The sequence below is a fragment of the Canis lupus genome, chromosome 34 (genome assembly GCF_048164855.1).
Source record: "Canis lupus baileyi chromosome 34, mCanLup2.hap1, whole genome shotgun sequence".
NCBI lineage: Eukaryota > Metazoa > Chordata > Mammalia > Carnivora > Canidae > Canis > Canis lupus.
In genome coordinates this window covers 10,525,479-10,597,567 of record NC_132871.1, presented here as the reverse complement: position 1 = coordinate 10,597,567, position 72,089 = coordinate 10,525,479, and the positions used below count along the sequence as shown (strand labels likewise).

At 41.9% G+C, this 72,089-nt stretch overlaps 1 long non-coding RNA gene across 1 annotated transcript; it reads right to left on the bottom strand.

Moving 5' to 3' along the window:
• Positions 1-19,319: 19,319 nt before the first annotated feature.
• On the bottom strand, positions 19,320-28,943 carry LOC140624310 (uncharacterized). Its single transcript, XR_012023802.1, has 3 exons — positions 28,552-28,943; positions 22,327-22,415; positions 19,320-19,646 (listed from the first exon to the last, which is right to left on the bottom strand). It is a non-coding gene; the product is annotated as an uncharacterized lncRNA (long non-coding RNA).
• Positions 28,944-72,089: the final 43,146 nt, after the last annotated feature.

Here is a 72,089-nt window from a genome sequence, read left to right as displayed (position 1 = left end):
CCTCCTTTCAGTTATATATGGTCATGTGACTTATGTTTTGGCCAACTGCATGTGGATGGATCTATGTTTGCTCCAAAAATGCGTAGATGGTTTAACATTATGAAAGCTATTTTGCTATTCATCATATTAATATATAAGAGGGGAAAAAAAACCACATGATCTTTTGAAAGATGCCCCAAAATGATTTAATACAATTCCATATTCATTACCTGATTTTCAAAAAAGTAACCTTAAAGTAGAAGAATATTCCTTTAACATGCTAAAGGGGTCTTAATTATTGGTAACTGTTATTCTGTTCACTACTTATGTTTTGATAGTCAAGGATCATGGCAAGTACTCGCCTTAAAGCAGCTTATTATTTAATTACCTAAGAGCAGTTCTGACCATTGCCATTGACTGAAGAGAAGGTTCCAGAGATGAAAATCATTCGCTCATTTGAAGTTTGCTCTCTGTTGCCAGAATCTCTGAATGTTACCAGGGAGAGGAACCTTGATCCCAAATCATTCCTTGGTTTGACGCGATATAGGGGCCAAACTTTAGGGTTGCTAGAGTCCCAGTATTTCATCATGACTCTTAAGCAGAGGTGGCTTTCCTTCAGGGTGGGTGGGGCAAAGCCTCAAGGGTTTTCAAGACGTCCCTCCGGCAGTTCAGGGCTTCTCCATAGGAGAGGAGTTTCTGGTGTCCAGCGTCTGTGAAGCATCTCTCCTCCACAATCTCACTCAAGTCAATTCATGAAAATGCACTTTTTTGGGACTCTTTTTTTATTGACTTCCTCAATAAACTTTTCCTGCCAGGTTAAAAAAAAAGGTCCAGATTTCATGCCTGGTAATGAAATTATGCTTCATTTTTAAATCTCTAAAAACATTTCTGTCCTTGAATTGGCTAGAGTTTCAATTTATTCAGGCATTGACCGTGCAAAAAGGACCTTGCTGTATTTGGCAAATGGTGAGAAAAGAAACATTAAACTATTAGCACTTTAAAGTACCATTGAGGAATACTTTTATTCCCTAAATGCAAAGCTTTGCAATGGGAATGTGTCTAATAATTAGCTGGTAGACCAGATTACTCAGGAGTCTCTTCTGGTCTCATAAGTAAATAGGATTCTTTGTTGTAATTATTTATTTTCCCGAGAGGCTAGAATGGCTGTAATCTTAACTACAAGTTTATATGTTTCCTCTTTCTATAATGATTTACTGTGTATACCTAAGAGACTAGGAAACCTCTTTGGGTTTCCCTAGTCTAGGCTTCCAGGAGATATTTCTCTTTTAAAGGACCCAGGTGTTAAGCCAAATCCCCTGTTTATAGAATGTTAAGGTTATGACACAGTCAATAAAAGCCTGGAAGTGCTGTTACTGCTGACATTGCACCCCTAACGCACGCCATTGTGCCTTTTATTTCTCTTTCACAATAGTGCGGCCTTAAGGAGGGAGTGTAAAACTTAACTTTGAATTTCCTGGCTTTTGTTGGCTTGTTGAGCAATCCTAACGCTATTGAAATTTTTCCCCTTGCTGGGTGGTTGTTTTTCTGGTGTGCAGTTGTGCATTGTACTTTTCTAAGAATTACAATGGTTTGGACACGTCATATCGGTATGAATGTAAACCGTAGATTGACCTTTGGCATGATAAGTGGAAGCAGAAGAATATGTGTAAAATGTGTGAATTCATCTGAACCTGACCGTGATTTCCAGTGAGGGAGGTGATTTCATGTTTGCAGTTTATTGGGCATCTCTCTCTTTTTTCTCCCCCCTTGGGTGGGACAAGCTCAACACGGAATTGCTGTTTTTACATGAAGGCAAACACCTAGATGAAGGGTGAAACCTGCCCATTGTCATGGCACTTCCAAACTTCGAGAGCCCACATTTATCCTTTAGGAGGACAGACACCCACTGGCTCGCTCTTTCTAGTGGGTTTTCTTTCTTTTTTTTTTTTTTTTAAAGACTTCTTATTTTTGTATATTTTAAAGATTTTATTTATTTATTCATGAGGGAGAGAGAGAAGCAGGCTCCCTGTAAGGAGCCCGATGTGGGACTCGATTCCAGGACCCCGGGATCATGCCCTGAGCGGAAGGCAGACACTCAACTGCTAAGCCACTCAGGCACCCCTCTAGTGGGTTTTCTGCAGAAAAGCAGCTCTGAGCTTGTTCACATGGGGAAAAAAAAAAGATGTCATTGGTTGATTTTTCTCTTTTATTCCTTTTATTTATTAAAAATAATTTATGTTTATTTTTCTCATTGCAAAAGCTACATATGTTCATAGTAGGAAAATTGTTAAGTAAAAAGAGGCAAAAAGAGGAAGCTAAAACATTACTTAATTAACCACTGCTAACAGTTCAGGGTGCATCTTTGGAGGCATTTTTCTTATGCAAAATGTATGCATACTGTTTTGTAACCTACTTTCTTTCAAACCATAGCTTCAAACATCTTTGCACGGTAATGATGTTAGTTAATTTTTTAATGTTTAATTATAAAAGTAATACATATCTATAGTTTAAAAAAGGAAGAAAACATTACATGAGGTAATTTATGCTAAAGGTTTTAAACTTCGTGTCCTTTTATATATACACACGCGTAATGTATACACACACACACCTATTTATTTTTTCCATTTATGTAACATTCTTTGATTAGGTGAATTATAATTTGAGTAAGTACTCATCTCTTGTCTTTCCCTTGGACTGTAAGTTCTGAGAAACCATGTCAGGTTTATCACCACTGTATCCTGGCCCCAGGCTAGTGACTCCCACATAGTAGGCTCTCAGTTAAAGAGCCTATAAATGAATAAACTTTTACATTGTTTTCAATTTTTTCTCCATTACAAACATTCTTCCACATATAACTTTGGCCACGTGTATTCTGTAGGTTTTGTGTAGTCCTAGAAATAGCATTTTGAGCCATGCTCTGGAAGGCAAACTGCCTGAATTTGTATCTTGGTGGGAACACTTAGAAATCAGGGAATGCTGAGACTGGCACAGGAGAACTTCTTAGGCACTTTTCTTCTGAACTCCAAGTTCAGTGAGCTTATGTCCATAGGTGATTATTGGCGGAAGGTGGAAGTATTTACACCACAGAAATTGGCAAACACTATAGGTCAGGGCTTTTTCTTTGTTCTATTGTTTTCTTTCTTTTTTTTCTCTTGCTCTGTTTCTAGGTTGCTGGTTTACCATCACACCATTGCCATATTGCCATGGCCATAGGAAAGTTCCGTAGTCTCTCCAGGGCTTAGTCTTCTCACGTGTAAAGTGGGGACAATTAAAGTATTACCTCATGGTCAGGGAGACTGCTTGACACAGCTCCAGGAGGCACAGTTCGCAAGGAGGTCTGGGTGAACTGCGCCTTCCGGTACTGCCAGTGCACAGCACTGCTCACAGGCAGTTGTGAGGAGTAAATGGTTAATACATGCAACCGTACAAGCACTTACCTGTGTACATGCCAAGCAATCATGAAATGCAAGTGATTATTGTATTATGTTTTATAGACGTATTATTTTACGTATTTCCAAGTGTTCTCTAAAAATGTACCAATAGATGCTCTCACTACCAGTTTCCTCACTCCTTCGCCATGAGTGAATATTATTGGCCCTTTCCCCCAGTGTAATTGTTAAAAAATATCGGATTATGGCATTCATTTGCTTTTCATTGATTATTGGTGAAGCCAGGCGTCTTTTCTTTTGTTTATTGGCTGTTGGGTTACTATGAATTGTCTATTTGTGCTCCTTCCTATTGTCCTATTAGCATCTTCTTTTCTTCTCCTTTCTTCTTAAATCCATCAAATCAAAATCAAATCACAAGAGCTCTTTGCATTCTTTTTTAAGTATATGTGTTGCAACCATTTGACTTCGCTTATGCTGTTTTGTTGTGTGTTTGTAGATTTGTAGGCAGTAAATATCATTGTTTTCTGTGTTTCAGGTCTTGCTTACTAAGACAGTCTAAAGTTATAAACATAATCTCAAAAAATTTTAATAATTATTGCAGAGTCATGTTGGGACAGACATTTAGGTTATTTTCATATCTATCTATTCTTTATCTATTTGTTCATAACTCTAATTATTGTAATTATAAAAACATAAGTATATATAGCAATTATAAATAGCTATTTTGCAATTATAAACACTTCGGGCTTAACATTTTTTTTTAAAGATTTTATTTATTTACTCATGAGAGAGGCAGAGACATAGGCAGAGGGAGAAACAGGCTCCCTGTGGGGAGCCCTTTGCAGGACTTGATCCCAGGACCCCGGGATCACGTGCTGTGCCAAAAGCAGATGCTCAACCGCGGAGCCACCCAGGCGCCTCTGGTTTAACATTCTTATCACTCTATTTTTGCACACATCTTAAATTACTCATCAAGGAGAGTGCCAAATTGTCCTCCAGAAAGGTTATACGCGTTTCTACCCTCAGTCTCAGTCTATGAAAAGGTTATTGTGCATTGAGAGAATAAGAAATCTTTGAAGCCAAATGTTCACATTCAGATTTTGGGACACACTTAGTATCTCTTTCTTGTAGGTAATAAGACGTCTCAGTATCCTCCCAACTCTGATTTCGTTATACCCTCCCCACATGAATGATCCAAACACAAAGACTGAAATGCACTGCTACGCCCTTTATCAGATTTGGGGGAGTAGCAACCGGAAAAGCAGTTTGCAGGGCTGCAAAAGGTTCATCGTGGAATCTTGCGAAGAGACGTCGTACAAATGCAAAGTGGGGCTAAGCAGGTAAAGGCGCAGGCCAGGTGCCTGCGGGGGAGAGCAAAGCCCCCTGCAAGGTCGCCCATGAATGAGACGCAATAAGCAGCGAGTCCTGAGGTCCCCGGGAGCCTCAGGTTCCAGGATGGATTGTTGGAGGCGCAAATGTGGTCTGAAGCCGTCCAGTCCAGTCTGTTTCGGGGGTGAGCTGTCACCCTGCAAATGTACCGAGGGCGTAGGGATGATTTCACACAACGGTTCACTCGGTGATTTACGTGGGTGCAGGCAGCGGGATCACATGACCCCTGAGCCAATACCCGACAGGCCTGCTTTGCCCCCGCAGTCCTGGGACGCCGAGCGGTGTCAGCAGCCAACATGACTGAGCACCGGGAGGCATAATAACATTTACATTGATGTTTTCAGCCGCAATTGCGACATGCTTTTTCTCTGCAATTGCAAAGATGCAATATGTTGATCATACAATAAATTCCCCAGCTTTCATTCTTTAAGGATTTCTAACCCAAATTTGATAATTTTTGCAGCAGTGTTGTGGTTTGCTGTTTCTCCAAGATGGAATCAATATCTATCATACACACACACACACACACACACACACACACACACACACACATATGTACGTATATGGCTTCTCAGGGATCATTGTTTCTGTTTCTTGAATACCCATGCCATTTAATCAAAACATGGAATTCCCCAAAAGGCAAGATTATACTGTCCTGAATGTTAAGCAATATTCCGTATGCATTAGACATTGATGAATATTTCAAGGAGCATCTAGTGGCTAATCCTTGTGTTTAGGAGATAAAAAAAAAAAATTCAGCGGTTACACACACCCAGACTCTTATACCCAGACCAGAAAAAGATGATAATTTGGTAAGATTGAATTCAGCTCTTTAGATGTACGTTACCATGTTCTTCAGGGAGAATGAGAAAATTAAAGTTAAAATGAAAAGAACACAGGAGTTATATTCTCATTTTTACTTATCTTTAATACTTATAAAGATGCAAGTCTTTCCTAGACCTCACTGTATTTTTTGGATAGAGCTGGTAAGCACAACCATCCCAACCAACAGTGATAATGGTAGAATTTTAAAGGCTGATTGATTATGGTGCCAAGAAGGTAATAAAGACAACTAACTATCTGTGATGTACATTGAGGACTGGCTTTGCTAAAATTCCTGCCTGGGGAGGGATAAAGTGTGTTTGCCTTTTCCTAGTCCCCATTTGGAGAGCAAGTCTGGGGGAGAGGAGATGGCATAACCGAGATGCCATTAAAGCCCAAAGCAGGGCCCTGGGCTTTACCTTTGGCTGGGCAAGAAGTACCTCTCTACCTTAGAGACATTGCTTCACTTTTGGGATCTTATGACTTCGGGTGTAAATGAGATTTCACATTCTGGGAAAATTCCAGAAATCTCTCCACTGACACCCACTGAGAAGACAGTCTTCTCTTTCAAGCTGGAGGAGATCTGAGAGAGCCACTGGATGTAGAAGAGTTTGGGTTACTTCTAGCTCAGAGAAGGAAGAAACAGGAGAAAGTGCAAGTGTTCAAGGGCCTCCACCCATGAGAAAGGCATGGGCCATGCACCTCTCTGAGGAGGTAAGAAAAGGCTGAGCATTGTCTGGAAATTACTAGCCTGCTGGATCCACATGGGTGGGAGCCTGTCTACTGCATTCATATGTGTATCCCCAGAACCTTCCATCATGCCTGTCATGCAGTAGGCATCAGAGGCAGATTTACTATAAAGCAAATAAACCTTTAGCTTCTGGGTCCTTTCCATTTGCATTCTAAGAAACCTTCGCTTTTATATCTAACGTATTTGCAGCTTTATATTCTTTTTCATAACAGGGTCTCCCAACTCTTAAAAATTTCGAGCTACACACTTCCTGTATCTGCCTCCTGTAGACTTGCAATAAATATTTACTGGCCCAATGAGAAAAAAAAAAAAAAAGAAAAGAAAAAGAAAAAGAAGGAAGGAAGGTTGAAAAGTCCAACCCCAAAGAACCAGTGGTAGCCCTGAGGATCAGATTCAACGGTAGTCAGAGCAGCCTTCTTAAAACATTCCCAACAGTAATAGCAATGGTTTACCTCAATTAATTCAGCCTATTACAAGCTTCATTCATAGTTGGCAACCAAAAGCGAAAGGCAAATAGGTATAAGCGTCTCTCAGGGCATTCTGAGAGATCACAGGAAGGGTCGCAAGCATTTCCAGAAGTGGGAGACATGAGTATAAGGGAGCTTTGTGCTCAGCACCATGGAGCTATGAACTTTCACATACCTTGTCTCACTTAATTTATTGTTCCCACTTCAAAGATGAGGAAACTGAAGGTCAGAAAGGGGAAATCATTTTCCTTAAAGTCGTGCAACTCTTAACTGGTAAAGTTGAGATTTCAACTGTGGCCTGTTGAGCCCCCAAATCCTCTGTGTTCTCCCTGACGCCATGCTATTCTCCGGTGAGGAACTCAAAGGTCCATTTGTGGATTGTAAAGATCTAAATGAAAAATAAGAAAATCACAAAGGAGAACAGTAGGAAACGAAAGTGAATGGGGATTAGTGGCCATCAGGGATCGGTTCATGACTTTGTGACCAGTCACATCTGTTATCCTGCTGCGTATTAGAACAAGACCCTTATAATTCAGGGTGAGCTGGAAAGAATCCATGTGCTTGGGCTGCAGGAATTTTAAGGAACAGTGCATTTAGAGGAGCAATTTGAAACAGAGGCTATAGGCGGCTCAGAGATCAAATCTGAGGAAGCTGTAATCAGAGGGATCAAAAAAGATGTCAAGACTGAAGTGAGGAAACTGTTAACTTCTCTGTGGAATTTCTATTTCTTCGTAGTTTCGCAAAGCCCTTGGTTATTCATTCCTTGTAGTAGGAAGCCTTCAAAGAAGTCATCCTTCTGGACAATGCAATTTGTGCAAGGCTGTATTGGGCATTGGGGCGCATTCAGGAAACTCAAGCTGTCATCTCTGGCCAGAGAGCTAATGGGATGGCTGGGAGCCTCAGTACATACAGGCCCACGACGCCAGCTGATGGTCCCTGCCATGACAGAGGGTCCATTATGAAGAAAGGGGAGGAAATATATGGTTCGTTTGGTGGACTTCCTGACCTTTTTCCTGTACCTCACAATTTAGAACTTGGTTTCATGGGCGTCCTCACAGCAATCCTGTGAAGTAGGCAAGGAGGGTATTACTACACCCATTATGCAACTGAGGAAGGAAAGGAAAGCCGGAAAAGGTGAAGTGAAAGGTGAAGTGCCTAAGGCCATCCGGCTGCTGAGTGGTGGAGTTGGGAGTCCCACTATTTTCCCAGGCCAGTGTACTTTTTACCAGACAGTCATTCTTTATGGAGTCACATTGTACTGGGCAGCATCTTCGTTACCCAATGCATTTTTAACAAAGTGTCATGTTTCCTAGTCACTGAATTGACAACTAATGCACTATTTTGACTCAATATTTGAAAGTTGTGAGTAGGAATAAAGACATAGTTGGACACATCCTAGGAGTTGCCCAGTGGTGTGCTAGTAAAACGGCTCTGGGGACAGGGGTGGAGGGTGGAAGATGGGTGGCTGGGTGGGGGCCAGCTTGGTAGCACTCGCTGGTTTCCTTCGTGTAACTACTCCCACCATAGCCATTTCTAAGCTACTAACAATTTAAGGTCTAGTTCTGGAGACTCCTGAATATTTAACAAAAGGCTCTTAGCTGGTAAGCAGCTAGCCCACTGTTGATAGTGGTCTCTTCCATTGTTTCCACTCTTCGTTTTGGAGCTAAGAAGTATCTTGAGAGAAAATTCTGGACCTGACTTGAAAACCTTGAGTCCAGGACTGTGGTTATGCTTTCCTTTCTTTATTTGTGCCTGTCCATTAAGATACAAATTCATATTCTGTATCTCATTGATTTTTTAAAAGTGGCTTGACTTTATCTGTCTGACATACAGAAGCTGACTACATTATTGATAATTACTTCTCCTTTTTAATTCTTAAAGAACAATGCACTCCTTGTGGATCTGAAAATCAGACTTCTAGAGCCGATAAGAAAGACGTGCTTTCATTTAAGTGTTCTTCCTCTCCTCATAACCTACAACATTTCTATACAAAACTAATCCATTTGAGATCTCTACCTTTGCTGAATTTAGTGTAGCTGCGGGTTAACGAATGCCTCATACTGGGTTTCTGACTGTCTGGTATTCCTTGCCTTACTGGACTACATTCCTATGATGAAGTCAAAAGATCTGCTTCATCCACGTTGCTCTGAAAATCTGAAGAGCAAGGTATCCACTCAGGTTTCCTTCTCCCTGGTGGGTATGGCTCTCATTGGCTACTAATGAGAATTACAAATGTGGCTTAAGGAGAAACTAGTGCCTTTGGAGTTGAGGGGCTGGTTATTTAAAGATGTATTGCCATGGCACTTAAGGAAAATGATTTATCTGTTTTGTTTTGCCCTCCTATAAATCAAGAATACAGCACGGCATTAAACATTCCTCAATATTTATGCTAATATAAATTTGGGTTTACATACTTGACACTAATTCAGGAGGAGCAATGGTATTAGAATAATGGCTACCTGTGACAGGCATGGGTGTCCCTGAACAGCCACTTTAACTCTTTATTAGGCTGTGGATGTTCCCACGTCGAGAAGACACGGCAGGTATTCCCCGTCAGGTGCAGTTTCTCTGGTAGGTGCATTCTGATCATGCTCTTTTTTTTTCATTTGGTGTAGTTTGGGACATTAGGTTAGCAAGTGTATTTATAAGTATCTTACTCAGCAGTCCCTGAGCAGAGTGAAGAGAGAGAGGTCGAGCTCTGTGGGAAATCAGAACCCAGGACATTGGACTGTGTCTGTGAGTCTTGGAAAAGCCCGTGGATCCCAGTGGGCAAACAAAATACAAACATTTTCAAAGACCGATTTCATGTCTTTTAACTAAGATTCTTTTCTGCCATTGTGTTGGCATCACCTAGATGTGACTGGCCCTCTCAAATTCCTCAACCGCTTTGTGCTTGCTTCTGTTTCCTCACAAGTAAAATGAGAAGAACAGTAGGGCTCACCCCTAAGATTTCTATGACAGCCAGTGAGACAAACGCAGTACACTCTGCACAGGATATGCGTGTGGTGGGTGGGCTCAGCACATGTCCTTGGGCTTGGTGTTCGCCATGTGCAATTGGAGGCCCGATTGCATCTTTGCGTTCTTGGTGCCATTGGAGTGTTTGAGAAAGTCCATTGGAGCCCACCAGTCACAGGCAATTTGCTGAGATGTCTTGAACAGCTTTGAACCCCCAGTTAGTTCCAAGGAGGAGCTGAGAGCCTTGCTGTGAGTGTCCTCAGTGCCTCACCACCCTATGTGTATCGGGTCAGTCTCTGATGGCTGGCCTTTGTGGGGAGAGCCCTGAAGCTCTCCTTTCCGTATTTCTCAATGTCTGAGTGCATTTTTGATGTTCCCTATCTGCATCCATCCCCTAAATGCACGCATTTAATTTGGTAACGGGTTTCCTTTGAAGATATAACTGATGTGGACTGACCACCATATCTCCCATTAAAATTTGAGGCTTCTTTGATTACTTTCGATGCAAAAACAATGAGAATTCAAGGCCTTATTATTATTCTTGCTAACCAGGAGGCACGCCAGGTTTAAAGTCAGATTTGTTTCCGTGTTAATATTACATTTGTATTACCCTTCCTTGCAGTCCCCGTCTCTTCTCCTGCTATCTTCAATGTGAGTTTGCACTTGTCAAAATGAATAATATGCGGCATCAATTCAAACTCCACTTTTGCAGTGTGTTCAGCCGTAATAGTTTCACTTTGCCTTGATTCTGTTGATTGCTATTAAATCCTGGATTGCTTTAAATTCTGTGAGATAGTCCTCAAAGTATCACTTATAAATTGGGTGCATTTATTAGAATCTCGCTAGAACAAAGAGTATCCAAGCCTCTGGAAAGACTGCCTTCTACTTCCGCTCTCTGTGTAGAAGAGGCTATGGAAACATATTTTATCTCTTGGGAAAGAACTGTTTAAAAAGTAAATATAACAAATTCTTGGAGGTGGGATTTATGTTTGTTCTATTTTATTCTTTTCTCTTTTATTTGGTGGAGGAACAAAATTATCCAAACTCAACACGCTTTAGTGAAGAGGTTGGATTGGGCCCAAGATTCATAATAAATTTCTTTGTGTCCCTCTGTACAATATTGATGTAAATGAAGTGTTAGTTGAATTTAGTATGAGGGCATTGTTCCTGTGTAATTTATCTGGATTTCAAATGCCAACCTCCAGCTCTTTCTTTCTTAGAAGTATGGTTTTTGTAGACTACATTTTAAGAAACCCTGTTGAATAAATTTGTTAAAAAAAAAAATTAAACCTACTTCAAGTAAAAACCCACCAAAGTAGTGTTAAGTCAAGTTGAGTGAGGATGGGAAGTAAAATACAGTGTTGTCAGGTGTTGGTTGAGTACACCCTGCAAGGGCACTTGTGTACTGGGTGCTGGGCATCGTCCTAGAAAAAAATTGCATGGGAGGAAAAGAAAAACAATTTGTGGAGTACTTGTCATTCCAACTAGCTGCAAATTTACCATGATGCTAATGAGCTTTGAGCTTTAGGGTCCCTCATTTGTATGAGCCCCTTCCAAGACCTTGGGTAGGGCCCAGGTCGTATATTCACATAGCCATCTGTTTTGTAAAGTTTGGAAGAGTAAGATATTTAAATGCAATTGGTTAAGACCACTGTCTTCATCTACTCCACCTTCCCCTTGATACTTCCCCAGTTAGAAGCCAGTGTGTCCGGAATGGCCACCTGTATTTTGGAGATCTAGTTGAGGGAATGGATTGGGACAACATTTCGTTTGGGTTTCCTGAGATGTACGTCTGTGGACTTCAGTCACTTCCATGTTCACTTCAGTTACTGAGAACCATCCCAGTGTAGAAACTGTCCCAGAATATTTCTACTGCCCACAGTGCTGATTCACTTGGCATCAGGACACAAAGATGCAGAGCCTAGAAGCCCTATCACAGTATCAACATAGTTTACTGGACATGGTGTCGGAAATAGGTGAGTGATGAAGGAGATAAGAGGCTTGATATCTATAAACTAACCTCATCAATGACTGATGAAAATGGAAGTTCTTTTCTATCAGGAATACACTCAGTAATGAACCATAAGTCACCATACATAAAGCCACTTGCTATGGATTGAATTTTTGTATCCCTCGACCCCAAATTCATAAGTTGAAAACCTATGAATGGGTTGCATAGTGGTATTAGGTTGTGAAGGTGGGGCCCTCACAAATGGAATTAGTGCTTTTATAAGAGACCCCAGAGAGCCTCCTTGCCTCTTCTATCACGTGAGATCTCAGCGAAAAGATGATCACTAGTGAAAAGTTGGGCTCTCACCAGACACTGAATCTGCCTTGATCTTTGACTTATTTATAAGAAATATTTTTTTTTTGTTTTTTAAGCTACTCAGTCTATGATATTTTTGTTTCAGCAGCCCTAAGGGGCTAAGACACTCCTGATATATTCTTCTTTTTTGATAAGAATGTGTGAACTAGAACTTACCATGATTCTTGTATTGATGTGAATTTCTAGCCATATAATAAACAGAGATGTGCCTGTATGTAATGCTTGCTGCATCCCAGCTATCAATAATAAAAATCAAATTTAGTTCAACCAAGCTAGAACAAAGACTGAAATGTCTTTGTTTTTTATCCTTTCTATAAAAATTATATTACAAAATCATTATCATATGAAGAAGTGATCAAGACTGCAGCCAAAAAATATAGGAAAAATATTATAGAGTTATACCAGGCAATTAATTAATAAAAATATTGTGTTATTTTGCTGGATTTTATGATGCATGTGGCATTTGGCAGGTTAAAAGTATGTAATTTGTTATTTCTTTTCTCATTGTATGTCCATATCCATTTTTATTTTGAACATAATTAACTTGTCAGAAAGCATTGAATGTTTACTGATTCCTTGCATTATGCAAGGAAGTGGGCAGGGAACGATAACTAAGACATGGTCCTTTGTTGGCCAAATACAGTATGACACGTATACTACAAGATCACATGCAGCCATGAAAAAGGACATCGTAGGTCTTTTTTTTTTTTTCAAAAGATTTTATTTGTTTATTTAGAGCTTGAGTGCAACCAGCGGGGGAGCAAGGGGCAGAGGGAAAGGGAGAAAGAGAATCTCAAGCAGACTCTGAGCTGATCACAGAGCCTGATGAGGAGCACGTCTTACAACCTTGAGATCATGACCTGAAATGAAATCAAGAGCCACCCAGGTGCCCAAGGACATAGTAGTTCTTCAAGATACTATATGGAGCAAGCTCCATGTTTGAGTATTAAGTGAAAAAAGCAAGGAGCAGAGCATGCATACACGGTGTGCTATTTCTAAGGAAGAGAAGGAGACGTGTATGTTTGTAAATTCTGGATGGATACACAAAATGCTGGTATTCTAGTCTTTAAAGGGGGTTTTCCCAACTCTGACAGTTCTAGTCCCCCCAAAATATGGATCTGCCAGGCCCTGGCTTTGTGACACTTTGCAGGCACATTAATCTTTGGAAGGTATACCTCGGCAGAATAGGACATCCTCATCCCTCTTCCCAGTGAGCAAACTGAGCCTCAGAGAGGTTAAATCACTTTCAAGAGGTGATCTAGTGAGTGCAGGCCTGGATTCACACCCTGATTCACAAGCCTTTCGTGCTCCAGTGTGACTTCTCTTACTCAAGCCACCTTATGTGTTTGTCTCTCACACGTCCCCTCCATCCCCTCCGAGCTTTCTCCTACAGCCCTCACAGCAGATTTTCCCTGCCTCATGAGCTCATCTCTCATTTTCAGCTAACATTTTGTGGTGATTATCTTTTACTTCACTTGGCAAGTAGAAGCCATCAAAAGAGGATTTCTCTAGTCCTTCCCCTCCCTCTGCCCCCTTCTCCCTGTCCTCCTGTTCCCTGACTCACTGAAGGACACCCCTCTGCTTGCTACCTTCCCACAAGCTAAGGGTCCTCCTGACTCCACCCCTCAGCCCCAGGACTTGCAGAATTCAGCTCCCAACACCTCGTATCCCCCGTCTCTCTTCCCTTCCCCTCCACTCCATCATCAGCTCAGCCCTCTCCCTGCCTGGCCTCCTTGGTCTTTTCTTTCTTTCTTTCTTTCTTTCTTTCTTTCTTTCTTTCTTTCTTTCTTTCTTTCTTTCTTTCTTTCTTTTTCTTTTTCTTTCTTTTTCTTTCTTTCTTTTCTTCCTTTCTTTCTTTCTTTCTTTCTTTCTTTCTTTCTTTCTTTCTTTCTTTCTTTCTTTCTTGATTTTATTTATTTATTCATGAGAGACACACACACAGAGAGGCAGAGACATATTCAGAGGGAGAAGCAGACTTCCTGTGGGGAGCCTGATGTGGGACTCAATCCCAGGACCCCGGGATCACAACCTGAGCCAAAGGCAGACACTCAACCACTGAGCCACCCAGGTGCCCGGTCTTTTTTTCTTTGTTTGTTTTTTAATCTGTTCTTACCTGTGCTGCCATCTGAACATTAATCTGATCCTGCTACCCTCCAGTTTAAAACTGTTTAAATTATTCATTTGTCTGTCTGACGAATCCTTCCAAGATACTATTTGGACTTAGGACCCAGGATAAGCAGAGAACAAAGTTCCTGCCTCACAGAAGTCACGTTCTGGTGGGGGCAAGAGGAGACAATACATAACATAAGGAAAGTAATAAATATATCTGAATATAAAATAAAGACAAAAATATGTCAGAGAGTGATAAATGCTAGGGAGAACAATCAACACAGTAAGGGAGGCAGGAGGAACCAGTGGCAGGGGAAAGGGAGTTTGCTATTTTATATACAGTCTGGTGGAAAGGCCTCACTATTAAAAAAAAAAATGAACAGGGATTTGAATGCAGTGAGGGTGGCAGGCCATGTTGGACATGCAGAAGAGCATTCTAGGTGAGGGAACATCGGGAAGGGAGGAATTGGCTGCTTTTGCTGGGAAATAGCAAGGAGGGTAGAACAGGGTAGCTCAGTGAGTTGGGGGCATGGGGCAACAGCCTGCTGTTGGTGTGACACCACTGAGGGTCTTGGGGCCATTGCGGCTACTTTGGTTTTCACTCTGAGCAGTCTGGGGAGCCGTGAGAGGGTTTTGAGCAGAGGAGTGATAGGATCTGAATCACCGTTAGCAAGGTCACTCTGGGTGATGGGCTGAGATTTTAGTGGAGCAAGGGTGGAAGCAGAAACAATTAGGAGACCACCACAGTGGTCTAGGCGAGAGATGACAGGGGCTTAGACCAGACAGTGAGAAGTGGGCAGATTCGAGATATCTTGTGCATGGTTCTCTGTGTCCTTCAAGATAAGATGCCACCTGTTCAGCATGGTACACGAGGTCCTTCATGACCTGTCTGCCCTGTATCCTTCAGGTGCCCTGGGGGCTTTGTAAAAGTTCCTCTGTGTGCCTGGAGCCACCAGCTACTTTCTTCAAGTTGTAACCCAGTGAGCCCTCCAGTACTCCCTTCTTCCTCCAAATTGAGGTTGGCTATTTTCCTGGCTCCCTGTGCTTATCTCCATCCCTCTCATCACAACCGTCTCTTTACTGATCTGTTTTCCTTCCCTGCAGTGGACTGTTAGAAGGAAGAGTGGTGTTCCCCCCCTGCCCCTTTTTAAACAAGTGCTTGGCACATAAAAGGTGCCCAATAAGTATTGTGTCATAGGTGAATGCATTCATTAACTGTGTTTGACTCTGAACTTCTAATTCTCCAAGCAATAGCCCTAGAGAAGGCTCCTCCTGGGTAGGGACATACGGGAACAAAAGCAGCGGTGAGATTTAACTTTAGAACCTGTGACATCAGATTTTTTTTTTTTTTTCCGAAAGACAGGATTTAAACAAATTTCTAAAAATTAACAGTATAGGAAAAGGAGTAAAGAGTTGGTTAAAAGTTGTGAGGCAGGGGGATCCCTGGGTGGCTCAGGGGTTTAGCGCCTGCCTTCGGCCCAGGGCGTGATCCTGGAGTCCCGGGATCGAATCCCACATCGGGATCCCTGCATGGAGCCTGCTTCTCCCTCTGCTTGTGTCTCTGCCTCTCTCTCTCTCTGTCTCTCATGAATAAATAAATAAAATCTTTAAAAAAAAAGTTATGGAGCAAAAATAAAAAGTTACTATTTATAGAGGGCCTACTCTGAGTCATACCCTCTACTAGCATCTTAGATGTGGAATCAGAGATTAGAGTGGAGATTTATGGGGCCCTGTTGGGTGTGCTTTTGAAACAATAAGCTTCCAAGAACTCACCCATCCTCCTGAACAGACAGAGGAGACAAACAAAAATGGCATTTAAGAAAGAATATGCAAAATGGTGTAAAGAGATGGGAGCCCTTTGCCTGTGTTCTGTGTGTCACCATATGCAGGCAGGACAAAGCCACCTATTCTTCTTGGCATCCCTGGCAGGGAGTAGAACTGACGGCTGAGTGCCCTGATCACAACCCACTTGTTAGTCTTCACTTCAGTGATTGTATCTGTTTGTGCCCAACACCTCATCTGCATCACCTTCTCTTCTCACGGCCTTTGACTGTAGCTGCTGCTGCGGCTATAATTAGCTTCATGCTGGCCAAACTGGACAGTGCCTCACCTCAGCTACACCACAGACATCTTGCTTCCTGCCCCAACACCCCTCTGCCAACCCCTGTGAGAGAAATGTCTGTGGAAACTTCTTCACATATGCAACCCGGAAGTGCCGGAGGGTAAGGACTCACAGGCAACACTTGATGGATGGTTATGGGAGCTGGAGGGGAACGCTTCCCCTTCTGTTCCATGCGGACAGCCCTGAAGTATGTTCCTGTAGTTTCTTCGATGGTCCTGGTGAGGTGGAGCTCCAGTCACCCACAACGTTGACCAACTGGACAACATACCCTTCCCTCGGCCTTCTCTCCTGTTTTATTGTCTATAGGGTCTCAGTCCTGTTTCCTGGGTTTGTGTCTCCACCAAAAAGCAACCCACCGTCCTAGCTTCTGCTTGGAAGTGGAAGTTTGGGTTGAAGGGCTGATGGGGCATCCTGGCTCAGAAACCCATGGTTAGCACCATGCAGTCACCTGGCCATCAGGGCTTCATGCTGGAGCCAAATGACACATCTGCAGATAAAATTCAGAAAAGCGGCAGTGCAGAGAAAGCAAAATCACCAGCATGGCTGCTCAAGCACCTTCTGTAACAGGATTTGTTTGCCCTAGATATTCTAAAACTTCCCTTCCAGCATCAATAGGTCAATCCATTTCTTTTTCCCATAATATGGACACAGGGTCCACTGAAACTGCCTTTTCTCAGAAACAAATGACCTCAACCTGAGGATCCTTGTAAGGTGATCTGCTGCCTTATTACCTGATAAATGGCCTTTCACATAAAGATATTGTGGATTCTGTTACCAAGAATATTTTTAAAAAGTATTTCTCACTATGAAATATCCTGTGAAGGCAGTTATCACAATTTTGCTATGAGCTGTCACAGCAGGCAATCATTTTAGAGTTGATACAGCATGACTTTGTCAAGTCTCTCATTTATTAATTTTCAAATGAGGAGAGTTCCAATGATATTAGTATTATATTTCTAAAATGCAGTATTTTCTCTACAGGAATTTTCCTAGGGATCAGGAATCAGAAAAATATCATTTATTTCTGTATAAGATGGCTTTGTGTAAACAAAAAGAGAAGTAGATTCCAGGGGTATGTGGATGGCTCAGTTGGTTAAGCATCTGCGTTGGGCTCAGGTCATGATCCTGGGGTCCTGGGATTGAGCCCCGCATTTGGTTCCCTGCTCCGTGGGGAGCCCTCTGCCTCCCACTCTCCCTGCTTGTGCTCTTTCTCTCTCTCTCTGTGTAGAATAAATAAAATCTTAAAGAGAGAGAGAAAGGTAGATTCCAGAACTCACCAATACAAGGCTGCCTTATTATCTGAGTGAGTTCCTTTCATTACCAAATGAGCACAGGAGCAAAAGTAGCCATAACGTGAAAATGTTCACTAATGTTATTCATTTATTTATAAAATTAGCCTTCACTTAAAGATGTCCCCCCTACTTCATGCTAGACTTGCCAATTAAGTGGACAAGATAATATAAATCTATTGGAAAGTGAAGGTACAACTCTTGTAAAAGATGTGATTTTTTTGTAAAGTTGATAAAATGATATTGACAATTGCTTGAATCACACACAAAGCTATTGACAATTGGGAATGGAAGAAATAGAAAAGTTAGCAATAAGTAAGAGGGTAAAAATCAAGAGGAATGATGATGGAATAGTAATTCATCAGAAATGTTTGAAAATCAGATGAATAAGAGGATCCTTGAGAACATAATGAAGGTCCAAAATATTTTAGTATTTTTAGGATAGTAATAGATATCATAATGTGGTATTATATTATCATAAATTTGGTAGAAAAGCCACATGAAGAGAATCTTCCATTTGTTTCATTCTTGGTTCTAAAAAGTAATTTATTGTGGGAATTATAACCCCCAATTTAAAATATGATAAATTTAACTTTTAAAAATAATTTTTAGTTTTATTTTTCAAAATCAATTCTCATTCAAAATTTACCCAGATTCTGACTATTTACTTTGCATTTTTTAGTTTCTGCTTTAAATGGGTTCACTTGAAGATTTTCCCCATTACAGATGATTTGGTGTATTAAATTATAGAATCGTGAATCAGGTGTTTTGGAACCCGGAAAGCATTTTCAAGAAACCATCTGCCTTTGTATTCTCACTTTGCAGTTGAACCTCTAAGAAACTGGATTATACAGCTGATTGTTAGGGGCATGGCAGGCAGAGAGGAAGGGATGAGGTTCTAAGATTCATGACGCCCACGTTGTTCTCCCTACACTGTGCTTGTGCCGCTTTGTCCCAACCACCCAGCTCCTCTGCATCTGAGATTAATCTACTCTACACCAGGTCGTGTCTATGAAGTTTTTGAAGACCACCAAGAAAAGGTGCCATCAAGAATTCAAATATAGTTAGTTAACACTTAGTCATTTGGGTCTCTAGATTAGAATGCAAGTAGAGATAATTTAAAATAAAAACTTTGAAAGCTTAGAAACACTTTAGCTCTATTCTGTTTTATAATATATGACTTATTCTCAAAATTAAATTATACTTAATTTTTACTCTGAAAATTTTGAAATGGCTTTTGGCCAAAAGCATTAAAATTCTGACCCAATAACTTAAAACAACAGATATTTCAGAAAGCATTCATGTTTAGCTTTGTAAAACTTTACAGAATATTTCTGGTAGTGAATTTATCTTTTTGAAATACATGTAGCTTAGGAAAATGTTAAAATTAGTTTATCTTTCTTAAGTACAAATCACTAATAATGGGTGGTTGAGGAAGTCAGTTTTAAATTAAAATTTTGTCTTAGATAACCCATGGAGCCAATGGGTTGCATATGGATGTTGTGGAGTTATTTGTATTCCAAATTCTAAATCCATTTCTTTTCCAGAAGCTTTTCAGGTGCTTACTAAAATAGTTTGAGGTTTTTCCAAGTTTAACATTTTTAGGACGTTTAAAAAACACTCAAAATCTAGAGAGAAATTTTCAGATCATTAAAAATACTTATTTGTCAATGCAAAATACAAATCGAAAAGAACTCATCTTGTGATTCATCTCATTATACTTTATTCCCTCTCCTCTTTCCTACTTGCAATTACAGCTGGTAAACAGATGGTAGGCACAAAAGTTGTACAGATAAGCAGATACATATGCAGACACACACACACACTCTTAATGGGGGGACCAGTTTGTTGGGGTGACCCGTGAGGACTTCTGGCTGAGGAGGACCCAGTTGTCAGGTCTCAGAACTGTAGTGGAGAGGGAACTGTTGGAGGTATATTAGCTCTGCATGTGTGTCTCACAGCAAGACCTTGGTAAGTCACACATCCTAAGTCCCGTCAGAGTAGAGCCTTCTCTCATTTTCTATGTTCTTGAATTTTTCCTCAAGTTCCTGGGGAGCAGAAAACCTGAATCATTTTGAGCAGGAGAGTAAGACGATCAAACTTAAAAGGCTGATTCTGGCTGCAGTGAGGAGAATGGACATTGTGGAGGTGGGGGTGAGGGGTGGAGGAGTGGGTAGGGAGAGATGCAGGAGTGGGGAGGGGTTGGGGGGAGTGGAAGCAGGGAGACGAATAGTTGGCTTTTACAGTAATTAAGGTGTAGGGGACAGAACCTGAGCTAGAGAAGTGCCCAGATTCCAGAAAAATGGAGTTGAATCAATAGGACATGATGAATTAGCTGTAGGAGGCAGAGGGAGCTATCAAGGAAAATCTTCAAATTTCTGGCTTAAGTCTCTGGTTGCATGGTGGAGTCATTTGCAGAAATGAGAAAGTTGGAGTAGGTAGAAATCTGTAGGAGAAGATTGAGAGGTCTGTTTTGGACATGCTGAGTGTGAGATACCAGTAGAACATTCCGGTAAAAATGTCAAATAGACCACTCAGAGCTCAGAAGAGAGGTGCGGAGTGCTGGAGGGTACTTTATGTCTTGCAAAGCACCTATACACATTTTATATCATTTAATCGTATAACAGTCCCTTTATGAAACAGCAGAGCAGACATTGTTATCCTATATTTCATAGATGGGAAAATTGAAATAATAAGATGTTCAGAGACTTAGCCAAGTTTATGTCCCCAAATTCGAAGGGTATCCTACAGGACATAATCATTTGATCCTGTTCTTCCACCTGTAAGTTTTATCGAGTGCTTTAGTCTGATTTGAAGCTTCTTTTCTAGTTTTTTACAGGTGGAGCAAGAAGCAGATTTTCCCCTCTTTACAGTGAGTCCCAGACTCCCCAAGTGCAAATGGAGCACAAGTGAACCTTATTGCTGTCTCTTGTTTTGAAGTTCAAAGTGAAAAGAAAGAGGATGATCGCTAGCTCAAAAGGGGTCTTCAGGGCCACGGATCCCATCAATCCAGATAGAGTGGGAGCAGCAGAAATGGTTGTAGAGGTATAGATGGTGGGCTTTTTTTTTTTTTTAAGATTTTATTTACTTATTCATGAGAGACACACAGAGAGAGGCAGAGACACAGGCAGAGGGAGAAACAGGTTCCCTGTGGGGAGCCTGAAGTGGAACTCGATCCTAGGACCCTGGAATCACCACTTGAGCTGAAGGCAGATGCCCAACCACTGAGCCACCCATGTGTCCCTAGACTGTGGGCTTTAAAAAAACCAGGTCCTTCTGTGTCCAGTGGAGGGACAGCTCTACCCTCCACTAGGGCCCAGCAGAGACAATAGCAGACCCATAGACTAAGAGCCTGTCCCACTGCTGTAGGCAGTCCTAGAGCGGTCTCAGGCTCTCTCTCTCTTACGGGGCAGCCCAGTGTGGTCCCAACCGATTGAGTGTCTAGGCATCCAGGAGTTCAAGTACTTAGGCATAATAATCCACTGGTTCTTTTATGACATCTAGCTAAAAGCCAGTGACATTTCGAACCTATCTTTGGGGCCTATAAGACTCCTCTTTATAATCAAGGTGCAATAGCTTAAACTTTCAAGGGAAAGGCAGGTGACAGAAGTCTCGTGAAAAGCACTGTTTGCTAAGAGGACCCTATGCCCCCGGGGGGTGCATGTCTTAGAAACAGTACTAAGGCAGGCACAGATTCCTCTGCCCCTTCTCTAGCCAAAGCTCCTCTAAGTTTTAACAATTTTCTTTTCTGTGCATATTTGAGCGTTCCCTCCTCCTTTCAGCTCCAACATACCTTTTTCTCTTTTTATTAACTTGACACTAAACATGTCTCCCCTCAACTGCTACACACACTCTTATTTTCAGTAGAAGGTGAACGTGGTTGCACTTTGGGTTCATCTAACATCTTGAACTATTTTTCAGATGTTGTGGGTAAAGCCAAACCCTAAATAACTTTAGCTGAACACTTTTCCCTTAATTTCTAGCCTCACATGTATTTAAAGGGAAATATATTCCACATGTTTCTGATTTCATTTATCCCTAATTCCTCAAGAGGTTGAGACACGGTTGAGGTTCCAGAAGCCCCGTGAACCTTTCCTCCTACTCAGTCAAACACATCTTCCTCAGGCTTAGAAACCCACTTCAAACCAAGGGTCAGTGACTTAATTGTCATAGTTTTCTTCTGAAATAGGTGCACTTCAGAAATTACAGTCTGAAAAATGTTCACAGTTTTCTTTGAGTCTCCAATTTTCCAAGTTTTCTTTGGCCTATGCATTCAGGGCATTAAGAACTGCACACACACGCAAGATTTTGTTTTGACTTAATCTTTTGGCTTTTCTTTAGTTTCTCCTGTAGGATGAGATCTGAGACAGGGCCTGGGGGATGTGGACTATAATAAAATTCATTTTGAACAAGATGCTTTCGCAGTGTCTGGACAGTCAAGGGAGGGCGTTCGTGGTTAGAAAACAAGAGGGCACGCGAGAGGTCTTCAGACTGAGTGTGCTCCAGGGAATCTGGGATAGAGGAGGAAGGGTCTAAGAGGAGAGTGCCCAGGACACCAAGGGTGAGGAGGGACCAGATGAAGAGGGACCAGATCAGGGATAAACCCTCGGAGAGCTGTGCAGTGAGAGTGGGAGTCCTGGCACCCTAAATCTGAGCATCTATCTTTTGAGATTACAGGTTATCCTGGCAACGGGAAGGGTCCATTGGTGGAAGTCCTTTTTCACCTACCAGTTTATTTTCTCAGGAAAGCAAAAAGCAGGCAGGGAATTTACTCAGAACTCACATCCTCACAGGTCACTTGGGACTTGGGACATGTGCTGCAAAAAAGTTATAGGAATTAGGTTTTCCTTTCAAAAAAATATTTCTAAAAGAATAAGCAAACTTGAGCAATAGCAGTAGATCCACTAATGAGCCAAATGCCAGCTATTTCAAACAAACACTTAAGAAGCTGGGAGGGTGGGGGCGGGTGGGAACTGAGGAAATTCCAGGGAAAGAAAAGGAGAAGCACTTGAAAATAGGTGGGGTTCATTTCCTCCATGCATAGAGTTTTCTCCAACCTTTGCCTCAAGGCTCAGTGTTTCTGGTATTAATAATTCACAGGAAAAGGTAATGAAGTCACCCCCAGCCTAGTCGGGAATGGAGGTGATTTAGAGCCTGAGTGAAAGACGTACCTTACAGGGAGATTTCACCCTGGCCTTGTTACACATCCCCCTAAACCACTCTCCTGCGTTTGTTCTGACTCAAGTGTGGCTTCATTGATGATATAGAATAGATTAATGTTTTGCACAAGAATTACCACCTCAAGCTTGGGACAGCTGACTATAGATCAATTCTCCTTCCCCGGCCAATTTCTGTTGAGCGTGATTATCTGAAGGCAGCTCTTGGCCCATGTATACAATTAGCAGGGTTAAATGAAGATTTAATGACTCGGGATTCAGTTGTTCAGTTTTCAGTAGACCTACAAGTTCCAACTAATCATTCTAACGCACCCTACTTGGAAGGGACCAGTGCAGCTGGGACCTGTTTTTGTGGACACCAATCAGGTGCTCGAGGGCCAGGGCTGGTGTCCTCCTACAGGACTCAGGAGACGAGGGTGGTCAGGGCTGTGGCTGTGTGACTCCTACCCAGAATTGCCCTGAACTAGTGAGCGTGGACTTGGCACCATTCTTAAAGGTCTTGTTTCTGTCCTTATGTTGGTCCCTTAGGGTAGAAACGAGGGAACCAGAGACCCTGCCACCTGTCCAAACCAAGCAAGTGAGTTACGGCCGGAAGAGATGAACTGTGTCAGCCCTCTGTGTCTGGAGTGCTGCTTATTTCACTGCCTCAACCCTCCTTTAGGCCCTTGATACGCACAGAGAAAACCCGCTGGGCTTCCACTGCGGTAACACAGCCATTCTAGGAGGGGGTGACTGCTCTCTCCCATAGGCCCCCAACAATGACAGCACCCCTGTGACAGCAGACAGAAATGTCCCCTCCCTCCCTGCCTCCCTGCGACCAACTGCTGTGCAGCGGCTGTGGCTGACTCTGCTGGAGCCCATGCGGCCTCTGTGTAATGTTACTTGACTTATACATATTTTATTATGTTTGGCTGTTGGTGATGTTTAGATGAAAATTATTTCCAGATTATAATAAAGGCTGCCCTCTATTAAAGGAGCGTGGTTAGATCACTGACCATATTAACATCCTCAAAATTGGGGGCTATATATCAAAGCATTGAGGAAGCAGGGGTTTCAAAGGTTGGGGGGCGACACGGGGAACCCAACAACCCACATGTAGTGTTCTTGGCTTAAAGGAACTGCTGAACCTTGGAAAAGATTTATACCACATTTATTATGATGCTGCAACATCACCAAGGATATAAACCAGTCATTGGCACTCTCTCAAAGAACACATCATTGTAACTCGTTATAACAATACTGCTGTGATATGTGCTCGTAATATTTATAAAGGCTAAGCTATGAAAACAGTACATGCCAACTGTCAGCAGTGATGTATCATTTAAAAAAAGAGAGAGAGAGAGAGTGTACACGACATAATGGTTTAAATGAACTCTGTAAAAATATGCTGCTCTGCTGAGGCCGCTTGGCCGTCTGGACCTCCGGTGTCATGCACTGCTTTCCAGGACTCGCTGCAGCTCGGCCTCCGGGAGCTCTCTTCCCTTCCTGTAGCTATTTTCAGAAATTCTGCGGTGTTCTCAGCAAAGCTCACCTGATCCTGTAACCGGTTACTTGGGGCCTAGCAGAGTGCTTTGCTAAGATTGCTTGCAATCGATATATGTGGGCTGATTTCATTTTTTCTGCAAGCGTGGGACACCCGTTGGCTCATCCGAAGGTGGGTCAAGGGGTCGCGCTTCCTTGTGGCGAGAAAGGCGACTGAGGCCACCTTGAAGGGGCGGTCATGCAGTCTGGCTGATGACTGGGCTCCTGGCTCGGCGGCTCTGGGAAGATACTCTCGGAGCTTCTCACAAACCTGCGGGACAAGGAACCGGCTGCTGGACAGTTGAGGCCGCAGCAGCCACCACGGGAGCAGGGCCGAGAAGGAGCATCTCGAAGTCAACCCGGGAACCAACTGGCGGAGTGACTTCTGAGCGGTGGGCAAGGCGCTTATCCCTACCTTATCCTGTCTAGCGAAAGAGCCAAAATAGTTGGCAAGCTCTGAACACGTGGGCCCAGACAGATCTTCTCATAATTAGTGGATCAGCAATAAAACCCCAAAGGGCACTGTCCCCTAATGACGAAGCAGGTGAACGAGGCCCACACATTTCCTCTGGCCAGTCTGTGCGAAGGTTCAAAACAGACCTGGAGGGAGCAAGGAGACCAGCCACGGGGGGGGGGGGGGGGGGGGGGGGGGGGGGAAGCGGGGGGGGCATGTAGCTGGTGTTATTTGGAGCTTTATCTGCATTGATGACCACATGCATATGCATGTAAATGATCTATTTAGAGAGCTATATATTATTTCTTCCACCGTGCGGGCTTATTTGTCTCCACTAAACCTTTATTCTCTTCCTTAACCACAAAAGGTCTTGTGTTAAAAACAACTTGCCGTATGTTGAACAAGCGATCCTTAAATGATTTGGAGGCGATCAACACTTACAGGCAAAACACGTTGTCCAGCTTTATTAGTCGCTCTTGTGGACTGATGATAGGCCCATTCCTGCTTCACAGGCCACCAGCCTTGGGTGCACCAGTCGCACATGAGACACGAATGTACCTAGAAGGTCAGTGAGGTAAGGGAGTGAGGGAAGGGGGCAGAGACAAAGAGCGGGGCCGGGAGACCCTGCCAGCAGGCTGGGGCTGTGGTCACCGTGAGTACATGGGGGGGGGGGGGGAGCCACCTGGGGAGGTGGCCGACCAAGGAGATCAGAGGGCTCAGAGAACATATTTCACAGGCTTGTTCTGGAGGGGTTAGCTATGGTGATAGCCTTGCGGGCTTCTGGCTGCTTAGAATGCAATGACCCGGTGACCCCTCGTTTCGGCAAGGTACCGCTCCGTTACAGAACTGGAGAAATGTCACTCTTGCCAGAGGCCTCAGCAGGGAAGGAAGCGGGGATTCGTGCTTTGAGAACTCTGCGAGCTAAGACGTTGTCTGGGAATGTCCACGTCACTCTGGAGAAAGCAGGGCCCTGTTTCTCACGAAGCAATCATTCCTGGAAGCTGACTTGCTTTATCCATGCTCTATCAATCTGCCACCTTTTAGGAGAACTAAATCTAGTCCAAACATTTTTATAATGCCATTTGATAGTTTGAAACCAAGTCATATTTTATCGGCCCACATTGTCATAGTTCCAACAGAGAGGCTATAGAACTGCCCTCTAAACATGAAGTTAAAAAAAAACTCAAAAAACGTGTGTTCCTCATTAGCCACAGACTTTAAATTTCACTGTTGGAACTTCCTCAACTTAGACAAATTTAGGTGAAACAGCTTTAATGGTGGACATTCTCACAACCGTTCACATTTGATGTGCATACTGAGAAATGTCCTCGCCACGAAGTTGGATTTGTGTCTCTCTGCTGTCCTCAAACCCCAAAACTTACACAATAGTGATAAGAGGACAAAATATGAACAAAAGGATTAGGTGCTCTGAAAAATCAGCTATATCCTGCAGGAGTTTGGTATTGAAAACCCAAGGATTCTAAAGCCTAAGAGGCGAGGGCACCTGAGTGGCTCCGTCAGTCAAGCCGCTGGCTCTGGATTTGGGCTCAGGTCATGATCTCAGGGTCCTGGGATCAAGCCCCGCCTTGAGCTCCCTACTCAGCGGGGAGTCTGCTTGAGGATTCTCTCTCCCCTTCTGCCCCTCCCTCCACTCATGATCTCTAAAAGAAATAAAATAAATCTTAAAAAAAAAAAAAGTCTGAGTCTTTTCTGAGTGCAGGAAAATGGTTTCCTCTAGAACAGCAAATCATCTCACCAATAGGTCTCCCTGGTTGATTTCCTCACTGGGTCTCAGAAGTGACTTTGCCATCTCACTTAAGGAACACTAGCTATTTTAGATATGACCTCACATAACAGCAAATTATCAACATTATGAATAAAAAATTTGGAAGTCGGACTTCAGCTGGAGAAAATGTTATGCTACTTCATTTTCTTCTTTTAAAAATTTGTATTTTGGGGCACCTGGGTGGCTCAGTGGTTGAGCATCTGCCTTCCGCTCAGAGTGTGATCCTGGGGTCCTGGGATTGAGCTCTGCATCCTGCTCCTCACGAGGAGCCTGCTTCTCCTTCTGCCTCTCTTTCTGGGTCTCTCATGAACAAATAAAATCTTTAAAAATTTTTTAAAAATAAAAGTTTGTATTTCATGTTCTTCATTCCATGATTGCATCATGCATTTAAGAAAGGAATGTTCTCTGCAAATTCCTGAACAGAGACAACTCTTCTAATTTTGGAGCTGGAGGATACCTTGATCCAGTCCTTCAATTTTACAAAAGAGGAAAAGACCGAGTGACTCCTCCATGCTCATATGAAAGAAATGGTTTACTTTAGGAGTTAAGGGAGCTCAACTTAAATGAAAGGAGCACCTGCTCCGTTTCCTACTGTGCCCTGAGTGGAGTTTAACATTCCAAGCTAGTGTTTAAACCTGAGTGATCACACTTCTATTGCTTCTCCCCCACTTCCAAACTAAGGGAAATCAGTCTGAGAGGTTCTTAGTGACCTTCATTCCCAGGATCACATTCAGTCTCCCTCTCGGTGTCCTCGGCAGGTGGGTCACTCTGCCCAGAACTGGCCCTGGCCGCAGAGACCCAGGCTTTATTCTGCATTCGATATTCTGTATTCTATAGGAATGCCAGGCAGCCTGGCTGAGGGGGAGCAGAAGCAAGCATGACAAGAGCAGAAAGTGGCCATGGTCCCAGGAACTTGCTCAGCGTCGCCAGCTGGGAAAAAGCTTTATGTTACCACTTTCCCAGGGCCTTGGACCGTTGAATCTCTTCTGGGGATAGCCTGCTCCCCACGGGGAGCCCGCTCCTCCTTCTGCCTATGTCTCTGCCTCTCTTTCTGGGCCTCTCGTGAATAAATAAAATCTTTATTTATTTTATTTAATAAAATAAATTAGCAACTGCAACTCTCGGAGCTAAGTTTTGGCCCCTTTTTCTAGGGAGGGAGGATCCTGAGGCCAGTGCCTGCTGGTCACGTTAGCTACACCTACAGACCCATCTGCCTGGCACTGAAATGAGCGGCTCCCAAGCCCCGGCGGCGGGGACCCCCCAGGGACAACCCCCCCCCCCCCCCCGCCAGCCGTCAGCTGCGGCTCCCTGTCCCCTTGCTCTCTACCTAGTTGCAGTCCCTCTCCCTCCCCACGACACGCGCGCACACACACAGGCGCGCGCACAGCCCACCCCCCGCCCCCAGGCTTTGTTTGGCGTCTCCCGCCCGCCCCGTCGGCGCCCGCGGAGGCCAGGCCCGCGGGGAAGGCCCGAGGCGCGGCCCCGACGCTGGGAGAACCCGCGGACCAGGCTGCAGGCGGCTGCGCGGCGCGGCGCGGCGGGGCGGGGCGGGGCGGCTCCCTCGGCTCAGCGCGTCCCGGCCGCACGCCCTCCGCGCGAACAAAGGCGGGCGGGCTCCGGCGGCCCCCTAGCGGCGGCTCCCCCCAGCGGCTCCCCCCCAGCGGCGGCTCCCCCCCTAGTGGCTCCCCCCTAGCGGCGACTCCCTCCCAGCGGCTCCCCCCTAGTGGCTCCCCCCCCTAGTAGCTCCCCCCTAGCGGCGACTCCCCCCTTAGCGGCTCCCCCCTAGCGGCGTCTCCCCTCCTAGCGGCGCCCCCCCAGTACCTCCCCCCTAGTGGCACCCTCCCCAGTAGCTCACCCCCTAGCGGCTCCCCCCTAGTGGCTCCCACCCCAGCGGCTCCCCCCTAGTGGCGACTCCCCCTAGCGGCGCCCCCCGCGGCCGAGCCCCCGCCTCTCTCTCTCTCTCTCTCTCTCTCTCTCTCTCTCTCTCTCTCTCTCTCTCTCTCGTCTCCACATACTTGTAGTCCAGGCAGACACGAAGCCCAGGCCCACAGTTTCCTCCGGGAGACCGTAAGTGGGGGTGAGCGGGGCTCAGGGTACCCCCCCTGGATTGGGGGGGCGTATTCCTCTAGGTCGGAGCGGACCGAGAGCCCCAGAAACCATAATGGGGGGGGGGGATCCAAGCACGAAACACAGCGCAACCGTGGGCTTAGCACCCGGTAGCCTCCGTGCACCTGCGAGCACGTGCATCAGCCGCACCGCGGGCGGTTCGGGCACCGCACCCAAAGTGTCCCGAGCCACACGTGGGTGTCGGTGTCCCCACCCCCGGAGGAACCGCCGGCGGAGGAAGAGCGGAACCTCCAGGAACCTCCATCTGAGGGGTTCTGGCTTGTGGAGATGACTCAACGAGTTGGGGGGGGGGTGAACTTGAAAGCGTGCAGCCCAGACGGAAGGCTCCGGCCCTTCTGCCGCCGCAGCTGGGGTCTCCAGGTCGCCTGCGGATGGAGCCGGGCCACACCCCCAGCTGCAGCCCCGCAGGGCTACTCGAGACTCCCCCAGGGCCCGCTGCTGTGAAAAGCACAGTTTATGACACAAAATAAAACAAAATGCCAGCTCATGTTTACAGCTTCACGGTCTGCCTTGGGGAGAAGAAAAGGAGTTTTGGTTTTCACCCCTTGTGCACCAAGTCTGGGGGCGGGGGGGGGGGGCGCTCCGGGGGTGGATCTGGAAAGGTCTCAAGAACCATGGGCCTAGGATTGCGCTCCCCTGCCTCTCTTTGTGGGGTATGGGGAGATGCCGTTTGCCATTTACCCCTCGGGGAGGTTGCAGAGTGCCCTGGCCATAAGACTAGATCCGGATGACAGGCTTGATGGATTATAATCATTTTTCTCCCCCATTTGAAACAAAGGTAGCTGAGTTCGGGCCACTTGTTTACCCTAATACTAACTTTAGGAGGCTCATGCCACTGGACTCCTATGTTTCAAGAGCGAGCTTTAAAAGACACAGATGAACCTGAAAGGCTATGTCAAATTGGGATATTGAGGCACATATTGAAGTTTTTCTCTTCTGAATACAACACAGCCAAGAGACAGTGAAATAATCTTGTCAAATGAAGCATCCGAACAATTGGATTAAAGATGAAGAGTTCTCTCCCCATAATATTTAGCAAGTGGGCTAAACACTGTTTATTTGGTAGTAAGAGGAAAACAGCCCCCCTGTCCCTTTATTATCTCGCAGGCCCCTACTATACTGAATTAGACTCTTTGAGCCTAGAGAAAGGACTAGTTTGCACCCCACAAAGGAGCATCCAGCCTGAGAGTGGGTATGAGAGCACGTCTGTGGTACTGAAGCATCTGAAAGAAACATGAACTAAGTGGGTCAGCCAGATGTTTTGTCTACACAGTACTAAGCATTAAGACATTTCCCCTATATATGGGTGCTTGGTGTCATATAGATGAAACAGTTGGATGGATAATTGAGGTTTTTTTTCTCTTGGTTCAGATATTTATGATATATTGAAACAGCTGAAGTATTCAGTTCAAAGTTCAGAGGGAGGAAACGGAGAAGCAGGAGATGAGAGAGGTAAATAAAAGCAAGGACCAGGACCTCCATGGGCCTCTGTGGGGTTACAGCTCTCTGGGTGCACAAGCACAGGACACCTTTTTAGGAAGAAAAAGGCACTACCTCCTAATGACGGCAGGCCCATGCCAGAGCAGGTGACTTTGTCATCAGAGCAGGGACTAGGTGTCAGTCTCCGTTCTTCCCTCAGCTTTTGTGCAGTGCACTAACCATGCAACAGTACTTTGTAGCCTTGGAGAGTCATTTAAGGGGGGAAGAGAAAATGTTCAGTATTAAGGGGCCAGTGGATATGAAGAAAGGGCTAGAGTTTTCTTTACTCACAGGCTTCCCCAGTGAATGTGCACAATACAGAGGACACTCCTATTAATGCCAATTTTGGCCCAGCCAGGAAAATATTTGCCTGCCTTCCCCCCCACCCCCCCAATCTCGGCATGTGTGAATGTTATTTATTTATTTATTTATTTATTTATTATTTATTTATTATTTTTTAAGTTCAGGAGAAGCTTGCTATTAATTCCAGTCATGTATTTACTGCCTTTTCTATTTGGTGCTGTGTCTGTCAAGTTTTCACTTCCCTGGAATTTTAACTCCCATCTCCCTCCCTATCCTACTCTCCCCCGTCTGTAACACAAATGCCTTTTTAAATTTTTGCTAGTTTAATTAGCGCATGAATTCATTTTGATTGATGAATTGATGTGGCTTATTGGCATGAAGATTTTTCCCTCCCTCCCAGCACTGTATGTAATAGAAACGGCTTGTGTGGGGGTGACACCTGCTTTGATGCCGCAGACACTCTGTTTGATGCGGAAAGGCCAGCCATTCAGCTGTGATTCTCCGGTCTCTGGGGAGGTATTTTTTCAGAGCTGTTGGTGGAGTGGGGGAAGGCTGGTGGTGAGTAGGAGGAGAGAGTGGTGTGGAAAGTGATGGCTGAGCAACAACACAGCGAAAAATTTAATGTTTATATTTTATTGGACTGATTTTGAAATAGTCATTGTTCACACCCTGGGCCCAGGAGGAAAGGAGACCTTGACTTTCTGCCATCAGTAGTAAGGCATTGTGAATTAGTGCGGCGAGCTGCAAATTTCCGACGCCTCTTGCCAAAGAATTAAGCTGAAATTAGCACACAGTTGGTAACAATTTGATTTCTGGTCTCACTTTAATCAGTGAGGATTAATGGTTAAAATTTTTATTTCTAATCTCGCTTTAGCCCGACTAACAAAAGCTGTCACTTTCATGAAAACTGCTAAATGAAGAGGGATTTATAAGCTCTCTGCGAGAATAAAAGCTAAAGTGCTAAGGCCCACTTTTCAGACCATAAAATTTTCAAATTCCCCCAATAGTCCCTCCCATACGCTGGAAGAGCTGACTGCTGCTGGGCTCAGTAATGTTTATTGCCGGACAAAGGTGGTGGGAGAACTTGAGAGCATTCTTAATGACTTCAAAACTCCAGATGAAATGCAGGAATCTTCCCGGGGAAAATGAACATAGATACAGTATGTGCACCCCTTTCTCCTTTTCCTTTTCCTGTTCTCACCCGAGTGAGACCTTTCCGTGACCTGTCCTGCCCGCGGGTTCGCAGCAGTGCTGAGCAACTGGTGGAGTCTGTCCCCACTCTCCTGAGATTTTCCCTGGGTTTCCTTGGAACAGTGTCTCATCGACTCCCACCCCTCAGAGGCCCAGAGACCCTCACTGCGGACCCTTGTCCAGACTTGACCCTGTCTCATAATTAGAACTCCGTTTCCCACCAACCGAGTGTTGTTACAATTCTTGATGCACTTGTTTCTCACGTTTTCATTTTGAGGGTCTGAGGACAGAATTTGTGTCCTCACTTACCATTTGTGCCACTGCGCCCACACGGTGTCCGGTATGCTGAGGGCACTCAAGCCAGAGTTCCTGGGGCAACGCTGGGATGCTGGGGAGAGGATTTGGGCAACACAAGATTAGTGGGACCGGATGATCTTCTGAGTCCTTTCCACTCCCCAGGTGGACGATACTGAGGCCTTAACTAGAAGGGGCAACTGACGTCCTCACTCCTTTCTCTAGTTTGGGCGAAATAACTATGAGCCAAAAAAAAAAAAGGAAAAAAGAAATAACTATGAGCCTTTTCTCTGAGGCCTAATCATCTTCTGATAAATACAATCCTCATGACAGGGCGGCTCTCAAAGATTATACTGCAGAATGATTACCTCTTGAAATAGTGGGCTGGGCAATAAGAATGGCTTCTCCAACGTGAAGATCCAAGAACCATCAGCTCTCACAATTCTTTGTTTTCTCATTCTTATTAATTCTTTCTCTCTTATCAAATTGAGTTCAGAATCCATTGTTTTGGAGGGCTCCCTCCACCTCTAATGAATTAACAAGCATCTGAGAATTGAAGTGGTGCCAGGAAACCTTGACACACTGAGGTCCTGGTTCATGGTGGCCTTAATCTTTGCAGTGAGCCTTCTGCTAAATGGGGCGCTATTCAGCATTGTCAGGCAGTACTGGTCAGGGCAGCCCACAGACCTGCCCTCACAGCTTTCCCTCACCCACTTCATGCCAGCCATGGGCACCCTGCCGACTGTCTGGGTGATTGTCTTTACCATCTGTCCACTACTTGGTCTCCCTGTGGGAGTAGGGCATGAGTCTTCATCACTGGAGGAATTTGTCACACCCTCTGTTTCCCATCCTGCTTTGAGGGAACCCGTCCGTCCGTTCTCTGGATTGGGCCCCATCAACCTCCTCTAACCCTTGAGGTCCTTTCCCATCTTGGACAGTCTAACTCATCTTCTCTATGATCCTCAGACAAGGAAAGCCTCCCAATTCTTTCTTAATTCTTATAGCAGAGAAAGACACAACTGTATTAACTTGTAGTGGATGAGGAGAGATTGGGTAGGTTAGTGACACCTTTCATTTCTACTGAAATAAATCTCTTATCTATCTACCTATCTATTTTCTATCTATCTATCTATCTATCTATCTATCTATCTATCTATCTATTTATCTATCTATCTATCTATCCATCCATCTACCTACCACCTACCTCCATGTCTACATCTCCATACCTATCTTAAGTTGATTCAATATAGAACTGTAACTTGCTGTTTGAAAAACACTGTTCTAGTCTACCTTGTTGAATGGTACCATACATGTGTTGCCTGGGGTTGCATGTGATTGTATACAGCAGAAACTTGACTTCAGTGGCTAAGTACCAAACAGGGGTTTATTTTCCTCATGTAGTAAGAATTCCCAGGATAGGCAGTTTAGGGCTGGTGCTGTTGCTCCATGTCGTCACTCATGTTCTCTCTTCTTATGCTTAGTGTGCTCCTTTCATCCATATGATTTAAAGTTGGCTGCTTCCTGGCAGGAAGACGCGAGTCAAGCAAATCCTTTCTCTTCATGAAGCTTTGTCTTTTTACTTAGGAGTAGGAGCCTTTCCTAGGGATCTTGCTTATGTCCATGACCAGAGACACGAACCCTGGTTATATGGGAAACTGGGTAGATACGTTAATTTTCCAGCCTTTCTAGTAGAGGGCAGAGGAATTTGAGGGAGGGGGTAAGGGATGGAGTGGGTACTGAGTGAGCATTCTACAAAAGCCATTCCTGTCAAAATGCATGACTGGCCCTGCATTATTTAAAAAAAAGAAAAAAAAAAAAGAAAAATCACTATTTGTGTCAGTGTGTGACTGTGACTAAAGAGACAAATGCCTGCCCAAGGTTACAATTGGTGTCATCTTTGAATTAAATGATGTCAATGAAGATTGACAGCAGAAGCTGTCATAGCCAAGGCACATAGTTGGGAGGGTGTCCTTCCCAGAAGGTGGCTACGGTCCAAACCACTGTTTATAAAGGCAGAAGAGAAATGAAAGTTCTAAGATGTGGTGAGTCTTGTATGCTGGCCTGGGCCTCACAGTGCGGGTGTGGAATGGGGAGGCACCTGTGGGAGAACGAAGGGAGAACATCCGTCACAAAGGCTCCACGACGGTGGCTGCACACTGGAATCCCTTGGGAAACCGTTTCTAAAAAATACTGAACCCATCCTGGAACCCTTCCCCCGAGATTCTGATTTAATTGACTTAGGATGTGGGCAGGGTATCAGGATATTTCAAAGCTCCCCAGTTAAGGTTCCAATGCATAGCCGGGGTTGAAGCTCACTGTTATATTGTTCTGAAGCACAGTCCCCCACCTTCCTTAGAGCCGTGCTTGCTCAGTCGGACCTTGGCCTGATGCCATAGCAAACAGAGCCGGCTGAACCTGCCTGCACGAACTCTGGTTGCATCTGCTGCAGCCGTGCTGTTGGGCATCAGCCTGCATCCTCTTCATGAGATGCCACAGGAAAAATGCTTCCAGGTCTCAGTTTCAGGAAATGTGATTCTCCTGAACATTTGGTTTGTTTTTGTCTTGTTGACATGCTGAATCTTATAAATGACTCTGTTTCCCTCTTAATTTTGGCTCTGAGGAAGCTTGGGAGCAACTCTGTATTACCATATGGTGTGCATTCCTCTCTGCTAATATCACTCTTGGAGTTAGTATTTTCTCATCTAAAAACTTTATTTAGGGTCCCTCAGTTTTTAAGAATAGTTTCCTATGCTATTTCTTTAAGCTGTCTCCAATCTTTGGTAGAATGAGGCAGAGGATTAAGAGAAATAAAAAATAAAATAAAACTAATAATAAAATAAAATAAAATAAAATAAAATAAAATAGCCTAAATCCCTCACCACTGTCCAAGCAAAAGCCCTTTCATCCTCTGACTTGCAAGTTTTCCATCATTTGAATGTTTAAAATTTTACATCTTTTTCCCTTCAAAGTTATGCTTGAGATTTATTTTAATCTGATTTCATCCGTATAAAACTATTCTCAGTTGGAACTTGGGTGGTAGTATCCCGAAGAGTAATTTATTCCTGGGTCTCCACCCTCAATGAATGGCCTTAATTCTTCATGGTAGTACTTTGCCTTTGGAATTTAAAGATGTTAAAAATTAGGGACCTAGATATTCTATTTACGTTAGCAGAGCCACTCAGCAGATAGTGTAGTGGGTGTTGTTAGAGAATGGCTGTATTTGTATTTTTGCCTCCCATAGTTTCCTCCTGGGTGTACTGCTTGAGGAGTTGTTTCTAATGAAAAGGAAAGCAGCTGCTATAGCAGTTCACGGTGAGATAGAGAACCAGAAAGCAGTCTTGATTTCATTTCACAAAGACAGCACTTAAGCTTTGATTTTCACTGTTGTCCAGTATCAGTTATTTGTTTACCAGACATGCTTTAGATAGCTGCAACCCATTTGTAGGTCACTTATTTTGTACATTATGGCCTAATGTCTGGCAAAGAGTTTCCAAGTTGCCTATTATCATAAAAGTTAAGAACTCTGACAGAGATATTAGGAATCATCATGATACAATATTTATGAGGCAAACTACCAGGTACTATCTAGTGATGGAAAAATAGCTAGCAAGCATTTTCAAAATAAGTTTGCTGTTAGTCAGCCATTGTTAACTCATGTAGGGTTAGAAACAAATCAGATGTCCAGGATTAATTTCTAAGCCCTTGCTATGCATCTTTGGGGAACACACTTGACTTTTCTGGTTTTCAGAGCCCAAAGGAGGACAGTTAAAACTACATGAGTATTTTTAAGGTTCAACTAAGACAGAGTATTGAACTCATTGTTTAGTATTCTGGATTAAAAACAATGATTAGGAACAGAAGCCAGATTCTTCTACTGTTGACTTAGGTGCTAATAAGAATATGGCCCTGAGGGGAAGTAGCCTTCCTTGAGCAGACCACAGGATCTCTTGCATCTCTTCTTTTTAAAGGCATTGGCAAGTAAGAAAGGACAGATCTGGACAGAAGGGGAACATCTTTTTTCCCTCCCCTCTTTCCAACCTCTCAGCTACCACCGTTTATATGTATTTTGGGGAGAAGGACACTAGGGGTGGAAAATTTGGTTTCTATGCTTCTTCCCCCAACTTTTTTTCTTTTTTAATCATAGAAGACTCTGGAAGGCAGAAATTTGCAGTAGTAAACATTGGCCTTCAAGGTATGAAATCATGCTGTGAAAATTGTAGAAGTCTCCAAAATATAACATTGACCATGGCCTTTGTGTAAATTGGATTCCTAGCTTTCAGGGAAGGGACTGTTCCTTGCAGAGTTTTGCCCATCCCTGTCGTCATCTCTGGTAAGCAGCAACATTTGTTCCAAGTACTGCTGCTCCCCATTGCCTGAGAGTTCTGTCAAGAGGAAAAACAGTAATTGTTACACTGAAGTTATTGCATTTTTGTGACACTAGCAAAATGACTTGCCTTATAATCAAAACTAAGAAGGGAAAGAGACCGTTTACAATCCGAGATCCTACCCAGCTCCAAATAAAATTTTTCAATTGCAATGTGATATTCCAATGATAATTTGGTAGCAAAATCTCTTGGAGATTTTTCCATTGCACTTCTTCCCATTGTGTACCAAGGGAATGTAAAGAGATTTCAACTCAAGTAAAAATAACTCCTTTGCTCAGGCTCTATCCTCTCACCTCTTGTCTTGCCCAGCACTGCAGGTTTCTGGTTTTTATATATTAAAGAGCCCAGGAGCTCAGGATTTCCAGGGAGGTTGCCCAGATGGATAAATATGCACAGACTGCCCCCTCTTCCTGCTCCCTGCTGGTTAGTTCTGTCTCAGGGCACATGTTACCCTGCCAGTCACTGGGATATGACCCAGCCCCTGAACAACCCAAGTCTACTTTTGGACACTTGGAACTAGCAGGGGGACGAGATGGCCACTCAGCTTACCTGGCTTCATTAGGAAACATGCTGTGTACGGTGTGAGGTTTGAAATGTGTTCTGGAATAACTGCAGGGTGTGTGTTGATTCCTAATGAGAGGAGAACCAGACCACTCTCTGAAGCAGTCACATGATTTGTCTTGTGCAGATATTTGCACAGGACCCTGCCTGGACATCTCTGATGGCAGGAGGGAGCAGCAACCAGTGGACACATCCTGAAACTCACAGTCCCTTTGGGTTTAGCTCGAACACCTGGGGGATTTTAGGTATGAAGAAATATGCTTTCCCTGGCTGACAACGACCCCAATCACCAGTCTTGCTGGAGCATCTGAAACTATTTCTCAAGCACTGTGGCGTAGTAGTTGTGAATGTGGGCTTGGAGCCAGATGTGGTAAATGTGAGTCCTGGAACTGGGAGGTGAGATCAGACTATGTGAGCGAGGGAGGAGCAGCTCCCCAAAGAAAAACTGAGGTGCCCCAGAGAGGAAGTAGGTCGGACCAACTGTCCCACATTCTAGTGCTGTAGGCTTGAGCACATCAGAGAGCCTCTATCCATGTCAGCCACTACTAGTAGTACCTTTGGGTGTGTGTTCTTGAAAGGACTCAATGAGATTAAATTGCAAAAAAATGTATATAAAGTACTTAGGATGTTAGCAGGGTCTCAATAAAAGGGAACTGAAAAAAATTAGATCTGGCATGTCTTTCTCTCTCTCTCTTCATAGTAGACATTTTCTCAGGTCCTTTGGGCTTGGTTTCCCCCTTTCCATCACTCCCTGAGCCACTGAGGTCTCCTAAGCTCAACATAAAGAATCCCTTCCAGTTACAGCTTTGAATCTGGCCAAGGAATGAAACAGTTTTTTTTGTATGTATTTATTGTTGTGGTCGTGATTATTATTAATTTGCCATCAAAAGAAAGTGTGTCCTTAATGAGTCAGTCTGCATCTCATCTCCGCATTTCCAAATCAAAGCCCTGAAATACACAGCGCAGCTTGCAGGGGAAGCAGCCTTTTGAGTTTTGTTCGTGTAACTCATGCAAAAAAATGTTCTCCACGATCTGCCTCCCTAATAATTCTTGAGGGTTGAACTTATGTTCAGATAGTTACATCTGGTCCTATAGTTAACAAATAGGTCAGAAGGAAAAAGAGGAGTGAAAAAACCTTCCAGGGCCCCCGTCCCTCGTTTTTTTTTTTTTTTTTTCTCAGTGTGAAGTCATTTGCTTTTCTTTCTAGCGCGTACCAAGTCCTCAGAAGTTGAGCCAGGCAGATGGTGAGGTTATAGCTTGGGCAAAATGTGTTCTAATGTTATCAGCTTTAAAGAAGCACATGGAGCAGAGAGGAAAGATGGTTTGTGGTATTTTTGTTTATTAAATTTGATGGTTGGATTATGACATTTATATTTATTAAACGTACAGAATCTCATCCATCACTGTTGACAGTCAGAACATGTCCTCTGCGGTTGGCAAAGCTGTCTTTTCCTGCAAAGGGATCTAACATTTATTCTTATTTGGGAGACTAGGAAGAGGTGGAGAAAAAAGAAGATCCACCCTTCAGTGCCACCACCCTGGGGAAATGGGAGTATGAGATAAGTGTTATTGTGTTTGATTCTTTTAAGTTACAAGGCATTTCTCTTGTTTGGGTTGTGAGCCGGTTTGATGGTGCTGTGGAGGGAACCCTTAGTGGCCGGGGAGCAGCATAGCCAGTGCAGCCCGTGCAGGAAAAATACATAGGAAGAGCTCTCGGCTTTGCCCCATTAAAATCCTGGCATCAGCACTGGTTGCAAAAGCGGTCGCCATGGCTTTGTCTAGTGGCTAGAGCACTTTAGCAGCCAGGCATCTTCATTTGCTCTGGATTTTATTACCTACCAGATGTGGGCTTCTTGGATATTTTATTAGAGCACCAGGTGAGCTGATGAAAGGACAGCGCTCCAACTGCCTTCCAAATGACTCCCGGTTCACTTGAGTTTTGTTTACATGGGAGAGGAGACAGGAGCTGGCAAGGCTTAGAAACAAGAAGGCACTGTCACCTACACAGCTCCTCACAGTCTGAAGGCGAAGGACATGGTGTGCTTGCTTAAGGCCTCCGGATCTTTTCCAGAGCAGAGCTTATTTTTTTTTTTTTGTATTTTTTTTTAATTGGAATTCGATTTGCCAACATATAGCATAACTCCCAGGGCTCATCCCCTCAAGTGCCCCCTTCAGTGCCCGTCACCCAGTCACCCCATCCCCCCGCCCACCTCCCCTTTCCAGAGTATAACTTAAAGATGTTTTTACAGCCAATGTGCAAATGAATGAGACACATGGGTTCAATCTCTTCAGCCACATATGATTCCAAAAATAAAAGGTTCATTTAGGTTTGAGCAATCCCAGGACATTTGGAAACCAGTTAACCCAACACGTTGCCTGCGCAGCCTGGAAATCTTTGAATCTAAGTATTTAAGATAGTAACCTGGAGAAGAGATTAAGGCCTTTTCCTTTCTCCTGTTCCACTGCTCCACCTTCCTGGGCTCCCTTTTAGGGCTAATGTTGGGTTCTAAGTCCAATCGATAGTGTCCTAGGCGACCTTTTCTAATGCAGGCCAATGTGCAGTTGCTGTGTCTAAGAAAGATCTCAAGCAGCAGAGCTCAAGTAGCCAGCGTTTATGTAGGCTTCACACAGATTTTGACTGCCAGGTATTTCCCTTCTCTTGGGTTAACTTAGGACCTGAGAAATAGTTTACAAGAGTGCCATATACTAATCTCATTCTTTTTTAAATCAGGAAAATAACTGTTCATAAGTATTATAAGTCATTAATAGAGCATCTTTTGGGTATAGCTCTCACCTGTGCATTATGGGGGCTATTAAACGAATGTAAATGGCAGTTTATCTCTAGAGAGTTTAAACAAAACATACTAAAAGCCAGACCTCTACAAAGAGGCATAATTTCCTGCTAGATTGTGTGTGTGTTTGTGTGTGCATGTGTGCATCTGATTACATAAATGGACTGTAAACATTTCCAGGGGTGGGAAAGAGTGCAGGTCCTGGGTGTTAACAAGGCAAAGGTCATGAGTGCACTCCCCACATGGACCACTTGGCTCTGCTCCATCCCACTGCCATAGAGGGCCCCTCAGAGTGGGAGCTGCAATCCCTCTGACTATTTTGCAGTTCACATGACTGAAGCCAGGGCTCGTTTATGGAGGAGGGGTGAGTACCCTAAGCCTTTCCTGTCTCTTTCTTGAATAAAAATAAAACACTATTATGCAAGATACAATTTTAATGGCACACACAATATAATTCTCATCTGCTACTTGGATAAATGGAGTGAATATTTGTAGGCTCTATATGCAAGAGTATACACACATATATGTATGTGCATATGTATTCTTTTTCTCATTTGATTCTCACAATAAGTAGGGATTTAGCATTGCCATTTAATTACTAAAAAATCTAAAGATTAGAGCATGGTGTGTAGTAGGTGCTCAATAAATATGTGCAGAATGAATAAATGAATGAAACTTAGGTTAAAAATCTTTGCTCACGGCCATGAAGTAGGCAAGAGGCAATAGTAGGATTCCAGCCCAGTTCATAGGGCTCCAAAGCTTGCTTTTGTTTTGGCAGTGCACAATTAGGTCACAGTACTGCCCAGGAAACAGAAGTGCATCTGAGAAGAAGTCTCCATCACTCCACCTGAGTGCTGTGTTACAGATGCAGCTATACCTGTGGATCTCCCAGCAATTCCTTCTTCAGCTGGAACCCTGGCTATGGAACAGAGATCAGGAGAGTACCGTGATTGGAGCCGCTCCTCTCCTTGGAAAGACTTGCAGCAAGGCCAGGTGAGGGGACAGGAGGTACGGAGGATGTGGTGGCAGAGGTAAGCATAGTGAACCCAAGAGCAATCCTGAAATCTTTGATCTGTGTTTGGTTCTGCTAGTCAGTAGACTCCTGACAAGCAGATTTCAGGGTTCTGTAGGTTGAAACACAGCAATTCCACACTTGGGAGGGAACTGCTATTTTATTGCCCCAATTAACTGCTTTATTTGTTTATAAATTCTTCCCTTTTCTGTTTTATGATGCAGTTGTGGTGTGTTTAATGGAACTGCAGGATTAAGACTGGCAAGATGACTGCATGTTATGTTTCCAAAGCTAATAAATGGTTTGAATCCAGAATGTTTGTGGCCCTTTCCAAAAATATTTGGTTTCTCTAAAAAGCAACAGCTGTTGGGAAATGGATGGAAGTTTTTACTGTAGCATGTATAGCATTTTATTTAATGCTTTTATTCCTTTGGGGAATTTGCCTGCCTGATAGCAGATGAAACAACAGAGACTTCGCAAAATATAAAAATTCATGATGTTAAAAATCAGCAAGTTGGATGTTAAATTCGAAAGTCACACAAGAAAATCAAGAATCTCCTTCTAAAAATACTTCTTGCTGAGTGGAAATATTTTGCTTCTGTGAGAATAGTTATAAACTTTTTAAAAATTCACCTTCCACTAATGTTTCTGTTGTATTTTGCAGTTTACAAAGCACACATTACTTAAAGTTTGGATTTTACTACAATTCTACTAAGCAGCTTAGGAATGATTTTCCTTGTTATAAATGATACAGGTGAGGAAGAAGAAGAAGGAAGGAAGGAAGGAAGGAGGAAGGAAGGAAGGAAGAAGAGATTTGCCTGAAGTCAGGTGGCTCACCAGCAGTATAACCAGGGTTAGGATACAATTTTGCAATGACTTGCTCAGGGGTCTCTGTCATAATAAATTGCCTAATGATCAAGTAGTACCATTATCAAGTGGATGATATTTGGGCAAGGGGATCTGGCCAACATATCATTTTTCCTGCAGGGATGCTATAAACCCATCACTCATCCCAGGGGTGGAAGCATCCCCTCATGTTCCTCATCCCAGGGGTGGAAGCATCAAATGGCAAAGTGTGGTCACATGCTCAAGCCTGGCTACTGGGGGTGGACCAGTTGCTCTTATGCCTGAGCTGCCCACAGGATGCAGGCTCTGTGTCCCACTAGTACAATACATAGGGAATGGTTTGTCCCGCACAAGAGAGAAGGTTGGAATCTGGATAGAGCAAAGTATAGATAGCGTATCCGCCTGGGAGGGCAAGTACAGACCTAATTGAACAGGGCAGATCAAAATGATGACGGAAGTTTTTCCTTTTTCCCTCCCTCCCTTCTTCCTTCCTTTTTTTTTTTTTTTATTCTTTGCAAATGATCAACCAAAAAAGATTGTGAAAGAAAACTACAAGAAAGTGTTTTCCAATTTTAGTGAACTGAAGAATCACTGGGGAGCTTAATGAATATGTAAACCTCAAGGCCACAGCTCTGAGAATTCCACTTTCATAAATGTTTTTTAAACACTTGTCAAAAGTATAAGTAATCCCTTAAACTAAAACAGCTTGCATATTCTAGAATGTCCATCCCATTGCTTTTTAAAGATGAACACAGCAAGCTGGTGTCCTAAAGGCGATCACTCCCGTTTTTGGCACGCTGCTAAAATCTGAAGCGTGGAATGGGGCTCAGAGCAATCCAAGTTTTTAACATACCCTTAGGTGACTCTGCCCCCAGTGGTCTGCAAACTTCATTTTGAGAACCCCAGCCAAATGAGTCAGAAGGTTCACATGGGGCAACTCTGCTTAAATTGATAGCCAGAGAACTCCTAATCCAGCTCAGATGGATTAGGGCAGCTCTGACCCCTGCTTCTGTGCTCTTGAGTGGGTTTAATCTCACCTCAGAGTGGCAGGCTTGGCCTCCACTTGCTGCTCCCTAGCTCCTGCAGGATGGCGACCCCGGGCATCCACACCATCCACTCATGCAGCCCCCGTCTTGGCTGCTGGTGGCATCGATGCTCAGCAGTATGCGGGGAAACTGACAGAGTCCCTGTGTTCCAGTGGAGAGCACTGGACCCAAAGGGAAGAAGTTTAGTGTTTAGAGTTTCGTGTGAAATCTGCCGCTCTACCATAGGAGGGGTTGAAGGATTGGTTAGAAAAAAAGAGAGAAATAAGAGTAAGTTAATGTATCTTTCCTTAACTTTATGATTTATATAGAGCTTTCTGTCCTTCAAAGAGCTTCTAGAGAAAGAAGAACGTGCAATAAAAAGTCCTGGGCAGAGAGAGAGACAGAGACAGAGACAGAGAGAGAGAGGGCAGAAGAGGAATGGATGAAACTGTAAGAGGCAAGAAAGCATGCCTCGGTTTCCACAACATGGTGTGCCCTCTCATGAGATTCACCATGGTAGGGGAGGTCATGGTAATGCCCTCCAACTCCCAAAGGAGGAAAACTGTAACATCAGATAACGATAGGTTGTCACATGTACGGGGGATTGATCCCCTGAGTTGATTATGATACATGAGTCCAGAACTGTTTGTTTTGTAACAGTTTAAAATACTGCAAAATTTGTATTATCATGGAAAATAAGCACCCACAGCTACCATACACAGGTAACCTATGCTCCCACCCTCTGCTCCTAATTCACTTGATCCATATGATGCCTTCCAACATTGTTTCTCTAAAGATTTTTTTGAACTCTTTGGGCATGAGTTAGGAAGCAGTGGGCCAGGGGTCCAGGCCCTGTGCCCATCTCCTGGGCTTGATTGGCAACCTGCAGTGTGACCTTTGAAGACTCACTCAACCTCTTTGGGTTTTAGTTTCCTCATCTGTAAAAAGAAGTGGTTGGAAGAGTAATCTCCACACTCCTTCTAATGTAACACTCTGGATTCCCCTAATATATTCAGAGTACTTTAGAAAGAACATACTACCCTTTCCATGAAAGACAGAACAAAAGACCACTATTTTGAGCAAGTGAGATCTTACTGGACATGAGGAGAACTCTTCTAACAGTAAGTGGACTAATGGATTTGCTGTCTGTATTAGTTTGCTAGAGCTGCATAACAAACTACCACAGACTGGATGGTTTAAACAACAGAAATTTGTTTTCTCATAATTCTGAAGGATAGAAGTCTGAGATCAAAGTGCTAGTGGGATGGGTTTCTTCTGACACGTCTCTCCTTGGTTTGTAGATGTCTGTCTTCTTACTATATCTTCACCTGGTCTTCTCTTTCTGGATGTCAATTTCTAGTCTCCCTTTCTTGTAAGAATACTAGTCAGATTAAATTAGGGTCTACCCCGAAGACCTCATTTTAACTTAATTGCCTTTTATTTTATTTTTAAAGATTTTATCTATTTATTCATGAGACACACACACAGAGGGAGAGAGAGAGAGAGAGAGAGAGACAGGTAGAGACACAGGCAGAGGGAGAAGCAGGCTCCATGCAGGGAACCCGACGTGGGACTCGATCCCGGGTCTCCAGGGTCATGCCCTGGGCTGAAGGCAGCACTAAACTGCTGAGCCACCCAGGCTGCCCCTTAATTGCCTTTTAAAAGATCTTATCTCCAAACACAGTCACAATCTAGATACTGGAGTTGGGACTTTTGCATATGAATTTGGGGGGATGCAATTCAGCCCCTAACAGTCTCCAAACTGGGGATCTTGGGGAGTACGGAGAATATTGTATTCCTTGGCTGGTTTAGGCAAAGCTCCAGATTAGATGAACAAAGAGGAGGACTAGATGCATTCTTGAAGAATTCTTGCCAATTCTGGTATAAAGCTCCTCAAAACCAACACCTCATTACCAGGAACATGAATAAAGAAGGGGCACAAAGAGCAAGGCTGCAGGAAAATAAAAACAGTGAATGATTTGTACTTCAGGGAAAGCAAAGATGGAAAAGAACTTGGAAGCATTTTCATTCCGGGCAGTTTCACTGCATCATGAGGGCAGAGGTACTTTATCACACAGCCATTATTGTTTGATCCGTACCTGTAGGTGAACTTTTAGAGAGCATAAGAGTCTATTTCACATAAATCCCACTGTAAGCAAACACAAAAGCAGGATCCTGCTGAGGACAAAGGAAAAATTCATGATGCAATTCCACGTATCCTCATGGGTACCCTTTTATGGCTGAGAAGGGGCAAGAAGAACTCCTTTCCAATATCACTGTGAAAGAATACTTACAGATTACTCTTTCTGATTATTTGGACAGTAAACGCAAGTAATGAGTCTCACACCACAGATCTCTAGCTTTTATTGCCCCAGTAATCCATTTGTCTCCTTAGGTATGTTTTCAGCAGCACAGAGTACTGGAAAGCAGATAAATGCTTACTGTGTTCTGGTGCGCAGGCCGGTGTCCAGGCCATTCCTCCTGATGGCTTCTTACCACTGATGATCAACACTTGTTTTCCCATTGGGAGAAGATGTACATGGTATTCACAGGGAACTTCTCGTTACACTTTTGAGGTCATCTACCCTCATCTGCAGAAAATTATACATCTTCCTCAAGGAACCCTTACCACCCCCCCAGTGAAAATATATTTCTTTAATAACTAAAACAGCCCACTATATCCAGCTTTAAACATATGCACGCACACATACACAACCAGTTTGGATGGTTATCTTTGACACTTGACATTTGCTTATTTGTATGTCATTAACTTTTCTGGAAACTGTTTCTTCACCATACTGTCAGCTCACCCTAGTGAGGAGCCATGGGCTCTAATATCAGTTTTCAATCATTGCTATAACAAATTACCACAAATTTAGCAGCTTAAACAGCACAGATCTATTCCCTTACAGTTTTTACAATTTTTTAGGTCCAAAGCAGTCTTACTATGCTAAAATCAAAGTGACCTATAAGATTGGTTTTTTTCAGCTTTTAGTTGTTAACCGACAATTGGCTTACACCCCTCTTTCTCCTTCTTTGAAGACAGAAAGGCTGTATCTCTCTGACTCCTCTTCCTTAATCACATCTGCCTCTGACTCTCTGATTTCCTTTTTTACTTTTAAGGAGACTGATCCCACCTGAATAATCCAGGCTACTTTCCCCTTCTCAAGGTCCTTAACCTTAATCATATCTGTAAAGTCCCTTTTGCCACATAAGGTTACATATTCACGGGTTCTGGGGTTTAGGCTGTGAATATCCTTGGAGGGCCATTTTTCTGCTTACCACAGTCTGACCAATTTAGCTGTGCATTCTGACCTCTTCGTTTGCAAAATCATGGGAAGAGATGCAATTTCAAGGCAGATTCTTGTTCCTGAACAACTCATTTCTTCTCTTCTGTTTGCTCAGAGCTCAATGTTTCTTTCAAATCATGTAAGGGAGGGAGAGGAGCTTACATTTAGAGCCACACCAGGTGGGGCATGGGGTCTGTCAGGAGATCTTTACCTTTCCATCCAACCATGCAAACCACTGGAAATCTCCATGCCACTTTAGTTATGACCTCTGATGTAAAGCAAATATATATGCATTTATATATTTAGGCAAAGCCTTTCCTGAACCCCCTTGGTCTCCTGAGACTGGTTAGTTGTCTTTTGATTCTCATACCAGCGAGTCAGTACTCCTCCATCAGAACACTCATCACACTTTACTATAGTTGCCTGTTTTCTCATCTGTTGAGCTGAACAACTAGAGGGCAAGAGTCCTAATTTTTTTTCTTTTGAACTCCCAGCCCCTGGCACGAGGCCTGGCACATGAGGGGTTTAATAAACATTTGTTGAATTCATGAAAACTCTACCAAAAAGTTCCTACTCAGAGTTTTTCAAGCCCAGCCTCTGAGATAAGTGGGTGGCCTGACACACATACTAGAGATAGAGTAGAAATCTGAAGGCGATTTATTTTTCCAGAGCTTTAATATCGGATTAATTAAATTGTAGAAATTCAGAATTGTTGTTGTGAAACAATCAGGCAGGCAAATTATATATATTCAATAACTAAATTTTCAACACAATATTAAAACTTACCAGCGGCAAACCAGGGATGCAATGTAGTGTTCAGGAAAACATTCTGATCTAGGATTGAGTTCTGGTTAAGTAATAGCTGTGTGATTTGGAGCAAATCATTTGCTATCTCTGAGATCCTGTCCTTCTCACTAAATGATTCTGTTTGACACTTAAGCGATGGCCAGGGACTGAAAGCTGTCATGGTCTCTTTATTCTAATATGATGTCACTCAGTCTTTCCCAAAGTGTGGAGTATGGAATAAGGATCACTGGAGGTGTGTAACATGATTTTAGGGATGCGCGAATGAAGATTTTTAATTTTAACAGTTTTTAATTGAAGGGCACCTGGGTGGCTAAGTTGGTTAAGTGTTCAACTCTCGATTTCGGCTCAGGTTACAGTTTCAGGGTTGAGAGATGGAGCCCACTCTTGCTGGGCATGGAGCCACCTTAAGATCCTCTCTCTCCCTCTCCCCCTCCCTCTGCCCTTCCCTGCCACCCTGTCCCCTCTGCTCACATTCTCTCTAAAAGAAAGAAAAAAAATTGTTAATTGAACTCATTGAGCTGAATAACTTTATTGAATTTACTGGGCCGAACACCATAACATACAATTTGGAAATAGCATTGTTTTTATTCTCTTACTAACTTCCCACTTGTTCTGTTAGATCTTGGTCCTACTGCTGGATAATATTCTAGACCAGTTTCATAACTTTTTAAATTACTTTCAGATGATTAGTTTTTTCATTGAGAAAAGAGTCTCATGTTCATGTATTAAAAATTCCAGTCACATGAAAATCCAAATTTTAATCTCTCATCCAATTCAGAGTTTTTGTGCCTCACCATATGACCCTCGATCCTGAAGACCATTAGTAGGGAAAAGGAATGTTGTTTTATTTTATTCTCCTTGATTCATAGATTCACAGTGTTGCTCTCTGGCTCTTCCAAAGTCAAAGTCAGGAGGACAAAGAGGATTAGAAGAAGATATAGGGGCAGCCCGGGTGGCTCAGCAGTTTAGTGCTGCCTTCGGCCCAGGGGGTGATCCTGGAGACCCAGGATCGAGTCCTGCATCAGGCTCCCTGCATGGAGCCTGCTTCTCCCTCTGCCTGTGTCTCTGCCTCTCTCTCCATCTCTCTCTCTCTGTCTCTCGTGAATAAATAAATAAATAATTTTAAAAAGTATATATAACTTACCAAACCTGTGATGTTGTAGACATTATTGTTGAGAGTTAGAATAGATACAAGAAATAAGAGGCTTAAAGAAAAATAAATAAAAAATAATGTAAGTGGCTCACAGGGCAAAATCCATCATGGTGATACCCTTAAGTTGTCATGCTAAACAGGAGAATATAAGGCTGGGACAGCACATTCTTCCTCTTTCCAGGTCAACTGTGGCAAAAACAATGCTTCTTCAGGACTAAAGACCAAACTTTTACTCCATTGTAGCTAATCTACAATGGGACATTTCCTTGCCAGTCCTGGCCAGTCCCTGCAAGTTTTTGAGTAAAAGTGAAAAGACGCTAATTTCTAAGAGAGTACTCAATTAGGGTGAGAATTATTGTAAAGTACAAAATAAGTTCTAAATAAGGTGGTCACATACAGAATTATAAAGACCTCTATAAATGGGACACCTGCGTGGCTCAGCGGTTGAGCATCTGCCTTTGGCTCAGGGCGTAGTCCCCGAGTCCCGGAATCAAGTCCCACGTCAGGCTCCCTGCATGGAGTCTGCTTCTCCCTCTGCCTGTGTCTCTGCCTCTCATTCTGTGTCTCTCATGAATAAATAAATAAAATCTTAAAAAATACCTCTATAAATAATTGAACTAAACAATAAAAATAATTGAATTTTTAAAAGATTTAGTTATTTATTTTTTTAAATTTTTATTTATTTATGATAGTCACAGAGAGAGAGAGAGGCACAGAGACACAGGCAGAGGGAGAAGCAGGCTCCATGCACCGGGAGCCCGATGTGGGATTCGATACCGTGTCTCCAGGATCGTGCCCTGGGCCAAAGGCAAGCGCCAAACCGCTGCGCCACCCAGGGATCCCTAAAAGATTGATTTAAATGGTCTATATCTTCTTTCTTGATTACCTAAAGGTAGTATAAATCAATATATTGAGAATATCAAGGAAAGATCTAAAAACAGAATTCCATGAAGAAGAGGCTTCATAGGTGAAAGAGCACTCAACTTAGAATAAAAAATTCCAACGCTGCAATTTACTTACAGATAGTATGATCTCAGGGAAGTCTGTGGGCCTCCCTGAGCCATGTCGATAGAATCATACCTCAACCATACTGAAAATGTGCAAGGATTTGCACCTTGCAATTTGATTTGATTTGATTCGCCAGTCAATAGATGCTAGATATTAATTTAAAATTTTTTTCATTTAGGTGTAATATGCATACAATGATATATACCAATTTTAAGGTGCAATTTGATGTGTTTTGACAAATATATAGAATCATATGTTCTGGCACTACATGATGTTATAGAACATTTTGATCATCCCCAAAATTCTCTTGTGCCCTATTGACATCACTTCCCTCTCATTAAATCCTTGCTTTAATCTTTTGTACAATTTTATATAAGTGGAATCATGCAGTGTGTAGTTTTTTGTGTCTGGATTCTTTCACTTGGCATAATGCTTTTAATATTTCATGTATCAGTAGTTCCTTTTTATTACTGAGTAATATTTTATTATGTGGATGTATAACATTTTGTTTATCTATTGACCAGTTGGTAGATGTTTGGCTTACTTCCAGTTTCTGGCTATTATGAAAAAAGTTACTATAATCATTTGAGTGCAAGTCTTTGTATGGGTATGTTTTCATTTTTATGGGTAAATACCTAAAAAGTGGGATTTCTGGGTTGTATAATAAGTGTATTTGATAAGAAATGGCCACATGGCTTACTAAAGTAGCTGCACCCTTTTGCATTTCCATTATTCATGTATGAAATTTATAGTTGTTCCATATCCTCAGCAATACTCAGTATTATAGGTCTTTGTAATTTTAATTAATCTAGTGGCTGTGAAGTGATATCTGTTTGTTTGGTTTTTTTTAAGATTTTTATTTATTTATTTTAGAGAGATGGTGGGCAGGGGAGATAGAGGGGAGAGAAGCTGAAGGGAGAGAGGCAGAGGAAGAGGGAGAGACAGTCCTAAGCAGACTCTACGCTGAGTGCAAAGCCCACTGGGGCTCGATCCCACAACCCAGAGATCACAACCTGAGCGGAAACCAAGAGTCATCACCCAACCAACTGTGCCACCCAGGCACCCCATGATATCTGTTCTAATTTAATTTACATTTCCCTAAGAATGACTGATGCTCACCATCTTTTCATATGACGATTTGTCATTTATTTATCTTCTTCAGTAAAGAATTTATTTAAATCTTTTGACAATTTTTAAAATGGTTTATTTTCTTGAGGTCCAAGAGGTCTCCTATATGTTCTAGATAAACAACCTTTAGAGAAATGTGCTTGCAAATATTTTCTCCTGGTCTGTGACTTGCTTTTTCGTTTTCTTAACAGAGTCTTTAGAAATGTTAAAGTTTTGGGTGATTATCCCATAGAAACAGGATGCATTCCTCCTCATCAGATTTGATTCAAGTGTTGAGACCATGTCAGGAAGGTATGAAAGGATTATTACTCAATAATGAGACTTTCTGGGGAGAGCAGGGCAGGCTCCTAAGCAGAAGCAAAAATGGCTTAAGAGAGCAGGGGAAAGAGACTGGTTTTGTTTGTACTGTGTTTAGGGAATGGAGCTGGAGTGAGGGTTCCTGTGCATGAGAGCCAGAGTTTGCATGCTTTGAATTTCCTTTTGGCAACAAAGGTGGGAGCCCCTGGGCTTTCTTATCAGCTAGCCCAGATGTGGGGCAGAAGGGGAAGGTGGAATGGTGGGGTTTGAAAACCATCAGCAGTCAAAATCAAACATCAAAATGGAATCAGACTTTTTTTTGAATGAGAGAGCATACACAGAAGCAGGGTGGGTTGGGATGGGGGGATGTTGAGTGGGGGCTGGAGAGAAGGGGCAGAGGTAGAGGGAGAGAGAGAATCTTAAGCAGGCTCCATGCCCAGCAGCGTGGAACCCAATGTAGGTTTGATCTCATGACCTTGAGATCATGACCTGAGCTGAAATCAAGAGTCAGACACTTAATTGACTGAACCACCCAGGTACCCCTTGACTCTTTATTACGGTTTAATTTTTTATGAAGACCAATTTGGTGTAGTTTCTTTTTTCCTGTGGTTCATTTATTTTTTCTGTGTCCTATCTAAGAAACATTTTCAATTTAAATTGAAATTTTTCCCTTTATTTTCTTTTAGAAGTTTTATCATTTTAGATACTACATTTAAATGATCCATTTGAGTTAATTTTTGTATGTGCTGTGAGATAGGTCCTAGAAATTTTCCCCTCCATATGATCAATTCTTCCAGGTTCTTTTTACTGAAAAAGACTATCCTTTATCCTACTGAATTGGCATCTTGATACCTTTGTTGAAAACCAATTGGCATGGATATGAGTATCTACTTTTGGGTTTTGGATTCTATTTCATTGACCTATATGTCTGTATTTGTTTCAATACCACACTATCTCTACTACTATAATTTTATAATTAGTCTTGAAATTGGGTAGCATAATTACTCCAATTTGTTCTTCTTTTTAGAATAATTCAACTTCTTAGATCTACATTTGCATTTCCATATTAAGTTTTAAAAAATCTTTTTTGCCAATTTCTATTAAAAAATCTCCTGGGATTTGGTTGAAATTGCACAATAGATCAATTTGGGGAGAATTGACATTTTATCAATACTGTGTCTTCTGATAAACACAGTTTATCTCTCCATTTATTTAGGTCCATTTTATGTTTCTCTCAGAAATGTTTTATAATCTTCAGTATATAGATTTTACACACACTATATTAACTTTTTACCTAAGATTTTTATATTTTTTTTATTTTTATATTTTTGATGCTATTATAACTAGTATATATTTTAAGTTTCCATTTCCAATTATGAACTTTTGTTTCTAGCCAAAATGGAGTAATAGGACTGGATCTGGCCTCTCAACTGAAAAAATTAAAAAGCTGAACAAAATATATAAAACAACAGTTCTTAAGCCACGGGACATCAGGCAATGTAAGGCAGTGATTTTTGAGTGATAGAAAAAAAAAATAAGGTAGCCCTCTGATTACTGGCTTATCACTTGGAAAATGTTTCCAGGTCACAGTAGAGGGGACAGTAATTCAGACAGAGCCCAGCAATCTTCCTAAGTTGAGGAAGTACAAGTGGGAGTTTAGGGAGGCCAAGATGGCTAGAGTTTGTAGGTCAGTGTACTGGAGAGAATAGAACAGCATTGAGCGAGTATCCCAGAGGTTTGCAGAGAGTCCCTCTAAGTCCACTATTGATCAGTACATGCTGCAGAGGAAACTATCAGAGAGCAAGGAAAGAATCACTCAAAAAGTTTAGAGTAAACAGTACCTAGAACTCACACAGTGTCAAAAATAGGTTTTTTTCCTACCAGTCAGAATAGAAAAATCTCCCTACAATTCATAAACCCTAGGCTAAAAGCTGTGCTTGGTCCTACCTAGCAAAGCTTAATAGTAAGATCCAAATAGATCGAAATGTTTCCAAGTACTATAAGTGCATCCCAGAGCTAAACTCAAGAATATTTGGGAATGAAAAAAAAAAAAATCCAGCATTCACAAAGGTAAAACTCACCATGTCTGGAATCCAATAAAAAAAATTACCAGATATACAAAAGAGTAGAAAAAAAATGTGAAATTAGGAGAAAATTTATGCAAGTGAAGCTGACCCAGAAATGACCCAGATATTAGAATAAGTGGATAAAGACATCAAAAATTTCTATAACTGTATTTCATATATTCAGCAAACTAGAGGAAGGATGAAAAGTAAGTTGTGACATGAACTGTATAAACACCTAAATTGAACTTCTAGTGATGAAAACAGTGCCTGGGTGGAGAAGTTTATTGGATGGAATTAATGGCAGATTGAACACTGAAGAGGGAAAAAAAATTAGCAAATTTGAACCAATAAAAACTTGAAACTCAGAGATTAAAAAAAAAAGACTGAAGAAAACCTCCTAAAAAACTCCAGAGCATCAGTGAACTGATGAGTCCCAATGTATATGTTATGGATTTCTTGAAGGAGAGGAGAGAAGGGGGAGTATAAAATTATTTGAAGAAATAATGGTTGAAAAAATTTTCAAATTTGATCAAAATTATAAACCTACAAATCCAAGAAGCTCCAAGTACCTCAAGCAACAACATGTAAACCTTAATGTTGAGTGAAAGAAGCCACGCCAAAAAGAGTACATAGTCCATGATTCCATATATATATACATATATATAAATCTAGAAAATACAGACTAATTTATATTAACAGAAAACAGATGTGGGTGGAGAAAAGCATGGAAGGGTGAGAGGGAGGGATTACCAAGGGGCAAAGAAAATTTTTGAGAGTGATGGATACATTCATTTTTTGATTGTGGTGATGGTTTCATGTCCAAATATACGCATTCGTCTAGACATGCATTCATATACACGAAAACTTATCAAATTGTCCCTTTATTTCTTTTCTAAATTGTATACTTTAAATATAGGCAATGCATTATATGTGAATTATACCTCAACAAAGCTGTTTAAAAGTTCCAATAGTTTGTGACTAATGTGTAGAAATACATTTGATTTTTATATATCTACCTTGCATCCAGTAACTTTGCTAAACTCACTTGTTCTAATGATGCTTTTTGTTGGTACTGTTATTGTTGCTGTTGTGGTTAAAATCAACAGCATTATCAAAGGAGTTATTTAATGCATGTGCTAGAGCTTTGAAACTATGAATAAGACTGTATTTTATTAGCTGTAATAGTGGAATCAAACTTCTAATTCTCTCAGGTGCCTAAACAGAGGGAGTTTCTCGGTAGACAATTAAGGCCTGGATATGCTGAGATCCTAATGATCACATGAGAACAGTAATGTACACCGGACTCTAAATACCCAAGGGCCGGGCCACCATCTTTCTCTAACAATTGCAGGAAACGGACTCAGATCCCTTTTCCTTAGAGCTCGTGTGCCAGCTCCCCTGGTGGGGAAGCCCCTGCATCCTGTCTGTTCAGTATTTGATGCTTGGCGATAACAGGCCTGTGCTCTCCAAGAGCTGGGAACTGCTCAGAACAGAAGTATTTATGGGTTCCCTGGAAATGCCTCCTGAATGCACCCTGGAGCCTGGCTGGAGAGCCTTCTCCTCACAGGCATGCTAGCTGCTGCTCAGCTTTTGGGCTCTTGTCAACACCAAGCAGGGGAGAGACTTTTCTACAGAGCCCAGCTCACTTTCCTGGCTTGCTGTCCATAACCTTCTACAAAGACCTTCTCCATCCACTCGCCCTGCCACCACAGTTCTGCAGTTCTGTGTAATAGGAGTTCGTGTTTAGAATAACAAATTCTATTTATCCTTTATGAGGAATTAATTATTCAATGTTGGTAAGCATTATTAAGGGTTTTCCATGAGCTGCCAACAGCAGAAGATTATGCTGGAGAGCAAATTGGATGTGCTGAAACCCATACATTTATATTCCATTGTTTTCTTAGCATTATGAGCAAATATTATTTCATATGGACATCACATTTCTCTTTAGTCCTGTCAAACATTTGATGTGCATTTGAGCTTTTTCTTGCTCTGTGGATGGCAATGTGACAAGTTAGGCTTCCAGCTATTCCTCAGGGGCCTAAGCTAATTTCACATACCTTCAATTTCTTCTGCAGCTCTTATTTCCTCTCTTATGGAGCTCATCTTTGCTCCAAATGTCTTCTTTAGCAACACAGAAAACTTAGCAATGGGTGAACTCAGTTTTCCAAGTTCAGAAATTATTCAGACTTCAAGGATTTTGGAATTTAAAGGGGATTCTTGGTTTCTGCATCAGGTCACCCATAACACAGTGCAACTTCTGTTCTTAAGTGGGATAAAAACCCTTTTAAGAAGCTTATTGAAAGGGCTCAGATGATTTTGTGGACATCAAATAGTTTTTAAAGGACAATATTTTGATGGTTTAATTATAGGAAAATAGGAAACATGCAGATTAAATTGACCCTAAAACACACATGGTTTTAAAAATTAAGGGCAAAGAATTCTGGCAAAATACATTTTTTGAATCTAAAACACATGAACAAAATCAAAAGGCCTGATGAATTCAGATTGTAGCGGTTGGATTAATGTGATGTGCCATATAGAATCCAGAGGAGACCACAGGCCACTTCTCCGTGCTGCCTCTGACTTCCTTGTCACCTGGGACTCAGTTTCATACCTCAGTTTTTGCCTTTGAAAATGGGTAAAGATACGAAATCTTTCTTCTTGTCTCTGTGTGTGTGTGTGTTTTAAAGATTATAAAGAAGATTATGTGTTCTTTGAATTCCTCACACATAGAAAGTTTCCTTCCAAGTAGGTAAGTTTCTTACTTGAAGGAATTTGATTACTTTTATTGTTTGGCTTCTTAATTGAGTCATGTAATTAAGAAAACCCAGTGGTTATAGTCCTCTAAGTACCTAAACAGGTATTTTAATCTTTTCTTGCCAAAGAAACTGTTCATCAAATATTCAGTAGGTAAGGGGCACCTAGTCTGGCACCTATTCTAGTGACCATTGTGCTCTGGAGCAAAATTTTGGGATACTCAGCAGATAACAAATTTGCTCATGGTGTCTTGTTTTAGTATGTTTGGTAACTTTTGTGTATGTACTTGTCATTGTCTTTGAAAAATTACTGGTGAGAGTATTTGAGGCTTAAGATGAAAGTACATTCTCTTTTTTTTTTTGAAAGTACATTCTCCAGAGAGGTTTTGCTTCTGCCCGGTGCTTGTGGGCATTACCAGTCCTCTAGCACTTTAAATCAAGTTCAGAGTTTGTGGTTCCCTGAACTTCTGGGGAATAAAAATACAAATGCACACAAGAGCTGGCCTATGGCTGTGACATCTCAGACATGGATTCCCACCCCCAACCCCCCACTTTTCTTCTCTTCTCTGCAAAGGGGTACAATGGAAGCTAGTTCACTTCTGGTTGGTATGTTCTCTGAGGGTGTAGTCCTTAGGTTTATTTAATGTGAGGAAGGGTTTTTCTTAGGCTCCCCTCTTGCATTGGCCCTGAGCCTTGACTTTTGTTTACCTCTGCATAAGACCAACAAAACTTAGCAAACGCCTTCTGAATAAAAGCACCTGTGATGCTCAGGTCTTTCTTCTGTGTCTTCCTTCTTTCCTTTAGATTTTAGCCCAGGAATTCCTTACAGCTTTGTCAGCTTATTGATACATTTGTGAGACTTTTTATATTAATATTTATCCAATTTTTTTGTTGTTTTCTGTAGGAAATCTGGCCTGAAAAAAACCTATCCTACCATTGCTGGAAATAGAACTTTTCTAGATATAAAACCGAATTGAAAGTTTTTAGCATCTGATAATTAACAAATCCTACCTCAAGACACTGCGTTAAGTCAGGGCCTCAAGGCTTAGAATAAGAAGACCGCTGTTGGCTTCTAATATACCGATTGGCAATGTATGTTCCATCATCTAATGTGAATAATATCCTGTATCAGAGATTTCTTGAGAATATGTTTTATCCGAGTTATATACCAGGTAGTACATACAGTGGTATTAAATGTGATTTATTTTCGTACAGTTCTAAGGAATCTGGGATGTGGCCTATTTTAAAGGCTAAATTTAATTGATCTGGACTTTAGATTGAAGGGGAAAAGCAATATATGTTGAAAGTGAGTTATATGACATCATTAACTTATCCTTAGTAGAAAACTAACTCTTTGTTGAAAAAAATAATGTCAACTTCCCCAATACAGAATTTCTCCACTTTGCCTGAGCTGGTGTTAAACTGGCTTCCATGCTCTACCTCTGTCATCAAAACAAAGATTCAGAGAAAGACAGAAATTATAAGATCTCATTTATATGTGGAATCTAAAAAAACAAAACAAAACAAAACTGAACTGAAGATATAATGTACAACATGATGGCTATAATTAACAATACTACGTTGTATATTTTAAAGTTCTAAGACAGTAGGTCTTAAAAGTTATTATCACAAGGAAAAAACTATGTGGTGATGAATGTTAACTAGAGTTTCTGTGGTGATCATTTCACAATATACATATATCAAATTATGTTGTATATCTGAAACTAAAATAATGTTACACGTCAATTAAATCTCAATAAAAGAACCAACAGGACAAAACCAAAGATAGTCCTGATGTCAAGGGATATGAGCTCAAGCTCAAAGCCAACCACTTCAACCTCCAGAGACAAAGAGTGCTCTGAGCACTGAAAGGAGGAAAAGTAGAATGCAGGTGTTCATATGGAGCCTTTCTGGAAGCAAGAACCGTATGTTTGGTGGAATAATGACTGGTGCTCTCAAAAACAGGAAAATTCAAATAGAAAAAGAATGCTCTTCAGTATGATGATTCTTCATCTGACAATAGGTTTCTCTGTGGGCTCACCCCTGACTATGCCTAGGGTTCACAGAGCAGCCACAGAGACTGGCAAGCAAGTAAATGCTTTGTTGTAGGTGCTCAGTGGAATTTGAAGAATGAAGGAATGAGTAAATGAACAAATGAACCATCCTTCCAGGTTGGTAACGTTCCTTCTGTCCTTCAGAGCGCATTTGCCACCCTATTGCTTTATAAAGTACAATAGGAAGATTTATTATAGGAAATAAATCTTGCTTTCTTTATAGTTCGTGTCCCATGGCAGTATTTTTTCAAAGTGTTGTCTATGGGCCATCTACATCTGGATTATCTGGGGGTATTGGTCAAAACTGCTGATTCCTGGGACCCACTCCACAACTAATTTCTGTGGATAGGCTCAGGAATCCACATTTTTAACACAACCCCAGGTGATTCTTTTGTACGACAAATTTTGAGAAGCATTGTATTATGTAAACATTATCATCACATCAGTAAACATTTACTAAGCAACCACTATGTTCATTGCATGTTGTAGCCTCCATCAAAATGATTTACAGGAAGTCTGTAACCTATTTGAATCTACTTTATCAGATTTTTTTGATGCTTTCCAGCATTAAATGCATCTATCCGTTTGCCTTATTGTCATAATCATCTTTATTTTAAAGAATCCATACACATACTGTGCCATGATGAGGTATCTATAGAATGAAAAAAAACCACCCAGGTAAAAATATTTTCCTATAGGCTTTAGGCAGTTAAAATCTGAAATATGATATTTCCATTGAGGATGGACAGTGCAGAATTTGAAATGTTAGAGAGGAAGGGAGTTGTTCCTTTCAGTTTTCTACAGTTTGGAAATTCCTCCAAATAGTAATTCATTTAAGCAAGTTTGTCTTATCTTTGTCCAATATGGCTTCATATAATAATAAATGGAATTTCCTAATCAGCATTCCTTTCATGAATCGACATGGGACGAGTCCTAAGTATTTGGCTTGACGAATTCTCCGTTAAGGAAAATCCCATGGCTGTAAAATGAACTGGTATTTTTGTTTTGAAAGACAAAAAGAATTTCTCAAAATAGATCCATGTTCCTAAAAAGTAAGCTTGCATAAATATTGCTCTTTTTGCCAGGTTCAGGAGATCCCTAATGCACGATAAAAAGAATCAGGTGACACACTGAGGGAGGGACTTGAATAGATAGCAGAAAGCCTCTCCCATTTCCACATAACATCCATGTAAAAGAAATGTGGATTAAAAATACAATGACTTAGTGTAGTACATTCTTTGTTGCAGACAATAGGTAGGCAATTGATCAGTTGTTTTTTTATAAAATGAGGCAAGTCTCAGCCGAATTTCAAACCTCATGTTAAAAGCAATAAAAATACAAAGCAGTACTCATATGCAGACCCTGGCAAAGAACCACATTGCTGCGGATTTACTACTTCCTTCGTATAGGCCTTAGATTGGAAATCAGCTGAACTTGTAGGTTTTGAGTCCTCATTCGTCATGTATGGTGCTGGCCTGCCAAAGTGAACTGTGTTGCTGCACAAACATGAGGTCTCCAGGAAAACAGGGCTCTGACACAGGCACACCCACGCTGAGCCAGGGAAATGCTTCAAGCGTGCCTTGCCAAGGAAATGGAGCTGATTAAAAGAAAGGCTTCCAGGAGCCTTGCAAAGGGAAGGATATAAAGGTGAACCATTCTGGATCATCTCAGGCTCTTTCACCCTTAGATGAGAAACACTATAGCTTCCCAGGTGGTGGATACTCTAAAGAAGAGTTCATGACACTTCGAAAGATAAAAGCCAGTTTTACAAGACAGAGTTGAAAGGTTAAAATAAAACATAATAGAGATGCCTGGGTGGCTCAGTCCGGTAAGCATCTGCCTTGGGCTCGGGTCATGATCGCCGGGTCCCTGACTGGAGCTCCACATCGGGCTTCCCTGCTTGGTGGGGTGTCTGCCTCTCTCTTTCCCTCTGCCCCTCTCCCCCTGTTCATGCTGTCTCTCTCTGTCTCAAATAAATACATGAAAATCTTTTAAAAATTAAAATATAATAAAACAAAGCATAACACCCTTCAGTTTATGAAGGTGCACTGGTGGACCATTGCCTGGTGTCACTCAGAGTCTTTCACCCGGCAATGAAGAATATGTTCATTTGTCCAAAAAGAAAAAAAAAGATTTTTTTAAGAAAAACTTAGTCATCGTTTAATAATTACTCACTGCTATAATTACAAAGAATTTGATTTAGCTTCAACTCTCCCCTCTCTGAAGGCACATAGAAGATAGGTTTATAATCATTTAAAATGAAATCTGCAGCAATTTATGCATATTGCACATTTTAAATAATGAAAAGGAAAATCCAAGGCATTTCCTGCTGCAGGTTTCAATTGTGTGAAGGTCAAAGCAACTAGAGGTTGTGTATTACAAGGATGAGCATAGCTTGCGTACTCAAGTCAACCAGGAGTCCATAAGAGATGGGTTCTATTGATTAGCACTATTCTCTCACCTGAAAGCATCTGGTGGTTGGAAAATGTAAACATAAAAAAAGTCCATCCATCAGGGGGATTCAGCTACCAATTCATCTGCAAAACACACAATCTACTTCACATTTAAAAAGGGCAAAAGGAGGATCCTCAAATGGAGTGAAACAAATCTCACCTTCGAAAAAGGCCAAGTAGATGTTGTCTTTTTCTCCTGGCCTGTCTTATGTAAAGATGCTGCCCCTGGTTTATGTCTTTGGTATTCTCTTTCATCTAGTAGAATTTGTGCTGTGTCTTAAGAGCTCTTCCGAACCATAAGTAGCATATTAATTAATTATTGGGTTAGTGAAACAAATTGCACATCAGTGTATTTTATAATTATTCTCCAATTAGATTTGGTTTATTGAGTTAGAGGAGGAGGAGAATGGGATTTCTGGTTAGACTAGAGGGAACAGCATGCAGGGCTATGTTCTGAATTGGGACGCATTTTGAGCTTTCTTATTAAATAAAATCAAGCAGTATGTATATGCACAGCAGCTGGAAGAAGATCGAGGGAGGGTAATTCCAAGAATAAGATGCCATGTTCCTTCTTTGGAAGATTTCTCCAACTTTTGGAAAGTCTGTAGCTCAAGTACAAGGGCCAAATACTGTCTGGAGAGGATATACTTAAAGAGGAAAGAAAAGGAGTTGACATATTATTGGCATGGGGTCAATAATGCAAGGGGTCAGGAATTTAGACTATTTTCAGATGGCATAATAATTTGGGGCCTGGGGTATAAATTAAGGGAAAAATAGAAATCACAGTGGACATCATTATGTCCAAACTGTAATGTGCCATAGAGATACCATTAAAGAAAAAAAAATCCCTTAATCATTTGGAAGTATCCCACTTTTGTGATTTCTGGTATATACGTAGTACGTGTACTCCAGATATCTCTAGTTACTCATTTTGAGCCCTTTTCAATTATAAACCTTTCTTCCCTACACCAGGGATCCTTTCTCAAACAAAGTCTTCTACAATCCCCATATATTGCCTTATACAGGGCATTTGTCAATGCCTTATGCACTCTGGTGACTGGTTCCTTTAAAATATCACCCTCCCTGTGTCACCCAGGAGCCTCTTCTCAGCCACTCGGGTCTGCCCTTCGAACACTCCTACTGCCTTCCTGGGCATTTGCTCAGAGCATAGCCCACGCACGGCTTGATCCTGTGTCTCCTCTCCATTTATTCAGATTCCACCCAGCTTCTAAGGACCAGACAAACACTACAAACACTACTTCTCTCAGGAAGCCACCCCTGCTTTCTCTACCCCAAGAGCCCATGGTGCTTCTTTCTGAACCATTAGCTTGGCGATTTACTGACTGTCCTTATATATATCATTGTCTTATATTGTTATTAACATTTTAAGGTTCTCCACCTTGTCTGTCTTACTTGACTGTCAGTCCTTTGAGTGGAGTCCTTCTAGTGGCTTTCTCAATGAGAATTTAAAATGTCAGTATTTGGTTGGTTCCTCTAGGACAGTTCCCACTCTGTAGTTTGAGCTCAGTAAATGTACAATGATGAATTTGTACACAACAATGACAAAGTTCTACAAAATATTATTTCACTTTTTCTAATAATATTAGATGTATTAAATATAAATTTTTAGATGTTTAACTAAAAATTAATAAATTATTAGCATTTAAAATGCATTTAGTTTCTATTAAGGAGGATTCTAAACATGTGGATTATTTTATCTCTTGGCACAATACTTGTATTTTCTCATAAAATGAAATAGAATATTACCTTAAATAAATTACATGCTTCATCACATTAGTGCATCTATTCTTTCCGTTACCTTTTACCTTCAGAGAATAACTGATGAACTGGCCATGTGACATAAATAAGGAAGGGGGCAACAAGGATATCACATTGGCTTTCTGGGCCATCCTTGCAAAAAGGTCCCAGGTTAACTTTCTTCAACTGACACTCATCCATTGCTTCTGCTCTCCTTTTACAGGTTAGGGCTAGGCAGGAGTCCAGAGGGATGTTTCATCAAGTCACTGAGCCAGTGGAATAGGCTAAGGACCTCTGGAGGGAAGTAAGTGGTTAATTGTATTTCATGGACCCAGCCAAACTAAAATCCAGCTCGTTCAGCAAACCATCCTCCCCCCCCCTCCCTTTTCTCTGGATCAATCCCAACTCTAATTAAAATGTAATATTCTCCTTATGTGATTCCTTGGAAAAGTTTGTGGAATGACCACATAATACAGAGCAGGTTTTCCAGATGTTCCCTGTCTTGGCTGGTATTCACATGCACAGCATCTCCACCCCCAAATTTTTCTTTTCTATACTTACCATATGACCTCCTCTCCCCTCCCACTTCTCCTCTGCTGTCCCTGATATACTGTGCATAACTTCCTGAGTCTTATTGTTGTGCCTTCAGTGTATAAGAGCCATTACTGAAGTGCAGTGGGCCAAGAAAAAAGTAATACTTGCCTCCACAGAGCACTTTAATGCTATTTACAATGGAAAAAACAACTTTGAACTGCTTCCAAAATAACAGGCATTAAAATCACTTCTGTTTGCAGTTGAGATGGATTTTGCAGTAACCTTTCCAAACCTGCTTCCTCTGAATGTTTTTCAGTCTATAGAGTGGCTTTCTCAATGAGAATTTAAAATGGTGCCCACATAAACATTTGACATGTGCCTCAAAAGCTTATTTTCCAGCATTCCCTCAAACAGTTGCTTGTGAAACTGGAGTCTGCAGTCACACAATCTCAGTGAAGATCGTACAAATGCAGTGATATTATGAAACACTGCACCAAGCTGTGAATTAATAAAAGGGGTCACAATGACACAGCCATAACGTTTAGACCCACTTTTGATAATGTGATCAGTTAGCACAGTTCCAAAAGTTCCATTTCCCACACTTCTCCTCACACATATTTTACATGAGCCTTATATCCCCTCAGTCTTTTGATCTGTGTTCATCAAATGTTATGAGGATTTCTCAGTGAGAGGTTGCAAAATGGCATCCTATGAACAAAATCTATTTTTTTAAATAAACATCTACATCATTCTTTCAAAATTCATGAATTAGTAGCTAATGTTTTAAAGTTGCAAGATTTCCCTCAGAAATTTGGATGCCTGACTTCTCTTAAGAGATTACTTTTATGTAGCATTGTTCTCTAGTAGCTGCCTTGTCACATGGGGCAAGAGCCTCCCGCTCACCTGACCTTCCAAGTCCAGGCATTCTTTCCCATTGTCTACCTGGTGGTTGACTTGAGCACTTTGAATCATAACTTTTTCAGTTCAAGAAGTTTTTAAACAGAAATTCAGCAGAGTAAGACATGTTTTAAGCCATATGTTGTTGATTTTTTAAACATCTAAATACTTTCTCTGGAGTATATTTATTTGTCTATATTCTTGACACTGATTTTTCCAAGTAAACTGAGTCCATCATGCAACATAACCTCAGAGTTGAGAGCAAGGGCTTTGGAATCATGTAGCTTTGACTACTTCCTAGCTGTGTGGTGCTGGAGAAATTGCCTAATTTGTGCCTTAATTTTCTTGACTCTAGAATGAGAATACTCCATAACCCAGTGATTCTCAACCACAGTATGTGTCACCCAGAAGTCTTGTTAAAACATGGATGGCTGGTGCTATCCCTAGAGTTTCTGCTTCAGTAGGTCTGAGGTGAGGCCTGTGAATTTACATTTCTAATAAGTTCCTGAGTAATGCTGCTGGTCCAGGAACCAAACTTTGAGAACAGCTGCCTATTCCATTGGGTGAAGATTAAGTGTGATAATTGTGTAAAACATATGGTACAGTGAGCTAGCCATTTGATTGAAATAAAGAATTATGTTTGTTTAGAGGCCCATGATTAATTCTTTATAAAACCCAATGAATTATTGTATTGTAACAAATACCATCAATTAATGGGGATTCCAGATATACTTAACTATTTCATTTCTGAAACCTATATATTTTCTTTTCTTTTTTAAAAAAGATTTTACTTATTTATTCATGAGAGACCCAGAGAGAGAGAGAGAGAGAGAGAGAGGCAGAGACATAGGCAGTGGGAGAAGCAGGCTCCATGCAGGGAACCTGATACGAGACTTGATCCCCAGACCCAGGATCACTCCCTGAGCCAAAGGCAGACACTCAACTGCTGAGCCACCTAGGTGTCCCTGAAACCTGTATATTTTCATACTGCAGAAGAGAAAATCTATACCTTAACATCATTTTGATCTTGTTCCTTTACCACTGTAAGGGAAGAATTAGTAGATTTGCCTAAGGCATTGGAAGGAAAGGTGAGCAAGAAAGGAATCATCTTAGATTGCCATAAATAAATCACCTTCTGTTCTCACATTACCTTCTCTGTCCTCTTCTGTGGTCTCCTGGAATCTGGATCCAGCAATGGAACACAAAGCTATCCGTGGTCCTACATGGAATACAAAGCAGTCTGTGGTCTACTGGCTGTTTGCTCCCTCTCCTTTCCCAGTATTGCCTCAGTAGTGATCAATGAGAAACAGGAGGACCTCACATCAGACTCAAAAAGTGTGGGAATGAGTTCCAGGCAGATCTAAAATCAATGGACAAATAATTAACTCCCTTCCTCCATCCTTCCCTTCCTCCATCCTTCCCTCCCTCCTTTCCTTCCTCTTCTCCTTCTATCTTTCCCTCTCATCCACCCCCTTATTGTTAGAGAAAGAGAGAGAGAGTGAACATGTGCAAGTGGTGAGGAGAGGCAGGAGAGAGAGAGTATATATATATATATATATATATATATATATATATATATATATATATATATTAAGAGAAAGCAAGCAGGGGGAGGAGCAGAAGGAAAGGGACAAGTGGACTCCATGCTCAGCACAGAGCAGGAGCCTGATCTCACCACCTGGAGATCATGACCTGAGCTGAAATCAAGAGTTGGATGTGAGCCACCTAAGCACCCCCTTCCCTTCTTTTCTGTATTTGGACATTAAATATCATAGGCATATAGCATGTGTTTTGAAATATGGGCAACTAACTGACGCCTATTTAAAAAAGACTCTAGAACTCAATCCAGCTTGCCTGACTTAAAAATATAAAAAGTTCTAGCATGGTGTGCAGACATATTTCTCTAAAAAAGAAAATAGCCTTGGTTCATATGCAACAAATAGAAGCTATATAAATAACACCTGGAGTGTAATTCATTCTACCTAATTAAAAATTTAAGGACTACTAATTTTTGAAAAGTTTGACCAATACGTTACACTCCACTCCACTCCCTCCTATAGTAGACTGTGTGGAATTTCAATGCCCCTCAATTTGGGAGAAATATAAATGAGTGTGAAGTGTAGGGTTTGGGGAGGGTAGGGAAAGTTTCCTCTAGGATTAGGCTTATTGTATAATGAACTTTATTATCAAAGAAGTCTGTGGAGTCCTCTTTTCTGAAGTTTTAGTGACTGTGTTAAGTACAGGTCTACCTAGAGGTAACAGATTGGACTGAATGATCTCTGGAAGTTCCTTTCAAGACTATGATTTTGTGAATATTTTTGTTATACCAAACCGCTCTTTGCTTTCTGGCACTCCAGATGCTTATAAAGCACTGTGTGTTCCCTCTACTGCAGACCTAACCACCATGCAGTCTTTTATGGACAGTTCTAATAAAACACCTACTCTAGAGAGGCAACCAGCAGGGTCAAAAATGGCTGTGACTTAGAACAACCTTTGAGGTATGAGCTTTTGAGTGGCATTTAAATTTAATACTGAATCATAATTCAGGATGCTAAATCAGTATGTAAAAGGGGATCAATATGCAGTAAAACTACAAGCAAGGCTGGCATGGGCCACACAACTTCCTTTTTCATCTAAACCCTCCCAACTTGTCTCCAGATCTTCTTGACACTGTGTCATTTGACATTACTTAGGCTATAAAACTTTACACCTTCATTATGGGCAACAATAAGACTGGGCAGTTATTGTGGCATAAAGTGGGGAAAAAGTTACCAGACCATCAAATATGGACATTGTTTTCTAGCCAAATGCTTTATTAATGATAAGTCGGCAGTCCCAAATTAACACAGATGCGATAAAATATCAACTCCATTGATAAGTTTTCATTATGAGCTATTCCTTAAGGACCAGAATGAAAAGACTCAAATACTCCAGAAACCACTTCCAAATTCTGAATAATGTTTCATTTGTGATACATAAATAGGAGGCATTTTAGAAACATCTCAATAAATTTCATCTGGGGATTTTTCTTAAGTAGACCCAGTTGGGTTGGAAGACTCATAAAAATAGATTGATTTTTCCTGGTGCCATTTACAGATAAACCAGGGGGAAAAAAGCCACAAGAAGCACTTTGCTGCTGACATTTTGCAGATCTTACATCCTATAGCTTATTTGACATCATCAGATGATGCAGAGTATTAGGAAAGTATAGAAGAATGGCAAGGAAATGCAACTGAAGAAACAAGGGCGTATTTGTATCAAAAAATTGGAAGGAAGAGAAAGAATTCTTGTTTTCATTGCACCATTGACCCCCCTTTCTTCCTGCTTAGAAGCCAAGTCAGTGAACAGCCCTTTACAAGACATGGAAGCTTAGAATTACATCGCTTTAAAGTATGAGGGCTTCAGTATTCTGGCCTAACAGACAACCAGTATCTTTTTCAACTTGAGAACAAGCAGTTTGGCAGATCTCTTGAGTTCCAAACTAATAGACCAAAAGAGCTCTTCCCTCTGTGGTTCAGGCCTCTCCAAAGAAAGAAACGTTGCAGTCCAACAGTGATGATGCCGGTAGTGGAGAAACACACCCAAACCCCTATTATAAGCTGGTTCCAGGAGACTTTTCCTGTATCCTGTAATGATATTTCAAGGTATGTGTTTTGACTTGTTGGTGGATTCAAATGTATGTTATGAGTCATAGAATAACAAGATTTTATTGTTCTTGGAATTGGTTTGAAGCATCTCCCCACCCTCTTCCCCTTCACTCAGACACATACCCAGGCCCTCTCTGCCTCCCACACCAATACTACCTCCCAGCACCCTTCTCTCAGGACCCAAGTGCCTGAGGACTGAGCATACTCCTGCTGCACTGTGGGTTTGTGGAGAACCTTCCAGACACGGTTCTTGCCCTTTCTGATGAAGCATTAGCAGCCTTGCAAGAGTTTTGCCAGAAAAAAAAGGGGAAAAATGAACTGGACTTCACAATCAACCAGACACAAGCATGAACAGACCCCGTCTCAGACCAAATCAACCTTTCTATTCCCATCCTGACAACTATAAATTCAGAAGTCGCCACCACATAAAGTGCCTCATGCACAAATACTTGAACTCTGACTTCCTTTCAACAGCCTTAATGGTGCTGCTTACCATATCATTTTAATGTGCCCTGGTGTTGTAATGTCATAAATGACAATCTCAACGACAATTGTAGCCCTGGTTGCCAAGCCCAACTCCACAGCACCTTTGTCATATAACATGTGGCCCTGACGAGGCACACACAAGGGACCTTCCCTCAAAGCCTTCTGGTCTCCCAAGCCTTTCCTTCGTTAAGATAAGGAGTCCTGAAAGCCACCACTGCAAAGTAGAGACATAATTAACCATCCCCTCTGTTCAGCAGTAACTTATGTTCCCTATGAGGAGGAAGATGGAGGAAAAAGAAAAACAACAAGGCCTAGAGACCCACGTTTCATTTGGAACACTAGGGGTTCTTGGTGGAGATCATTAAAGTGCGGTTTGAAATATTTTCCTTTTCTCATCAAGTCACTAGCCCTGTAATTGATGTCATAAAAAATATCTGTGTTCAGTTGCAGTATATTTCTCGGGTACCTTCAAGTTATCAATTATTTACATCCCAGTGAAATGAAAGGGAGCTGTAAAGCAAGGTCCTGAAATGCCACCGAAGAGTCTGAGGGTGGCGTCGTTAATCTTGTGCATTGCACCCACCAAGAGGGTGTTAGTACTCTGTTTGGGAAAGTTCATTTCCCCCTCCCTGTCATACATTATCTGTGTGGGTTTTATTGCTTCTCCTCATAAATAGTCTCATTGGGCTTTTTGTTTGTTCATATCCCCCACAATTTATACTCTTGAAGATGAGAGGAAAAACACCAGTTCCTTCAGCTAACACAGGCTCCTTTCCTCTGGATCTCCAGGGCTTTAACCATTTCCTCCCTTATCCCTGTAGCATCCAGGGAGTTTGGTTTGCTTGCCTAAGTTCACACAGTCCAGATCTGATGGAAAATTGTTTGCAAATGGCAGGATTTGGGCAGCATTAGGAAACTTTCCCTTCTGTTATTTTTTCCTGCTTTAACTTCCCCTCCCCAAACTTTCTTCCCCAGGACCAGATTTCATCCTATTACTTGTCTTTGGGCAAAAGCAACAGAAAACATTTGATGCTAAGTCCGAAGACCCAAACCTGGCTGTCATTTCCTTTAGTGATATATAAAGGCGTCTTGTCTTGGCCAACATACATCCCTCTCACATTCCAATAAAGGACTTTACAGGGATTGCAGGTACAGTCGGATACTGCACCTTTCGCCATCTCATTATTTTCAGGCTTCTTTGGGATCGTCCTTTCATAGACCCTACTGTAACAACTTGAGACAGTTGATAGAATCGGAGTTACTTCTAAACTCTAGACTGCAATAGGCTTTAGCTTTTCCATCGCTCAAAGTGTAGATTTGAATCTACACTAATCGGTTCCTAATCAGCCCATTTCTCTGATCTACAGAGCATAAATTAGATTGTTATAAACGAGTTGGCAGGAAAATGCCTGAACCCTTTTGAGAGTGGCAGCAAAGCCCTTTCTAGGACTGAGGAAGGTATATGTATTTATACATATATAATATATAAATAAATTTATAATATAAATATATAAATACATATTTATTTATTTATTATTATTCCCCATCTAGTCAAAAGGGAAGTTTTGGGGAGTTAGGAGACATGCTGGTGAGACAGGACTGCGGCCATGGTTCTTTCTTAATGCTGTAGTTGTATGTTCTATATTTACCGTTCCCTAGATATTTAAACATCTAAATTGGCATCGGAGTGTAAGGAAATTCTGCCAACATCCGGATCCTGAAAACCTCAGCAACTTGATTAACTTTGGAGACTTGCAGTCCTAGTTGCCAATAAGCACTATGCCATCCCGAGTTTCACAACACAGTGTAGCGATGTAGATAACTAATATTCCAGTTTCCTTAATATCTTGAAAAGATTGTTTCAAACACAAGGGAATCTGTTCACTTAATGCAACTATAAGGAAGGAGAGAGGGACATTTCTGCAAAGTGATGAAATGCAGCTCACACAGTTAGGTGCCTGGGATGAAGGACCCAGGGGTTATGTGGCTTCTGCTTAATGGTCCAGTTTCCTGTGGGATGGAGGGGCATCACAGGGCTGAGAGCTCTGTGTTTTCCATTCAGAAGAAGCCAGAAGAAGAGGGAGTGGGGGGGAAGGAACAAGTGGGTAGCAGTAGAGGGAAGAAGTCCTCTCTAGCTTACCCTTGTCCCCAACCAGGGCCAATGCTTGACAGTTCTTTTAATAGAAGGTGGTAATGTCAAGGACAAAGCAAATATATCTTAAAGAAGCCTCCAACAAAAAAAAAAAAAAAAAAAAAAGAAGCCTCCACACATGATTTCAAAGCTGAAAAAGAGTGAGGGTTTGGTTTTGTGGATAAACCACTCAAAATGTTCTGAAATGTGAAAAGAGAGGGGCAAGAATTTATGAGGAGAATGGTACAGATACACCCGAATTAACCGGATTTATCCTTAGCTCTACAGGATCTGTGTTTTGTATTATAAGTCATGATGAATGCTTTCATTTGTGTCGAGCTTAATGCTTTCCAAAGCGTGTTCACACACACGTTGTGTCTGTTGTTCTTCAGGTAGATGGCCTGGTGGGTTTCCAGCTTCTCAGTTTAGGGCTCAGAGGGGTAAGGGAGTTGCTTGATGTCACAAAGTCCCCACTTGGAAAGAGATCTCTTGGCTTGTATTTACGTCTCTTCTGGAGTCGAGGCTCAGTCTTCATAGACTCCTCCGTCCTCCCCTCACTCAGCAGGGCTCAGCGCTGGTCCCTGTTCTTGGTGGCAGCTTGGTAAACACAGATTGATGAATTAATTGGCAGCAGTGATAATGACTGCTCTCAAGTACCTACAACAAAAGTTGTTGTTTTCCTCAGGGGTCTGCCCAGCTCTGATGTACCTAGGGTTGGCATTAGAAAAATCATGAACAATATCAGTGGATATTAGTGACTGAGGAAGCAGGCTCCCATTTAGCTCTAGACGCCACACTGAGATTCACACAATTAGAAGTTTATAGTCAACTGTGGGGTGATACAGTCCATTAATCTTTCTAACAGTTACACGGTTCCATTTGGACCAGGCTCAGCTCTTATAAAATGCAGACTCATTACACTGACTCAGATGGGAGTCGGGGGAACATATTCAAGGGCAGTGCCACCGTTTGCAAGTATATTTGAAGAACTATTTTGGTATCCTAAATATGATATGGAAGTTAGGCAAGTTCAATAGAAAATCAGTGCTTGTCCTTTCCGGGCCTGTTCTCTGCTTTCTTGACCTGCTTGTCTTATCTTCTCCGGCTGTGGATTCAAATACAAAGAGAAGGTGAACATCTATAATCATCTGCTTGGAGAATGTGGCCAAAAGATTTCACCAAAAAGAGTTTGAGATGGGAATAATCCTGTTTGGGATGCACTGGACTAGGAAGCCAGTGTAAATATAGTTACTCTAAGGATGAATTGGGTAATTTGGCTTCTCAGATTCTCTTTGGAGTTTGAAATACCCAGATGGACTATATTAAGGAAATGAACACACAGTATTTGAATCTCCAGACTTAGAATAATGAGGAGAACCCTATTCCAGCTACATCCTTTCTAATATAAAGGAGTGCCTCTTGGTATTAAAACATTTGTGAATACAATTTCATTCCTTATCCCCATTTTTTTTCAACTGAGAAACTATGTCTGAGAAAGGTAAAATAACTCACCCAGAGTCACAAATAGAAACCAGGCTTATTCTTACTAAAAGCCATATTCTGAAAGCTACCTTGAATCTGCTAAATGCCATGCTATAAGCTATTATTAGTCATTTCAACCTCAGGGGGACTCGGGGGAAAGGGGAATTGAAGGAGACCAAATGGAGAAGTTGGGAGGTGGAAATGACTCACCACCTATGTCACCATTGGCTTGGACTGGTTGTGTGCTCAAGGATTAGGAGTTGTGTGGTTCTGTTATGCTTAGGGATGAGAGGTAGGACTTATTTGAGGAGGTCAGTTAGCAAGTGAGCATCTTAGCAATAATTTAAAATGCATGCAAGGTTGGAAAACCTACAGGATCTAGAAGAGAATGTAGATGTGCTGTAGGGCTGGCCAGTCCAGGCATTATTTCAACCACCACGGAGTTCAGATGCATGTGGTACTATTGGTCTTTCACTTTAAACTGCTTTCAGGATCTTTTACATTTTATTCTTGTGTTTTCATAAACTATGACCATTATAATCAATACTGCCTGTCAATATATTCTGATCATTGAGCACTGACCCTAGTCTGAGAAGATGATTTCCTGGAATTCTTAGCAGTGACGAAGTTAGTTCTTGATCATCTGCATACAGATTGTCCAAGGCCTGTTTTTATTGCCAGGCTGGCTTCTCTCTGCCACATAGATCCTTCCAAGCCAGCTCCTATTACACTCTGTCACTGGGTGCTCAGGGAGGGCACATTAATTTTAATATTGGCTTTAGTCAAACCTCATTAGGAAGGTCAATATACTGCCCAGACCCCATTAAATAATATGTTTAAAACACTAAATAAATAACACTCCGATTTTTTCATAGTTTTGAATCATCAAGGCAGCTTTTTTCTTACTTCCAGTATTGCAGCTAATTTAAGACTGCAAGGAAGAAGTTTTAAACACATTACTTTTGGCTTAAGCCCAACAATGTTGCAATGTGATATTTAGGGCTCATGAATCAAGAGACAAACATGTATGGCCAGGTGTGGTTTGACATAAAAATTTCTGCAAGACAATTGGTCTCTCTGTATGATAAATGGTCAAAAATCTCATTCATTTCTAATGTCTGTGCTTTAAACAGTAAGGTAAATATATAGAAGGCTTCCTTTTCTTTGCTTGGCATTTATCTTCTCAAGTGTGGAGGTCTGATTAATGTCTAGTCATTCAAGGAAAAAGATGTCATCTCTAAGTTGCATGAAACGTGGAATGATTAGGTCATGCTTCTGGGGAGTTTTTACATTCAATTACTTAAACTTTTTTTAGAACTTTTAAAAAATTTGTGTTCCAAGGAGACCCTTCTATTTCTGTGTAACTTAATAAATGAGGCTGTTTCCTGAAGTGGGATCTTCTTTAGCGGGGGATTTCCATCTGCTGGCCCTAATGGCTCTGAATCCTGGCAGTGCTCAAGTACTTGTGGGTAAGGGCCTCATCCAGTGGGCACCCACATGCCATCTTAGCACTCATTCATATGTTCATTATGAAATTATGAAAGAATAATGTTCTAATTCAGAAATTACATTGTTGACCATTTTTATA